Below are 60948 nucleotides of genomic sequence, written 5' to 3' on the forward strand. Positions count from 1 at the left end.
GGCCGGGGTCCGTCGGCGTCTGGCAGGGTGGGACAGGCTGGATGAGCCCTCGTGCCCAGGAGACGAGCCTGGGAGCTGTGACTGGCCGGTGCTGTCGAGAGGCGGCAGGGCCTGGGGGGGAAGCGAGGGTGAGCCCCACCTTCCCAGGGGCAGCCACTGGCTGGAGCAACTCTGCTGGCCCAGCACGGGCCAGCATGAGTGTCACCTGCCTAGTGACAGGCCGTCAGAGATCCAAGCTCAGTTGCCCCATGAGCCAGTCCTTCTCCATTCCGCTTCTGCCCCTTCCAAAGCAGTCCAGAACCCAAATGCCCATCCCAGCCTGCCCAGCTCTGCCAGAGCACTGAAGCTCATCCAGACAGCAAAGAGCCCCTGGCAGAGGCTCTGCCAGGGCGCTGAGGGCAGAGCCAAGCACGGCTGTCTGAGCAAGTGGGGAGGGGCTGTCTGCTGGGGGAGTGCCCAGGGGCCGGGAAGAGCCTCTACCTTGGACATGCGTTTCTTGAACTCTTCCAACTCCCTCTTAACTTCTCTGACTTCAGCAACCACATCAGCCAGTGAGGGGCCACTCAGCTGGCCTGGCCACGGCTCCTCACTGGTGGGGAAGCGGTGCCCGCCGTGTGTGCCCCGTGTGTTGCCGTGTGTGCCCCCATGTCCCCCTGTGTTCCCCCGGCCAGGCAGCTGCTCTGGCCCGGGATGGCCGGGCCCAGCCGCCGGGCCTCGCCGGCAGCGGGCAGGAGCCGGCCCGGGCTGCGGGACACGGCGGGGGTGCCCGGCTGCAAAGCAGCTCTGGCTGCCGCCAGGGAGCTGTGGGCAAGGGGCTGCAGCCGTGCGCGAGCAAAGCCGCTGGGGCAGCCCCTAAGGCTGCCCCGCAGGAAGGAAGGGCAGGAGGAAGCTGACGAATGAGCCGCGAATGTGGCAGTGCAGACATGAAGGGACAAGTGCCCTTGGGGGCCGAGCCAGCCCTCGGGCACGGCGCCGAGCGGCTCCTGAGCCGGCCTAAGGGCCGCCTGGAAGGATTGCAGGCGGCAGCCGAGAGCAGCAGCGCCGGCAGTGCCAGCCGGGCCCCACGGCCTTCTGGCCGTGCCTTCGCAGCCCGTGAGGGCCGCGGGCTCTGCAGCGCTGCTCCCGCTCCCACAGCCGGCCCGGCGCCTCAGGGCTGCCCCGCAGGCGCCGCGGCAGCAGCAGCGGCCTCAGGGCCCGGCCCGGGGCTCCATCTGCTCAGCCCGGGGCCAGAGCCACAGCAGGGCAGAAGGGGCTGAAGGAGCACCAGGGAGCCCGGCGAGAGAGACAGGCTGTCAGACAAGGCCTTGTCTGTAATTGGAACAGTTTTTATTCAACTAATAACTATATACAACTAACTAAATAACTATATACAAGGAAAAAGTCAATTTTCTGATGACAATTGTCACAGCCGCTTCTCGATTGTGGCCAGATGTCCCAGGTCGAGCACTGGGCGCTGAGTGCTCTCCAGCTGGCCGGGGTCCGTCGGCGTCTGGCAGGGTGGGACAGGCTGGATGAGCCCTCGTGCCCAGGAGACGAGCCTGGGAGCTGTGACTGGCCGGTGCTGTCGAGAGGCGGCAGGGCCTGGGGGGGAAGCGAGGGTGAGCCCCACCTTCCCAGGGGCAGCCACTGGCTGGAGCAACTCTGCTGGCCCAGCACGCGCCAGCATGAGTGTCACCTGCCTAGTGACAGGCCGTCAGAGATCCAAGCTCAGTTGCCCCATGAGCCAGTCCTTCTCCATTCCGCTTCTGCCCCTTCCAAAGCAGTCCAGAACCCAAATGCCCATCCCAGCCTGCCCAGCTCTGCCAGAGCACTGAAGCTCATCCAGACAGCAAAGAGCCCCTGGCAGAGGCTCTGCCAGGGCGCTGAGGGCAGAGCCAAGCACGGCTGTCTGAGCAAGTGGGGAGGGGCTGTCTGCTGGGGGAGTGCCCAGGGGCCGGGAAGAGCCTCTACCTTGGACATGCGTTTCTTGAACTCTTCCAACTCCCTCTTAACTTCTCTGACTTCAGCAACCACATCAGCCAGTGAGGGGCCACTCAGCTGACCTGGCCACGGCTCCTCACTGGTGGAGGAGCCGTTCCACTTTAGGTGTCCACAGAGCCCCAAAATTACCTTGGGCCGCCTTGATTTGTTACTGAGCTCTCAAGGTAGCAGTAACTATTCCATTAACTGCCACCTTTGCAAAATTTTCTACGCTTTCAGGGGGGTTTTATTGCCACACAGCATTGTGAGAAGCATCCCTGCAGTGTCCTTTGTGTGGTGAGAGCACAGACATTCCTCGGTGCCCGGGTCTGTGCCAGCCCGGCACAGGGCGCTGCTCTGCGGCAATGGGGACACGGGGAAGCGGTGCCCGCCGTGTGTGCCCCGTGTGTTGCCGTGTGTGCCCCCATGTCCCCCTGTGCTCCCCCGGCCAGGCAGCTGCTCTGGCCCGGGATGGCCGGGCCCAGCCGCCGGGCCTCGCCGGCAGCGGGCAGGAGCCGGCCCGGGCTGCGGGACACGGCGGGGGTGCCCGGCTGCAAAGCAGCTCTGGCTGCCGCCAGGGAGCTGTGGGCAAGGGGCTGCAGCCGTGCGCGAGCAAAGCCGCTGGGGCAGCCCCTAACGCTGCCCCGCAGGAAGGAAGGGCAGGAGGAAGCTGACGAATGAGCCGCGAATGTGGCAGTGCAGACATGAAGGGACAAGTGCCCTTGGGGGCCGGGGGTCGGGGCCAGCCCTCGGGCACGGCTCCGAGCGGCTCCTGAGCCGGCCTAAGGGCCGCCTGGAAGGATTGCAGGCGGCAGCCGAGAGCAGCAGCGCCGGCAGTGCCAGCCGGGCCCCACGGCCACCTGCCCGTGCCTTGGCAGCCTGTGAGGGCCGCGGGCTCTGCAGCGCTGCTCCCGCTCCCACAGCCGGCCCGGCGCCTCAGGGCTGCCCCGCAGGCGCCGCGGCAGCAGCAGCGGCCTCAGGGCCCGGCCCGGGGCTCGATCTGCTCAGCCCGGGGCCAGAGCCACAGCAGGGCAGAAGGGGCTGAAGGAGCACCAGGGAGCCCGGCGAGAGAGACAGGCTGTCAGACAAGGCCTTGTCTGTAATTGGGACAGTTTTTATTCAACTAATAACTATATACAACTAACTAAATAACTATATACAAGGAAAAAGTCAATTTTCTGATGACAATTGTCACAGCCGCTTCTCGATTGTGGCCAGATGTCCCAGGTCGAGCACTGGGCGCTGAGTGCTCTCCAGCTGGCCGGGGTCCGTCGGTGTCTGGCAGGGTGGGACAGGCTGGATGAGCCCTCGTGCCCAGGAGACGAGCCTGGGAGCTGTGACTGGCCGGTGCTGTCGAGAGGCGGCAGGGCCTGGGGGGGAAGCGAGGGTGAGCCCCACCTTCCCAGGGGCAGCCACTGGCTGGAGCAACTCTGCTGGCCCAGCACGCGCCAGCATGAGTGTCACCTGCCTAGTGACAGGCCGTCAGAGATCCAAGCTCAGTTGCCCCATGAGCCAGTCCTTCTCCATTCCGCTTCTGCCCCATCCAAAGCAGTCCAGAACCCAAATGCCCATCCCAGCCTGCCCAGCTCTGCCAGAGCACTGAAGCTCATCCAGACAGCAAAGAGCCCCTGGCAGAGGCTCTGCCAGGGCGCTGAGGGCAGAGCCAAGCACGGCTGTCTGAGCAAGTGGGGAGGGGCTGTCTGCTGGGGGAGTGCCCAGGGGCCGGGAAGAGCCTCTACCTTGGACATGCGTTTCTTGAACTCTTCCAAGTCCCTCTTAACTTCTCTGACTTCAGCAACCACATCAGCCAGTGAGGGGCCACTCAGCTGGCCTGGCCACGGCTCCTCACTGGTGGGGAAGCGGTGCCCGCCGTGTGTGCCCCGTGTGTTGCCGTGTGTGCCCCCATGTCCCCCTGTGCTCCCCCGGCCAGGCAGCTGCTCTGGCCCGGGATGGCCGGGCCCAGCCGCCGGGCCTCGCCGGCAGCGGGCAGGAGCCGGCCCGGGCTGCGGGACACGGCGGGGGTGCCCGGCTGCAAAGCAGCTCTGGCTGCCGCCAGGGAGCTGTGGGCAAGGGGCTGCAGCCGTGCGCGAGCAAAGCCGCTGGGGCAGCCCCTAACGCTGCCCCGCAGGAAGGAAGGGCAGGAGGAAGCTGACGAATGAGCCGCGAATGTGGCAGTGCAGACATGAAGGGACAAGTGCCCTTGGGGGCCGAGCCAGCCCTCGGGCACGGCTCCGAGCGGCTCCTGAGCCGGCCTAAGGGCCGCCTGGAAGGATTGCAGGCGGCAGCCGAGAGCAGCAGCGCCGGCAGTGCCAGCCGGGCCCCACGGCCACCTGCCCGTGCCTTGGCAGCCCGTGAGGGCCGCGGGCTCTGCAGCGCTGCTCCCGCTCCCACAGCCGGCCCGGCGCCTCAGGGCTGCCCCGCAGGCGCCGCGGCAGCAGCAGCGGCCTCAGGGCCCGGCCCGGGGCTCCATCTGCTCAGCCCGGGGCCAGAGCCACAGCAGGGCAGAAGGGGCTGAAGGAGCACCAGGGAGCCCGGCGAGAGAGACAGGCTGTCAGACAAGGCCTTGTCTGTAATTGGGACAGTTTTTATTCAACTAATAACTATATACAACTAACTAAATAACTATATACAAGGAAAAAGTCAATTTTCTGATGACAATTGTCACAGCCGCTTCTCGATTGTGGCCAGATGTCCCAGGTCGAGCACTGGGCGCTGAGTGCTCTCCAGCTGGCCGGGGTCCGTCGGTGTCTGGCAGGGTGGGACAGGCTGGATGAGCCCTCGTGCCCAGGAGACGAGCCTGGGAGCTGTGACTGGCCGGTGCTGTCGAGAGGCGGCAGGGCCTGGGGGGGAAGCGAGGGTGAGCCCCACCTTCCCAGGGGCAGCCACTGGCTGGAGCAACTCTGCTGGCCCAGCACGGGCCAGCATGAGTGTCACCTGCCTAGTGACAGGCCGTCAGAGATCCAAGCTCAGTTGCCCCATGAGCCAGTCCTTCTCCATTCCGCTTCTGCCCCTTCCAAAGCAGTCCAGAACCCAAATGCCCATCCCAGCCTGCCCAGCTCTGCCAGAGCACTGAAGCTCATCCAGACAGCAAAGAGCCCCTGGCAGAGGCTCTGCCAGGGCGCTGAGGGCAGAGCCAAGCACGGCTGTCTGAGCAAGTGGGGAGGGGCTGTCTGCTGGGGGAGTGCCCAGGGGCCGGGAAGAGCCTCTACCTTGGACATGCGTTTCTTGAACTCTTCCAACTCCCTCTTAACTTCTCTGACTTCAGCAACCACATCAGCCAGTGAGGGGCCACTCAGCTGGCCTGGCCACGGCTCCTCACTGGTGGGGAAGCGGTGCCCGCCGTGTGTGCCCCGTGTGTTGCCGTGTGTGCCCCCATGTCCCCCTGTGTTCCCCCGGCCAGGCAGCTGCTCTGGCCCGGGATGGCCGGGCCCAGCCGCCGGGCCTCGCCGGCAGCGGGCAGGAGCCGGCCCGGGCTGCGGGACACGGCGGGGGTGCCCGGCTGCAAAGCAGCTCTGGCTGCCGCCAGGGAGCTGTGGGCAAGGGGCTGCAGCCGTGCGCGAGCAAAGCCGCTGGGGCAGCCCCTAAGGCTGCCCCGCAGGAAGGAAGGGCAGGAGGAAGCTGACGAATGAGCCGCGAATGTGGCAGTGCAGACATGAAGGGACAAGTGCCCTTGGGGGCCGAGCCAGCCCTCGGGCACGGCGCCGAGCGGCTCCTGAGCCGGCCTAAGGGCCGCCTGGAAGGATTGCAGGCGGCAGCCGAGAGCAGCAGCGCCGGCAGTGCCAGCCGGGCCCCACGGCCTTCTGGCCGTGCCTTCGCAGCCCGTGAGGGCCGCGGGCTCTGCAGCGCTGCTCCCGCTCCCACAGCCGGCCCGGCGCCTCAGGGCTGCCCCGCAGGCGCCGCGGCAGCAGCAGCGGCCTCAGGGCCCGGCCCGGGGCTCGATCTGCTCAGCCCGGGGCCAGAGCCACAGCAGGGCAGAAGGGGCTGAAGGAGCACCAGGGAGCCCGGCGAGAGAGACAGGCTGTCAGACAAGGCCTTGTCTGTAATTGGAACAGTTTTTATTCAACTAATAACTATATACAACTAACTAAATAACTATATACAAGGAAAAAGTCAATTTTCTGATGACAATTGTCACAGCCGCTTCTCGATTGTGGCCAGATGTCCCAGGTCGAGCACTGGGCACTGAGTGCTCTCCAGCTGGCCGGGGTCCGTCGGCGTCTGGCAGGGTGGGACAGGCTGGATGAGCCCTCGTGCCCAGGAGACGAGCCTGGGAGCTGTGACTGGCCGGTGCTGTCGAGAGGCGGCAGGGCCTGGGGGGGAAGCGAGGGTGAGCCCCACCTTCCCAGGGGCAGCCACTGGCTGGAGCAACTCTGCTGGCCCAGCACGCGCCAGCATGAGTGTCACCTGCCTAGTGACAGGCCGTCAGAGATCCAAGCTCAGTTGCCCCATGAGCCAGTCCTTCTCCATTCCGCTTCTGCCCCTTCCAAAGCAGTCCAGAACCCAAATGCCCATCCCAGCCTGCCCAGCTCTGCCAGAGCACTGAAGCTCATCCAGACAGCAAAGAGCCCCTGGCAGAGGCTCTGCCAGGGCGCTGAGGGCAGAGCCAAGCACGGCTGTCTGAGCAAGTGGGGAGGGGCTGTCTGCTGGGGGAGTGCCCAGGGGCCGGGAAGAGCCTCTACCTTGGACATGCGTTTCTTGAACTCTTCCAACTCCCTCTTAACTTCTCTGACTTCAGCAACCACATCAGCCAGTGAGGGGCCACTCAGCTGACCTGGCCACGGCTCCTCACTGGTGGAGGAGCCGTTCCACTTTAGGTGTCCACAGAGCCCCAAAATTACCTTGGGCCGCCTTGATTTGTTACTGAGCTCTCAAGGTAGCAGTAACTATTCCATTAACTGCCACCTTTGCAAAATTTTCTACGCTTTCAGGGGGGTTTTATTGCCACACAGCATTGTGAGAAGCATCCCTGCAGTGTCCTTTGTGTGGTGAGAGCACAGACATTCCTCGGTGCCCGGGTCTGTGCCAGCCCGGCACAGGGCGCTGCTCTGCGGCAATGGGGACACGGGGAAGCGGTGCCCGCCGTGTGTGCCCCGTGTGTTGCCGTGTGTGCCCCCATGTCCCCCTGTGCTCCCCCGGCCAGGCAGCTGCTCTGGCCCGGGATGGCCGGGCCCAGCCGCCGGGCCTCGCCGGCAGCGGGCAGGAGCCGGCCCGGGCTGCGGGACACGGCGGGGGTGCCCGGCTGCAAAGCAGCTCTGGCTGCCGCCAGGGAGCTGTGGGCAAGGGGCTGCAGCCGTGCGCGAGCAAAGCCGCTGGGGCAGCCCCTAACGCTGCCCCGCAGGAAGGAAGGGCAGGAGGAAGCTGACGAATGAGCCGCGAATGTGGCAGTGCAGACATGAAGGGACAAGTGCCCTTGGGGGCCGGGGGTCGGGGCCAGCCCTCGGGCACGGCTCCGAGCGGCTCCTGAGCCGGCCTAAGGGCCGCCTGGAAGGATTGCAGGCGGCAGCCGAGAGCAGCAGCGCCGGCAGTGCCAGCCGGGCCCCACGGCCACCTGCCCGTGCCTTGGCAGCCCGTGAGGGCCGCGGGCTCTGCAGCGCTGCTCCCGCTCCCACAGCCGGCCCGGCGCCTCAGGGCTGCCCCGCAGGCGCCGCGGCAGCAGCAGCGGCCTCAGGGCCCGGCCCGGGGCTCCATCTGCTCAGCCCGGGGCCAGAGCCACAGCAGGGCAGAAGGGGCTGAAGGAGCACCAGGGAGCCCGGCGAGAGAGACAGGCTGTCAGACAAGGCCTTGTCTGTAATTGGGACAGTTTTTATTCAACTAATAACTATATACAACTAACTAAATAACTATATACAAGGAAAAAGTCAATTTTCTGATGACAATTGTCACAGCCGCTTCTCGATTGTGGCCAGATGTCCCAGGTCGAGCACTGGGCGCTGAGTGCTCTCCAGCTGGCCGGGGTCCGTCGGCGTCTGGCAGGGTGGGACAGGCTGGATGAGCCCTCGTGCCCAGGAGACGAGCCTGGGAGCTGTGACTGGCCGGTGCTGTCGAGAGGCGGCAGGGCCTGGGGGGGAAGCGAGGGTGAGCCCCACCTTCCCAGGGGCAGCCACTGGCTGGAGCAACTCTGCTGGCCCAGCACGGGCCAGCATGAGTGTCACCTGCCTAGTGACAGGCCGTCAGAGATCCAAGCTCAGTTGCCCCATGAGCCAGTCCTTCTCCATTCCGCTTCTGCCCCTTCCAAAGCAGTCCAGAACCCAAATGCCCATCCCAGCCTGCCCAGCTCTGCCAGAGCACTGAAGCTCATCCAGACAGCAAAGAGCCCCTGGCAGAGGCTCTGCCAGGGCGCTGAGGGCAGAGCCAAGCACGGCTGTCTGAGCAAGTGGGGAGGGGCTGTCTGCTGGGGGAGTGCCCAGGGGCCGGGAAGAGCCTCTACCTTGGACATGCGTTTCTTGAACTCTTCCAACTCCCTCTTAACTTCTCTGACTTCAGCAACCACATCAGCCAGTGAGGGGCCACTCAGCTGGCCTGGCCACGGCTCCTCACTGGTGGGGAAGCGGTGCCCGCCGTGTGTGCCCCGTGTGTTGCCGTGTGTGCCCCCATGTCCCCCTGTGTTCCCCCGGCCAGGCAGCTGCTCTGGCCCGGGATGGCCGGGCCCAGCCGCCGGGCCTCGCCGGCAGCGGGCAGGAGCCGGCCCGGGCTGCGGGACACGGCGGGGGTGCCCGGCTGCAAAGCAGCTCTGGCTGCCGCCAGGGAGCTGTGGGCAAGGGGCTGCAGCCGTGCGCGAGCAAAGCCGCTGGGGCAGCCCCTAAGGCTGCCCCGCAGGAAGGAAGGGCAGGAGGAAGCTGACGAATGAGCCGCGAATGTGGCAGTGCAGACATGAAGGGACAAGTGCCCTTGGGGGCCGAGCCAGCCCTCGGGCACGGCGCCGAGCGGCTCCTGAGCCGGCCTAAGGGCCGCCTGGAAGGATTGCAGGCGGCAGCCGAGAGCAGCAGCGCCGGCAGTGCCAGCCGGGCCCCACGGCCTTCTGGCCGTGCCTTCGCAGCCCGTGAGGGCCGCGGGCTCTGCAGCGCTGCTCCCGCTCCCACAGCCGGCCCGGCGCCTCAGGGCTGCCCCGCAGGCGCCGCGGCAGCAGCAGCGGCCTCAGGGCCCGGCCCGGGGCTCCATCTGCTCAGCCCGGGGCCAGAGCCACAGCAGGGCAGAAGGGGCTGAAGGAGCACCAGGGAGCCCGGCGAGAGAGACAGGCTGTCAGACAAGGCCTTGTCTGTAATTGGAACAGTTTTTATTCAACTAATAACTATATACAACTAACTAAATAACTATATACAAGGAAAAAGTCAATTTTCTGATGACAATTGTCACAGCCGCTTCTCGATTGTGGCCAGATGTCCCAGGTCGAGCACTGGGCGCTGAGTGCTCTCCAGCTGGCCGGGGTCCGTCGGCGTCTGGCAGGGTGGGACAGGCTGGATGAGCCCTCGTGCCCAGGAGACGAGCCTGGGAGCTGTGACTGGCCGGTGCTGTCGAGAGGCGGCAGGGCCTGGGGGGGAAGCGAGGGTGAGCCCCACCTTCCCAGGGGCAGCCACTGGCTGGAGCAACTCTGCTGGCCCAGCACGCGCCAGCATGAGTGTCACCTGCCTAGTGACAGGCCGTCAGAGATCCAAGCTCAGTTGCCCCATGAGCCAGTCCTTCTCCATTCCGCTTCTGCCCCTTCCAAAGCAGTCCAGAACCCAAATGCCCATCCCAGCCTGCCCAGCTCTGCCAGAGCACTGAAGCTCATCCAGACAGCAAAGAGCCCCTGGCAGAGGCTCTGCCAGGGCGCTGAGGGCAGAGCCAAGCACGGCTGTCTGAGCAAGTGGGGAGGGGCTGTCTGCTGGGGGAGTGCCCAGGGGCCGGGAAGAGCCTCTACCTTGGACATGCGTTTCTTGAACTCTTCCAACTCCCTCTTAACTTCTCTGACTTCAGCAACCACATCAGCCAGTGAGGGGCCACTCAGCTGACCTGGCCACGGCTCCTCACTGGTGGAGGAGCCGTTCCACTTTAGGTGTCCACAGAGCCCCAAAATTACCTTGGGCCGCCTTGATTTGTTACTGAGCTCTCAAGGTAGCAGTAACTATTCCATTAACTGCCACCTTTGCAAAATTTTCTACGCTTTCAGGGGGGTTTTATTGCCACACAGCATTGTGAGAAGCATCCCTGCAGTGTCCTTTGTGTGGTGAGAGCACAGACATTCCTCGGTGCCCGGGTCTGTGCCAGCCCGGCACAGGGCGCTGCTCTGCGGCAATGGGGACACGGGGAAGCGGTGCCCGCCGTGTGTGCCCCGTGTGTTGCCGTGTGTGCCCCCATGTCCCCCTGTGCTCCCCCGGCCAGGCAGCTGCTCTGGCCCGGGATGGCCGGGCCCAGCCGCCGGGCCTCGCCGGCAGCGGGCAGGAGCCGGCCCGGGCTGCGGGACACGGCGGGGGTGCCCGGCTGCAAAGCAGCTCTGGCTGCCGCCAGGGAGCTGTGGGCAAGGGGCTGCAGCCGTGCGCGAGCAAAGCCGCTGGGGCAGCCCCTAACGCTGCCCCGCAGGAAGGAAGGGCAGGAGGAAGCTGACGAATGAGCCGCGAATGTGGCAGTGCAGACATGAAGGGACAAGTGCCCTTGGGGGCCGGGGGTCGGGGCCAGCCCTCGGGCACGGCTCCGAGCGGCTCCTGAGCCGGCCTAAGGGCCGCCTGGAAGGATTGCAGGCGGCAGCCGAGAGCAGCAGCGCCGGCAGTGCCAGCCGGGCCCCACGGCCACCTGCCCGTGCCTTGGCAGCCTGTGAGGGCCGCGGGCTCTGCAGCGCTGCTCCCGCTCCCACAGCCGGCCCGGCGCCTCAGGGCTGCCCCGCAGGCGCCGCGGCAGCAGCAGCGGCCTCAGGGCCCGGCCCGGGGCTCGATCTGCTCAGCCCGGGGCCAGAGCCACAGCAGGGCAGAAGGGGCTGAAGGAGCACCAGGGAGCCCGGCGAGAGAGACAGGCTGTCAGACAAGGCCTTGTCTGTAATTGGGACAGTTTTTATTCAACTAATAACTATATACAACTAACTAAATAACTATATACAAGGAAAAAGTCAATTTTCTGATGACAATTGTCACAGCCGCTTCTCGATTGTGGCCAGATGTCCCAGGTCGAGCACTGGGCGCTGAGTGCTCTCCAGCTGGCCGGGGTCCGTCGGTGTCTGGCAGGGTGGGACAGGCTGGATGAGCCCTCGTGCCCAGGAGACGAGCCTGGGAGCTGTGACTGGCCGGTGCTGTCGAGAGGCGGCAGGGCCTGGGGGGGAAGCGAGGGTGAGCCCCACCTTCCCAGGGGCAGCCACTGGCTGGAGCAACTCTGCTGGCCCAGCACGCGCCAGCATGAGTGTCACCTGCCTAGTGACAGGCCGTCAGAGATCCAAGCTCAGTTGCCCCATGAGCCAGTCCTTCTCCATTCCGCTTCTGCCCCATCCAAAGCAGTCCAGAACCCAAATGCCCATCCCAGCCTGCCCAGCTCTGCCAGAGCACTGAAGCTCATCCAGACAGCAAAGAGCCCCTGGCAGAGGCTCTGCCAGGGCGCTGAGGGCAGAGCCAAGCACGGCTGTCTGAGCAAGTGGGGAGGGGCTGTCTGCTGGGGGAGTGCCCAGGGGCCGGGAAGAGCCTCTACCTTGGACATGCGTTTCTTGAACTCTTCCAAGTCCCTCTTAACTTCTCTGACTTCAGCAACCACATCAGCCAGTGAGGGGCCACTCAGCTGGCCTGGCCACGGCTCCTCACTGGTGGGGAAGCGGTGCCCGCCGTGTGTGCCCCGTGTGTTGCCGTGTGTGCCCCCATGTCCCCCTGTGCTCCCCCGGCCAGGCAGCTGCTCTGGCCCGGGATGGCCGGGCCCAGCCGCCGGGCCTCGCCGGCAGCGGGCAGGAGCCGGCCCGGGCTGCGGGACACGGCGGGGGTGCCCGGCTGCAAAGCAGCTCTGGCTGCCGCCAGGGAGCTGTGGGCAAGGGGCTGCAGCCGTGCGCGAGCAAAGCCGCTGGGGCAGCCCCTAACGCTGCCCCGCAGGAAGGAAGGGCAGGAGGAAGCTGACGAATGAGCCGCGAATGTGGCAGTGCAGACATGAAGGGACAAGTGCCCTTGGGGGCCGAGCCAGCCCTCGGGCACGGCTCCGAGCGGCTCCTGAGCCGGCCTAAGGGCCGCCTGGAAGGATTGCAGGCGGCAGCCGAGAGCAGCAGCGCCGGCAGTGCCAGCCGGGCCCCACGGCCACCTGCCCGTGCCTTGGCAGCCCGTGAGGGCCGCGGGCTCTGCAGCGCTGCTCCCGCTCCCACAGCCGGCCCGGCGCCTCAGGGCTGCCCCGCAGGCGCCGCGGCAGCAGCAGCGGCCTCAGGGCCCGGCCCGGTGCTCCATCTGCTCAGCCCGGGGCCAGAGCCACAGCAGGGCAGAAGGGGCTGAAGGAGCTCCAGGGAGCCCGGCGAGAGAGACAGGCTGTCAGACAAGGCCTTGTCTGTAATTGGAACAGGTTTTATTCAACTAATAACTATATACAACTAACTAAATAACTATATACAAGGAAAAAGTCAATTTTCTGATGACAATTGTCACAGCCGCTTCTCGATTGTGGCCAGATGTCCCAGGTCGAGCACTGGGCGCTGAGTGCTCTCCAGCTGGCCGGGGTCCGTCGGCGTCTGGCAGGGTGGGACAGGCTGGATGAGCCCTCGTGCCCAGGAGACGAGCCTGGGAGCTGTGACTGGCCGGTGCTGTCGAGAGGCGGCAGGGCCTGGGGGGGAAGCGAGGGTGAGCCCCACCTTCCCAGGGGCAGCCACTGGCTGGAGCAACTCTGCTGGCCCAGCACGGGCCAGCATGAGTGTCACCTGCCTAGTGACAGGCCGTCAGAGATCCAAGCTCAGTTGCCCCATGAGCCAGTCCTTCTCCATTCCGCTTCTGCCCCTTCCAAAGCAGTCCAGAACCCAAATGCCCATCCCAGCCTGCCCAGCTCTGCCAGAGCACTGAAGCTCATCCAGACAGCAAAGAGCCCCTGGCAGAGGCTCTGCCAGGGCGCTGAGGGCAGAGCCAAGCACGGCTGTCTGAGCAAGTGGGGAGGGGCTGTCTGCTGGGGGAGTGCCCAGGGGCCGGGAAGAGCCTCTACCTTGGACATGCGTTTCTTGAACTCTTCCAACTCCCTCTTAACTTCTCTGACTTCAGCAACCACATCAGCCAGTGAGGGGCCACTCAGCTGGCCTGGCCACGGCTCCTCACTGGTGGAGGAGCCGTTCCAATTTAGGTGTCCACAGAGCCCCAAAATTACCTTGGGCCGCCTCGATTTGTTTCTGAGCTCTCAAGGTAGCAGTGACTATTCCATTAACTGCCACCTTTGCAAAATTTTCTACGCTTTCAGGGGGGTTTTATTGCCACACAGCATTGTGAGAAGCATCCCTGCAGTGTCCTTTGTGTGGTGAGAGCACAGACATTCCTCGGTGCCCGGGTCTGTGCCAGCCCCGCACAGGGCGCTGCTCTGCGGCAATGGGGACACGGGGAAGCGGTGCCCGCCGTGTGTGCCCCGTGTGTTGCCGTGTGTGCCCCCATGTCCCCCTGTGCTCCCCCGGCCAGGCAGCTGCTCTGGCCCGGGATGGCCGGGCCCAGCCGCCGGGCCTCGCCGGCAGCGGACAGGAGCCGGCCTGGGCTGCGGGACACGGCGGGGGTGCCCGGCTGCAAAGCAGCTCTGGCTGCCGCCAGGGAGCTGTGGGCAAGGGGCTGCAGCCGTGCGCGAGCAAAGCCGCTGGGGCAGCCCCTAAGGCTGCCCCGCCGGAAGGAAGGGCAGGAGGAAGCTGACGAATGAGCCGCGAATGTGGCAGTGCAGACATGAAGGGACAAGTGCCCTTGGGGGCCGGGGGTCGGGGCCAGCCCTCGGGCACGGCTCCGAGCGGCTCCTGAGCCGGCCTAAGGGCCGCCTGGAAGGATTGCAGGCGGCAGCCAAGAGCAGCAGCGCCGGCAGTGCCAGCCGGGCCCCACGGCCACCTGCCCGTGCCTTGGCAGCCCGTGAGGGCCGCGGGCTCTGCAGCGCTGCTCCCGCTCCCACAGCCGGCCCGGCGCCTCAGGGCTGCCCCGCAGGCGCCGCGGCAGCAGCAGCGGCCTCAGGGCCCGGCCCGGGGCTCCATCTGCTCAGCCCGGGGCCAGAGCCACAGCAGGGCAGAAGGGGCTGAAGGAGCACCAGGGAGCCCGGCGAGAGAGACAGGCTGTCAGACAAGGCCTTGTCTGTAATTGGGACAGTTTTTATTCAACTAATAACTATATACAACTAACTAAATAACTATATACAAGGAAAAAGTCAATTTTCTGATGACAATTGTCACAGCCGCTTCTCGATTGTGGCCAGATGTCCCAGGTCGAGCACTGGGCGCTGAGTGCTCTCCAGCTGGCCGGGGTCCGTCGGTGTCTGGCAGGGTGGGACAGGCTGGATGAGCCCTCGTGCCCAGGAGACGAGCCTGGGAGCTGTGACTGGCCGGTGCTGTCGAGAGGCGGCAGGGCCTGGGGGGGAAGCGAGGGTGAGCCCCACCTTCCCAGGGGCAGCCACTGGCTGGAGCAACTCTGCTGGCCCAGCACGGGCCAGCATGAGTGTCACCTGCCTAGTGACAGGCCGTCAGAGATCCAAGCTCAGTTGCCCCATGAGCCAGTCCTTCTCCATTCCGCTTCTGCCCCTTCCAAAGCAGTCCAGAACCCAAATGCCCATCCCAGCCTGCCCAGCTCTGCCAGAGCACTGAAGCTCATCCAGACAGCAAAGAGCCCCTGGCAGAGGCTCTGCCAGGGCGCTGAGGGCAGAGCCAAGCACGGCTGTCTGAGCAAGTGGGGAGGGGCTGTCTGCTGGGGGAGTGCCCAGGGGCCGGGAAGAGCCTCTACCTTGGACATGCGTTTCTTGAACTCTTCCAACTCCCTCTTAACTTCTCTGACTTCAGCAACCACATCAGCCAGTGAGGGGCCACTCAGCTGGCCTGGCCACGGCTCCTCACTGGTGGAGGAGCCGTTCCAATTTAGGTGTCCACAGAGCCCCAAAATTACCTTGGGCCGCCTCGATTTGTTTCTGAGCTCTCAAGGTAGCAGTGACTATTCCATTAACTGCCACCTTTGCAAAATTTTCTACGCTTTCAGGGGGGTTTTATTGCCACACAGCATTGTGAGAAGCATCCCTGCAGTGTCCTTTGTGTGGTGAGAGCACAGACATTCCTCGGTGCCCGGGTCTGTGCCAGCCCCGCACAGGGCGCTGCTCTGCGGCAATGGGGACACGGGGAAGCGGTGCCCGCCGTGTGTGCCCCGTGTGTTGCCGTGTGTGCCCCCATGTCCCCCTGTGCTCCCCCGGCCAGGCAGCTGCTCTGGCCCGGGATGGCCGGGCCCAGCCGCCGGGCCTCGCCGGCAGCGGACAGGAGCCGGCCCGGGCTGCGGGACACGGCGGGGGTGCCCGGCTGCAAAGCAGCTCTGGCTGCCGCCAGGGAGCTGTGGGCAAGGGGCTGCAGCCGTGCGCGAGCCAAGCCGCTGGGGCAGCCCCTAAGGCTGCCCCGCCGGAAGGAAGGGCAGGAGGAAGCTGACGAATGAGCCGCGAATGTGGCAGTGCAGACATGAAGGGACAAGTGCCCTTGGGGGCCGGGGGTCGGGGCCAGCCCTCGGGCACGGCTCCGAGCGGCTCCTGAGCCGGCCTAAGGGCCGCCTGGAAGGATTGCAGGCGGCAGCCAAGAGCAGCAGCGCCGGCAGTGCCAGCCGGGCCCCACGGCCACCTGCCCGTGCCTTGGCAGCCCGTGAGGGCCGCGGGCTCTGCAGCGCTGCTCCCGCTCCCACAGCCGGCCCGGCGCCTCAGGGCTGCCCCGCAGGCGCCGCGGCAGCAGCAGCGGCCTCAGGGCCCGGCCCGGGGCTCCATCTGCTCAGCCCGGGGCCAGAGCCACAGCAGGGCAGAAGGGGCTGAAGGAGCACCAGGGAGCCCGGCGAGAGAGACAGGCTGTCAGACAAGGCCTTGTCTGTAATTGGGACAGTTTTTATTCAACTAATAACTATATACAACTAACTAAATAACTATATACAAGGAAAAAGTCAATTTTCTGATGACAATTGTCACAGCCGCTTCTCGATTGTGGCCAGATGTCCCAGGTCGAGCACTGGGCGCTGAGTGCTCTCCAGCTGGCCGGGGTCCGTCGGTGTCTGGCAGGGTGGGACAGGCTGGATGAGCCCTCGTGCCCAGGAGACGAGCCTGGGAGCTGTGACTGGCCGGTGCTGTCGAGAGGCGGCAGGGCCTGGGGGGGAAGCGAGGGTGAGCCCCACCTTCCCAGGGGCAGCCACTGGCTGGAGCAACTCTGCTAGCCCAGCACGCGCCAGCATGAGTGTCACCTGCCTAGTGACAGGCCGTCAGAGATCCAAGCTCAGTTGCCCCATGAGCCAGTCCTTCTCCATTCCGCTTCTGCCCCTTCCAAAGCAGTCCAGAACCCAAATGCCCATCCCAGCCTGCCCAGCTCTGCCAGAGCACTGAAGCTCATCCAGACAGCAAAGAGCCCCTGGCAGAGGCTCTGCCAGGGCACTGAGGGCAGAGCCAAGCACGGCTATCTGAGCAAGTGGGGAGGGGCTGTCTGCTGGGGGAGTGCCCAGGGGCCGGGAAGAGCCTCTACCTTGGACATGCGTTTCTTGAACTCTTCCAAGTCCCTCTTAACTTCTCTGACTTCAGCAACCACATCAGCCAGTGAGGGGCCACTCAGCTGGCCTGGCCACGGCTCCTCACTGGTGGGGAAGCGGTGCCCGCCGTGTGTGCCCCGTGTGTTGCCGTGTGTGCCCCCATGTCCCCCTGTGTTCCCCCGGCCAGGCAGCTGCTCTGGCCCGGGATGGCCGGGCCCAGCCGCCGGGCCTCGCCGGCAGCGGGCAGGAGCCGGCCCGGGCTGCGGGACACGGCGGGGGTGCCCGGCTGCAAAGCAGCTCTGGCTGCCGCCAGGGAGCTGTGGGCAAGGGGCTGCAGCCGTGCGCGAGCAAAGCCGCTGGGGCAGCCCCTAACGCTGCCCCGCAGGAAGGAAGGGCAGGAGGAAGCTGACGAATGAGCCGCGAATGTGGCAGTGCAGACATGAAGGGACAAGTGCCCTTGGGGGCCGAGCCAGCCCTCGGGCACGGCTCCGAGCGGCTCCTGAGCCGGCCTAAGGGCCGCCTGGAAGGATTGCAGGCGGCAGCCGAGAGCAGCAGCGCCGGCAGTGCCAGCCGGGCCCCACGGCCACCTGCCCGTGCCTTGGCAGCCCGTGAGGGCCGCGGGCTCTGCAGCGCTGCTCCCGCTCCCACAGCCGGCCCGGCGCCTCAGGGCTGCCCCGCAGGCGCCGCGGCAGCAGCAGCGGCCTCAGGGCCCGGCCCGGGGCTCCATCTGCTCAGCCCGGGGCCAGAGCCACAGCAGGGCAGAAGGGGCTGAAGGAGCTCCAGGGAGCCCGGCGAGAGAGACAGGCTGTCAGACAAGGCCTTGTCTGTAATTGGAACAGGTTTTATTCAACTAATAACTATATACAACTAACTAAATAACTATATACAAGGAAAAAGTCAATTTTCTGATGACAATTGTCACAGCCGCTTCTCGATTGTGGCCAGATGTCCCAGGTCGAGCACTGGGCGCTGAGTGCTCTCCAGCTGGCCGGGGTCCGTCGGCGTCTGGCAGGGTGGGACAGGCTGGATGAGCCCTCGTGCCCAGGAGACGAGCCTGGGAGCTGTGACTGGCCGGTGCTGTCGAGAGGCGGCAGGGCCTGGGGGGGAAGCGAGGGTGAGCCCCACCTTCCCAGGGGCAGCCACTGGCTGGAGCAACTCTGCTGGCCCAGCAAGCAATTCTTCATCTGGCAACAGCATGAGACTTGAGAAATCAAAAAGAAATGGAAGATAAACTATACATTAATGAAGAGAAATTTGTAATTTATAGGCAATGAGCATTAATTTCTTTGCTAAAAATACGTAGTGAAAAGTTTAGGGAGTGGGTGTGCATTGTGAGTGGAGCTATTCCCATGCAGCCCAGTGCTGTTAATAAAGTAATGCCTGAGTCCTAATAGTAATATAAGTGTAAGACAGTTTGAGTTATCCCAGTGTTTTCAGTGACAGTGGAGAAAGGCTCTGCCTCTCTTTTCAATTCTTTGAATAAAAAAGTTTTTTTATTCAGCAAACACAATGAAAATATTAATTTTCTGACAACAATTGTCACAGAGTTTTCTCTCTGCTGAGAAGACGTCCCTTGTGGAGCACTGTGTTCCCAGTCCTGTCCAGCTACTTGAGGGCTGTTGAAGTCTCACGGGGCTGGAGTGGCTGGAGGAGCCCTGGTGCCTTGCTGGGGGACTGTGCCTGGCCGGTGATCCCGTGAGGTGGCAGGGCCTGGGGGTGAGAGGCAAGGCTGAGCCCCCAGTCCCCGGGGCTGCCCCGTCTGGGTCAGCTCAGCCAGCTCAGAACGGGGCAGCAGGAGGGTCACCTGCTTGGCCAGAGACCCCCAGGGAGCAGGTGCAGACCCGGCAGACAACCAGGCTCTTCTCCCCTGATCCCCGTGCCCTGACAGGGCCACACCTGGCTGCTCATCCAGAGTCCTGATCACCACAGGAAGCTGGTCCCGCAGGATGTGTCCACCCCTGCCCAGCAGCTGGGTCACTCTGGGCTGGGAAGGAGAGAGCAGCAGGGTGAAATGCAGGGCCCAGTACAGCATTCCCTAGCAACCCTCCCAAAGCAGCTCTCCCCGAGGAAACTGAAGGCACAAATTCACCCCGGATGCTCAGCATCGCCCTGCCAGCCCCCACTCCACATGCCATGTCCCCACCTTCATCACCCCTACCTTGTTGGGGAGGGTCACAAGTCCTTGCAGAAATGCCTTGTTCCGGAGGGAATCCTGAATTGGTGGCAATTTGAAAGTGCTGCTCTGATGGTCCCCAGAGCTCTGTGGCACATAAGAGCCACCGCCACGGACCAGTGGCCTCCTGTGGGATGGGGCAGAGGACACTCAGTGCCCAGCCCTGTGGCATGCAGGGCATCACCCAGCTGTGCCAGGGAGGGCACTGGCAGTGCTGCCTGCAGGGGCACGTCCCTGCCAGCTCCTGTCCACCTGCTGCAGGAGCCCCAAGCAGAAAGCCAAAGCCCATTCCACTCAGGGAAAAGCCCTCCTTGCTGTGTCAGGGCTACCCTGCTCCCCCCGGTGCTGGGGATGTGTCCTCAGGGCCCTTACCTTTGGCTGGGCGGTGGCTCCTTGCTGGGGGGCATTGGCTGCAAATACGGGAGTGTCTTGGGGTACCTGGGCAGGGCAGGAGTCACAGGTGTGTGACAGGGGACAAAGAACCTGTTCCTGTGGGAGGCAGCAGCCCCAAAGCCATGGGATTGTAGCCCATGGCATCCTGCTGCCTGTAGCGCTTGGGATGAGCCCCCACAGGCCCTGCTGATGGGCAGGGCTGCAGAGGGGGCTCCCCACATCAGCCCCTCCCAAGCAGACACTGTCCCCCTGTGCCAGCACAGCGGGTCACTGCTGGCACCCATCTCCCCCCATGCCAGCCCCGCTGCCCCCGAGGCACTGGTGCTACTCACTGGCCAGGAACCTGCACGCTGAGCATGCGGTCACAGGACAGGCACGAGAAAGGGACTGGCAGCTGCCTAAGGAGCGGGAGGGAAGAGGGCTGGCTGAGCTCCTGGGCCCACAGCCCTGCTGCAGCAGCCAGGCAGCAGCTCCCTGCAGCAGCCAGCTGCTGGGCAGCTCCCTGCACAGGGCCACGGCCATTGCAGGGTGAACCGTGGGCTCTGGAGCCTGTTTCTCCCCATCCCCAAGGTGCTGGCGGGTGCCAGGTGAAGGGCACAGGCACCCATGCCACCATCCCAAGCAGCCCCTGCAGCACTTTCAGGGCACGACCCAGCTCTGGGGCACTGCGTGTCACAGCCCTGCCTGGGAGCAGCAGTTGCCATCGCTGTCCCCAAAGCCATCACAATGTCCCTTGCACTCACTTCTTAATCCCAGCACCACTGTCACCCTCCTTCATCTCCCTCTTCAGCTCATCAATGCTTCTCTTCCAGGTCTCCACCATCTGGTTACGGAAACTTTTCAGCTCCAGGCGATCCAGCTGTGAAGAGGGGCACAGCCTCAGCCAGCTGCTCCAGGATGTGACATGGAGCTCTCCAGGGAAAAACCTGGAGGGGCATCCTCAGAGGGATGCTGCCTCAGGCTGCCAAGTCCCAAAGGTGCCAGTTCCTCGTGGTGGGGACGGGGTAGCCCTCACCTTCTTCTCCTCCACAAGGCCGAGCTGCTGCTGCGTATTGTTCCAGTGCTGCTCCTGGCCTGAAATCTGGCTCTGCAACTCCTGCATCCTCTCATCCAGACGCTCCATATTTGCCTCAAATTGGCTGTGATTGACTTTGCTGCCCAAGGCAGCTTTGTCCGCCTTCTAGCAGAGGGGAAGGGCAGGAGAGCGGTGGGGAAAGGGATGAGCAATGCCAGGCAGGGCCAGCGTGTGAGGAAGGGCAGAGGGAGGAGTGCTTCCTGCAGGCCATCATGCCCCTTTCAGGCTGCTGTGGCCCCATTTGCCCCATCACCCGGTGAGCCTGCTCCCACCCTGTGAAGGGTGAGGGACCCCATGAGCTCGGGAAATTGTCCCTCCCCAGAGCAGTTCTGCCACCCGGCCCCCAAGGGACAAGGGGCATTTGTCACCCTGCCCGGGAAGCCCTGGGCTGGCACAGAGGCCCCCAAGGGACTGTACCACGTCCATCACTGCCAACATGTCCAGGTGATCTACTTTCTCCTTCTGCAGCTTCTCCAGAGACTGGAACAGCATCTTTCAGCACAGAAAGGAACCCACATGATTACACCACAGCAAGGTTGAGGCTGCATCCTGGCCAGTAGAACACACCCCTCTCCCCCTGCCCAAAAACCTCAAGGAAAGGCACTTGGGACCAGCACAGGGCTGAAAAGGTTGGCAGGAGATTCCTTGTGATTCCTGCCTGGAGTCTGCCTGGGGGATGCTCTGGCCTCAAATGAGTTTCAGCCACACACCTCGATTGCTTTCTGCTTTTCTTCAGAGTCCTTCTGGAGGATCCCCGAAACAAAGCTGAGCTTCTCATAGTCCCTTTGCATCTGTACAACGGTCACATCGTTGGGCTGAATCTGCTCTGGGTCCTGCTCCAAGGAGGAAAAGCATTTGTTGCTGACCAAAGAGGGTCTGGCTGCTCCACAGGGGCAGAGCCACGTTGCTCGGCCAGTGGCCATGAGCTCTCAGTGCCAGCAGGACCTTTGCATCAAGGCTTTAATTTCTGTCCATGCTGCTGACTGGCCCAGGCCACTCTGGGGCAGTTTGGGTTGACCGCAGGGGATGTCCTCAGTCCCCCATGCTGCCAGCTGCCTACCTGGCCCCAATTCCTCATAATCTTGTCACGCTTGCCCACAGCCATCTGCCGGGACTCCAGGGATTCCACCCGCTCCTCGAGTTTCTCGCAGCGCTTGAGGAGCTCCCCCAAATTCTCGTTGAGGTCGAAGGTGCAGTTGGAGCACTCTGCCTTGGCCCTCTCCTGCTCCTCCTGCACACTCTCCACCATCTCCCCGATCTCAGCCAGCTGCAGGAAGGGCAGAGGGAATCGGCTCCAGAGATGGGATGAATGGAACATCAGTCCTGCATGCTGTGGGCCTCAGTGGCCCCAGCCAGGTCAGGAATATGGCTGGGAACCCCATCAGGGCTACTGCACCAAGCCAGGAGTGGTGGGAGTGCTCTCCCAGAACCTCATGTGCTTGTTCACCTTGTTGGTTGTCTCAGTCATCAGCTCCTCCAGCATGGCCTTCCTCATCTCCTGCTGCTCTTCCATCTTCTGCAGCTCACGCTTTGTCTCCTCCAGCAAAGCCCTGGCCAGAGAGATGGGGGCAAGGGCAGGGTTACCCCTGCAGGGCTGCTCGGGCACTGTCCCGTGCCCACAAACCTGGATGCTGCCAGAGCCCCTGGGCTCCCTTGCAGCCCCTCAGGGTATGAACCCACTCCTGTCCCCTTACTCGAGTTGCTGAGAGATGTCATTGCTGCTCTCTTCTTTCCACTTGGCTACATCCTGCCTCAGCTTTTTCATGTCCTCCTCCAGCTTCTTCATCTGGGATGACCAGCGACGGTAGAGTCAGGGCACACAGACATGTTGTCTCAGCATGGGGCCCCTTCAGCTGCACAGAAAGCCCCAGGGCCACCATCCTTTCCCCAGCCCCTCACTCCAAAGCCTAGCCTCAGGGAGCCACACTGAAATTCCCCATGAGAGCCCAAAGCTGACATGACCCCATAGCTTACTGCGGCAGCCAACTCCTTAATCTTCTGTGCATTGTGGTTCTGTGTTGTCTTTATGATGTCGATCTCCTCGGGGAGATCCAGGGAGAGAGACACGTCCTAGTAGAGAGGGGTGGTGGGAGTCAGTCTCTGTGGAGGGCCTGTGGGGACTGGCAGGGTGGTGGGGGCAGGCAGCACTCTCCATGCATCCAGCCAGCAGAGCAGAGGCTGTGGGCTGCTGTCTCAGACCCAAAACCTGCTCCCAGCAGCAGTTCACCTCATCCGGTGCCTCCTCGGCCTTCTTCGTCTTCTCTGCCCTGTGGAACTGTAAGAGAGGCAACTCCTTGAGAAGTGTCTGTGAGGGAAACAACTTCACCACCACAGTGGTCTGCACAGGCCTGGGCCTTCTGGTGGTTGATTGAGTCTTTTGGCACAACTCCCCAAAGAGCCCCACCCTGGCACGGGCAGCCCGTGGCACAGCCAGGTGAGCAGGGAGAGTCCCGGTGCCACCTGCCCGGGGTGGGCTCAGTGCCAGAGCACTGAAGCCCTTCCAGAGAGCAAAGAGCCCCTGCCAGCGGCCCTGCCAGGGCACTGAGGGCAGAGCCAAGCACGGCTGTCTGAGCAAGTGGGGAGGGGCTGTCTGCTGGGGGAGTGCCCAGGGGCCGGGAAGAGCCTCTACCTTGGACATGCGTTTCTTGAACTCTTCCAACTCCCTCTTAACTTCTCTGATTTCAGCAACCACATCAGCCAGTGAGGGGCCACTCAGCTGGCCTGGCCACGGCTCCTCACTGGTCAGGTACTGCACGTCCAGGTGCTCCAGCACGGCCTGCAGCAGTCTTCGCATGGCTGCAAAATGGACGGCCCCATTGTTGGGCATCCCGATGGCGAGGTCCAGCATCTGGGACAGGCTGAGTGTGTCCAGGAATGTTGCCATGTCTGCACACACTCTGTCCCTGATTTGTCACAAGCCTTCTGCCCAGTTGGGTCTGTCAGGGATGATAAAAAGTATAACCAAAAGGGATGAGCAAAAGCAATGATAAAAAGGACGAGTAGCCAGCAGGCTCCTTCCTCATCCCTTGTCCATCACAGGACTGGAGCCTGCTCTGCTCATGCCCCTTTTCATCACAACTCCCGTTGCCAGGCAGTACATGTCATCGCTGGCAGCCATTGGGTCACAGACTCATGGAGTCATGGAATGCCTTGGGCTGGAAGGGATCTAAAAGATCCTCTCATTCCAATCCCTGCCATAGGCAGGAACACCTTCCACTAGACCAGGTTGCTCCAAGTCCCATCCAGCCTGGCCCTGGACGCTTTCAGGAAAGGGGCAGACACAATTTCTTTGGGCAACCTGTGCCAAGGCATCCCAACCCTTGCAGGAAGATTTTCTTCCCAATACCTAGTCTAACCCTGCTGTCTCACAGTGTGAAGCCATTCCCCCTTGTCCTGTCATTCAAGGCCCCTGTGCCACGTCCCTCTCCTGCCCATTTGGAGCCCTTTAGTGACTGAAAAGTGCTTGCAAGTCTCGCAGGACAGGAGAGGCCTCACTCTTTTTCTTGTAATCAGATTAAGAATTGAGTTAAAGCTAAGCCACTTCTCCACCTGCAGTGTCAGTGTTCTGTTCTGTGGTCTGCCATGTTCTCAGTTTCTTCTTGCATTGAGGAGCGGGCAGCAAGCCTGGCTTTGCTGTGCAGTGAACTGTCAGTGTGAGTCAGCACGGGCAGGGCACTGCAACAACCACAAAGCCCCAGACGAAGGCCAAGGGTGCCTTTATGTTTGTTTCCTCACCAAGAGAGGGATCCGCCAAGCAGCTCCTGGGCAGAGGCTGCAGGAGGGGCCAGCAGCCCCACGGAGCTCAGTCCCCGTCAGAGAATCCCCAACCTGCTGCTTTCACCGGGGTTTCAGACACGGCGGTTTGGCACAGCAAACCCACAGCCTGGTTTGGAGCATCCATTGGGATCAGCCTTTGGCAGGGGTGCTGTGCATGAGCCCCTGGCTGAGATATGGGGTTGTTGGGGCACAGACTCCTTTCTCCTCAGGAGTTCATGGCAAAGAGTCTCTGTGGCTGAAGCCTTTGTACATTTTCCTCCAAGTCAGGTTTTAAGTCAGCTTGACAGTCCATAAAGAAGACAATGAAATAATTTTTCCTGCCAATGTCCCCAAGAGTGTTGGGGAAGACAAACCAAGTTCTTCCCTTCAATACCTGCCATTTACTATACGTTCTACTTTAGGTGTCCACAGAGCCCCAAAATTACCTTGGGCCGCCTCGATTTGTTACTGAGCTCTCAAGGTAGCAGTGACTGCTCCATTAACTGCCACTTTTACAAAATTTGCTACGCTTTCAGGGGGGTTTTATTGCCACACAGCATTGTGAGAAGCATCCCTGCAGTGTCCTTTGTGTGGTGAGAGCACAGACATTCCTCGGTGCCCGGGTCCGTGCCAGCCCGGCACAGGGCGCTGCTCTGCGGCAATGGGGACACGGGGAAGCGGTGCCCGCCGTGTGTGCCCCGTGTGTTGCCGTGTGTGCCCCCATGTCCCCCTGTGCTCCCCCGGCCAGGCAGCTGCTCTGGCCCGGGATGGCCGGGCCCAGCCGCCGGGCCTCGCCGGCAGCGGGCAGGAGCCGGCCCGGGCTGCGGGACACGGCGGGGGTGCCCGGCTGCAAAGCAGCTCTGGCTGCCGCCAGGGAGCTGTGGGCAAGGGGCTGCAGCCGTGCGCGAGCCAAGCCGCTGGGGCAGCCCCTAACGCTGCCCCGCCGGAAGGAAGGGCAGGAGGAAGCTGACGAATGAGCCGCGAATGTGGCAGTGCAGACATGAAGGGACAAGTGCCCTTGGGGGCCGGGGCCAGCCCTCGGGCACGGCTCCGAGCGGCTCCTGAGCCGGCCTAAGGGCCGCCTGGAAGGATTGCAGGCGGCAGCCGAGAGCAGCAGCGCCGGCAGTGCCAGCCGGGCCCCACGGCCACCTGCCCGTGCCTTGGCAGCCCGTGAGGGCCGCGGGCTCTGCAGCGCTGCTCCCGCTCCCACAGCCGGCCCGGCGCCTCAGGGCTGCCCCGCAGGCGCCGCGGCAGCAGCAGCGGCCTCAGGGCCCGGCCCGGGGCTCCATCTGCTCAGCCCGGGGCCAGAGCCACAGCAGGGCAGAAGGGGCTGAAGGAGCACCAGGGAGCCCGGCGAGAGAGACAGGCTGTCAGACAAGGCCTTGTCTGTATTTGGGACAGGTTTTATTCAACTAATACAACTAAATTACTATATCCAAGTAAAAAGCCAAGTTCTTTATCACATTGTCACAGCTGCTTCTCGATTGTGGCCAGATGTCCCAGGTCGAGCACTGGGCGCTGAGTGCTCTCCAGCTGGCCGGGGTCTGTCGGTGTCTGGCAGGGTGGGACAGGCTGGATGAGCCCTCGTGCCCAGGAGACGAGCCTGGGAGCTGTGACTGGCCGGTGCTGTCGAGAGGCGGCAGGGCCTGGGGGGGAAGCGAGGGTGAGCCCCACCTTCCCAGGGGCAGCCACTGGCTGGAGCAACTCTGCTGGCCCAGCAAGCAATTCTTCATCTGGCAACAGCATGAGACTTGAGAAATCAAAAAGAAATGGAAGATAAACTATACATTAATGAAGAGAAATTTGTAATTTATAGGCAATGAGCATTAATTTCTTTGTTAAAAATACGTAGTGAAAAGTTTAGGGAGTGGGTGTGCATTGTGAGTGGAGCTATTCCCATGCAGCCCAGTGCTGTTAATAAAGTAATGCCTGAGTCCTAATAGTAATATAAGTGTAAGACAGTTTGAGTTATCCCAGTGTTTTCAGTGACAGTGGAGAAAGGCTCTGCCTCTCTTTTCAATTCTTTGAATAAAAAAGTTTTTTTATTCAGCAAACACAATGAAAATATTAATTTTCTGACAACAATTGTCACAGAGTTTTCTCTCTGCTGAGAAGACGTCCCTTGTGGAGCACTGTGTTCCCAGTCCTGTCCAGCTACTTGAGGGCTGTTGAAGTCTCACGGGGCTGGAGTGGCTGGAGGAGCCCTGGTGCCTTGCTGGGGGACTGTGCCTGGCCGGTGATCCCGTGAGGTGGCAGGGCCTGGGGGTGAGAGGCAAGGCTGAGCCCCCAGTCCCCGGGGCTGCCCCGTCTGGGTCAGCTCAGCCAGCTCAGAACGGGGCAGCAGGAGGGTCACCTGCTTGGCCAGAGACCCCCAGGGAGCAGGTGCAGACCCGGCAGACAACCAGGCTCTTCTCCCCTGATCCCCGTGCCCTGACAGGGCCACACCTGGCTGCTCATCCAGAGTCCTGATCACCACAGGAAGCTGGTCCCGCAGGATGTGTCCACCCCTGCCCAGCAGCTGGGTCACTCTGGGCTGGGAAGGAGAGAGCAGCAGGGTGAAATGCAGGGCCCAGTACAGCATTCCCTAGCAACCCTCCCAAAGCAGCTCTCCCCGAGGAAACTGAAGGCACAAATTCACCCCGGATGCTCAGCATCGCCCTGCCAGCCCCCACTCCACATGCCATGTCCCCACCTTCATCACCCCTACCTTGTTGGGGAGGGTCACAAGTCCTTGCAGAAATGCCTTGTTCCGGAGGGAATCCTGAATTGGTGGCAATTTGAAAGTGCTGCTCTGATGGTCCCCAGAGCTCTGTGGCACATAAGAGCCACCGCCACGGACCAGTGGCCTCCTGTGGGATGGGGCAGAGGACACTCAGTGCCCAGCCCTGTGGCATGCAGGGCATCATCCAGCTGTGCCAGGGAGGGCACTGGCAGTGCTGCCTGCAGGGGCACGTCCCTGCCAGCTCCTGTCCACCTGCTGCAGGAGCCCCAAGCAGAAAGCCAAAGCCCATTCCACTCAGGGAAAAGCCCTCCTTGCTGTGTCAGGGCTACCCTGCTCCCCCCGGTGCTGGGGATGTGTCCTCAGGGCCCTTACCTTTGGCTGGGCGGTGGCTCCTTGCTGGGGGGCATTGGCTGCAAATACGGGAGTGTCTTGGGGTACCTGGGCAGGGCAGGAGTCACAGGTGTGTGACAGGGGACAAAGAACCTGTTCCTGTGGGAGGCAGCAGCCCCAAAGCCATGGGATTGTAGCCCATGGCATCCTGCTGCCTGTAGCGCTTGGGATGAGCCCCCACAGGCCCTGCTGATGGGCAGGGCTGCAGAGGGGGCTCCCCACATCAGCCCCTCCCAAGCAGACACTGTCCCCCTGTGCCAGCACAGCGGGTCACTGCTGGCACCCATCTCCCCCCATGCCAGCCCCGCTGCCCCCGAGGCACTGGTGCTACTCACTGGCCAGGAACCTGCACGCTGAGCATGCGGTCACAGGACAGGCACGAGAAAGGGACTGGCAGCTGCCTAAGGAGCGGGAGGGAAGAGGGCTGGCTGAGCTCCTGGGCCCACAGCCCTGCTGCAGCAGCCAGGCAGCAGCTCCCTGCAGCAGCCAGCTGCTGGGCAGCTCCCTGCACAGGGCCACGGCCATTGCAGGGTGAACCGTGGGCTCTGGAGCCTGTTTCTCCCCATCCCCAAGGTGCTGGCGGGTGCCAGGTGAAGGGCACAGGCACCCATGCCACCATCCCAAGCAGCCCCTGCAGCACTTTCAGGGCACGACCCAGCTCTGGGGCACTGCGTGTCACAGCCCTGCCTGGGAGCAGCAGTTGCCATCGCTGTCCCCAAAGCCATCACAATGTCCCTTGCACTCACTTCTTAATCCCAGCACCACTGTCACCCTCCTTCATCTCCCTCTTCAGCTCATCAATGCTTCTCTTCCAGGTCTCCACCATCTGGTTACGGAAACTTTTCAGCTCCAGGCGATCCAGCTGTGAAGAGGGGCACAGCCTCAGCCAGCTGCTCCAGGATGTGACATGGAGCTCTCCAGGGAAAAACCTGGAGGGGCATCCTCAGAGGGATGCTGCCTCAGGCTGCCAAGTCCCAAAGGTGCCAGTTCCTCGTGGTGGGGATGGGGTACCCCTCACCTTCTTCTCCTCCACAAGGCCGAGCTGCTGCTGCGTATTGTTCCAGTGCTGCTCCTGGCCTGAAATCTGGCTCTGCAACTCCTGCATCCTCTCATCCAGACGCTCCATGTTTGCCTCAAACTGTCTGTGATTGACTTTGCTGCCCAAGGCAGCTTTGTCCGCCTTCTAGCAGAGGAGAAGGGCAGGAGAGCGGTGGGGAAAGGGATGAGCAATGCCAGGCAGGGCCAGCGTGTGAGGAAGGGCAGAGGGAGGAGTGCTTCCTGCAGGCCATCATGCCCCTTTCAGGCTGCTGTGGCCCCATTTGCCCCATCACCCTGGTGAGCTTGGTCCCACCCTGGGAAGGGTGAGGGACCCCATGAGCTCGGGAAATTGTCCCTCCCCAGAGCAGTTCTGCCACCCGGCCCCCAAGGGACAAGGGGCATTTGTCACCCTGCCCGGGAAGCCCTGGGCTGGCACAGAGGCCCCCAAGGGACTGTACCACGTCCATCACTGCCAACATGTCCAGGTGATCTACTTTCTCCTTCTGCAGCTTCTCCAGAGACTGGAACAGCATCTTTCAGCACAGAAAGGAACCCACATGATTACACCACAGCAAGGTTGAGGCTGCATCCTGGCCAGTAGAACACACCCCTCTCCCCCTGCCCAAAAACCTCAAGGAAAGGCACTTGGGACCAGCACAGGGCTGAAAAGGTTGGCAGGAGATTCCTTGTGATTCCTGCCTGGAGTCTGCCTGGGGGATGCTCTGGCCTCAAATGAGTTTCAGCCACACACCTCGATTGCTTTCTGCTTTTCTTCAGAGTCCTTCTGGAGGATCCCCGAAACAAAGCTGAGCTTCTCATAGTCCCTTTGCATCTGTACAACGGTCACATCGTTGGGCTGAATCTGCTCTGGGTCCTGCTCCAAGGAGGAAAAGCATTTGTTGCTGACCAAAGAGGGTCTGGCTGCTCCACAGGGGCAGAGCCACGTTGCTCGGCCAGTGGCCATGAGCTCTCAGTGCCAGCAGGACCTTTGCATCAAGGCTTTAATTTCTGTCCATGCTGCTGACTGGCCCAGGCCACTCTGGGGCAGTTTGGGTCGACCGCAGGGGATGTCCTCAGTCCCCCATGCTGCCAGCTGCCTACCTGGCCCCAATTCCTCATAATCTTGTCACGCTTGCCCACAGCCATCTGCCGGGACTCCAGGGATTCCACCCGCTCCTCGAGTTTCTCGCAGCGCTTGAGGAGCTCCCCCAAATTCTCGTTGAGGTCGAAGGTGCAGTTGGAGCACTCTGCCTTGGCCCTCTCCTGCTCCTCCTGCACACTCTCCACCATCTCCCCTATCTCAGCCAGCTGCAGGAAGGGCAGAGGGAATCGGCTCCAGAGATGGGATGAATGGAACATCAGTCCTGCATGCTGTGGGCCTCAGTGGCCCCAGCCAGGTCAGGAATATGGCTGGGAACCCCATCAGGACTACTGCACCAAGCCAGGAGTGGTGGGAGTGCTCCCCCAGAACCTCATGTGCTTGTTCACCTTGTTGGTTGTCTCAGTCATCAGCTCCTCCAACATGGCCTTCCTCATCTCCTGCTGCTCTTCCATCTTCTGCAGCTCACGCTTTGTCTCCTCCAGCAAAGCCCTGGCCAGAGAGATGGGGGCAAGGGCAGGGTTACCCCTGCAGGGCTGCTCGGGCACTGTCCCGTGCCCACAAACCTGGATGCTGCCAGAGCCCCTGGGCTCCCTTGCAGCCCCTCAGGGTATGAACCCACTCCTGTCCCCTTACTCGAGTTGCTGAGAGATGTCATTGCTGCTCTCTTCTTTCCACTTGGCTACATCCTGCCTCAGCTTTTTCATGTCCTCCTCCAGCTTCTTCATCTGGGATGACCAGCGACGGTAGAGTCAGGGCACACAGACATGTTGTCTCAGCATGGGGCCCCTTCAGCTGCACAGAAAGCCCCAGGGCCACCATCCTTTCCCCAGCCCCTCACTCCAAAGCCTAGCCTCAGGGAGCCACACTGAAATTCCCCATGAGAGCCCAAAGCTGACATGACCCCATAGCTTACTGCGGCAGCCAACTCCTTAATCTTCTGTGCATTGTGGTTCTGTGTTGTCTTTATGATGTCGATCTCCTCGGGGAGATCCAGGGAGAGAGACACGTCCTAGTAGAGAGGGGTGGTGGGAGTCAGTCTCTGTGGAGGGCCTGTGGGGACTGGCAGGGTGGTGGGGGCAGGCAGCACTCTCCATGCATCCAGCCAGCAGAGCAGAGGCTGTGGGCTGCTGTCTCAGACCCAAAACCTGCTCCCAGCAGCAGTTCACCTCATCCGGTGCCTCCTCGGCCTTCTTCGTCTTCTCTGCCCTGTGGAACTGTAAGAGAGGCAACTCCTTGAGAAGTGTCTGTGAGGGAAACAACTTCACCACCACAGTGGTCTGCACAGGCCTGGGCCTTCTGGTGGTTGATTGAGTCTTTTGGCACAACTCCCCAAAGAGCCCCACCCTGGCACGGGCAGCCCGTGGCACAGCCAGGTGAGCAGGGAGAGTCCCGGTGCCACCTGCCCGGGGTGGGCTCAGTGCCAGAGCACTGAAGCCCTTCCAGAGAGCAAAGAGCCCCTGCCAGCGGCCCTGCCAGGGCACTGAGGGCAGAGCCAAGCACGGCTGTCTGAGCAAGTGGGGAGGGGCTGTCTGCTGGGGGAGTGCCCAGGGGCCGGGAAGAGCCTCTACCTTGGACATGCGTTTCTTGAACTCTTCCAACTCCCTCTTAACTTCTCTGATTTCAGCAACCACATCAGCCAGTGAGGGGCCACTCAGCTGGCCTGGCCACGGCTCCTCACTGGTCAGGTACTGCACGTCCAGGTGCTCCAGCACGGCCTGCAGCAGTCTTCGCATGGCTGCAAAATGGACGGCCCCATTGTTGGGCATCCCGATGGCGAGGTCCAGCATCTGGGACAGGCTGAGTGTGTCCAGGAATGTTGCCATGTCTGCACACACTCTGTCCCTGATTTGTCACAAGCCTTCTGCCCAGTTGGGTCTGTCAGGGATGATAAAAAGTATAACCAAAAGGGATGAGCAAAAGCAATGATAAAAAGGACGAGTAGCCAGCAGGCTCCTTCCTCATCCCTTGTCCATCACAGGACTGGAGCCTGCTCTGCTCATGCCCCTTTTCATCACAACTCCCGTTGCCAGGCAGTACATGTCATCGCTGGCAGCCATTGGGTCACAGACTCATGGAGTCATGGAATGCCTTGGGCTGGAAGGGATCTAAAAGATCCTCTCATTCCAATCCCTGCCATAGGCAGGAACACCTTCCACTAGACCAGGTTGCTCCAAGTCCCATCCAGCCTGGCCCTGGACGCTTTCAGGAAAGGGGCAGACACAATTTCTTTGGGCAACCTGTGCCAAGGCATCCCAACCCTTGCAGGAAGATTTTCTTCCCAATACCTAGTCTAACCCTGCTGTCTCACAGTGTGAAGCCATTCCCCCTTGTCCTGTCATTCAAGGCCCCTGTGCCACGTCCCTCTCCTGCCCATTTGGAGCCCTTTAGTGACTGAAAAGTGCTTGCAAGTCTCGCAGGACAGGAGAGGCCTCACTCTTTTTCTTGTAATCAGATTAAGAATTGAGTTAAAGCTAAGCCACTTCTCCACCTGCAGTGTCAGTGTTCTGTTCTGTGGTCTGCCATGTTCTCAGTTTCTTCTTGCATTGAGGAGAGGGCAGCAAGCCTGGCTTTGCTGTGCAGTGAACTGTCAGTGTGAGTCAGCACGGGCAGGGCACTGCAACAACCACAAAGCCCCAGAAGAAGGCCAAGGGTGCCTTTATGTTTGTTTCCTCACCAAGAGAGGGATCCGCCAAGCAGCTCCTGGGCAGAGGCTGCAGGAGGGGCCAGCAGCCCCACGGAGCTCAGTCCCCGTCAGAGAATCCCCAAGCTGCTGCTTTCACCGGGGTTTCAGACACGGCGGTTTGGCACAGCAAACCCAAGGCCTGGTTTGGAGCATCCATTGGGATCAGCCTTTGCCAGGGGTGCTGTGCATGAGCCCCTGGCTGAGCTATGGGGTTGTTGGGGCACAGACTCCTTTCTCCTCAGGAGTTCATGGCAAAGAGTCTCTGTGGCTGAAGCCTTTGTACATTTTCCTCCAAGTCAGGTTTTAAGTCAGCTTGACAGTCCATAAAGAAGACAATGAAATATTTTCTCCTGCCAATGTCCCCAAGACTGTTGGGCAAGACAAACCAAGTTCTTCCCTTCAATACCCGCCATTTACTATAAGTTCTACTTTAGGTGTTCACAGAGCCCCAAAATTACCTTGGGCCGCCTCGGTTTGTAACTGAGCTCTCAAGGTAGCAGTGACTGCTCCATTAACTGCCACTTTTGCAAAATTTTCTACGCTTTCAGGGGGGTTTTATTGCCACACAGCCTTGTGAGAAGCATCCCTGCAGTGTCTTTTGTGTGGTGAGAGCACAGACATTCCTCGGTGCCCGGGTCTGTGCCAGCCCCGCACAGGGCGCTGCTCTGCGGCAATGGGGACACGGGGAAGCGGTGCCCGCCGTGTGTGCCCCGTGTGTTGCCGTGTGTGCCCCCATGTCCCCCTGTGTTCCCCCGGCCAGGCAGCTGCTCTGGCCCGGGATGGCCGGGCCCAGCCGCCGGGCCTCGCCGGCAGCGGACAGGAGCCGGCCCGGGCTGCGGGACACGGCGGGGGTGCCCGGCTGCAAAGCAGCTCTGGCTGCCGCCAGGGAGCTGTGGGCAAGGGGCTGCAGCCGTGCGCGAGCAAAGCCGCTGGGGCAGCCCCTAACGCTGCCCCGCAGGAAGGAAGGGCAGGAGGAAGCTGACGAATGAGCCGCGAATGTGGCAGTGCAGACATGAAGGGACAAGTGCCCTTGGGGGCCGGGTGTCGGGGCCAGCCCTCGGGCACGGCTCGGAGCGGCTCCTGAGCCGGCCTAAGGGCCGCCTGGAAGGATTGCAGGCGGCAGCCGAGAGCAGCAGCGCCGGCAGTGCCAGCCGGGCCCCACGGCCACCTGCCCGTGCCTTCGCAGCCCGTGAGGGCCGCGGGCTCTGCAGCGCTGCTCCCGCTCCCACAGCCGGCCCGGCGCCTCAGGGCTGCCCCGCAGGCGCCGCGGCAGCAGCAGCGGCCTCAGGGCCCGGCCCGGGGCTCCATCTGCTCAGCCCGGGGCCAGAGCCACAGCAGGGCAGAAGGGGCTGAAGGAGCACCAGGGAGCCCGGCGAGAGACAGGCTGTCAGACAAGGCCTTGTCTGTAATTGGAACAGTTTTTATTCAACTAAGAACTATATACAACTAACTAAATAACTATATACAAGGAAAAAGTCAATTTTCTGATGACAATTGTCACAGCCGCTTCACGATTGTGGCCAGATGTCCCAGGTCGAGCACTGGGCGCTGAGTGCTCTCCAGCTGGCCGGGGTCCGTCGGCGTCTGGCAGGGTGGGACAGGCTGGATGAGCCCTCGTGCCCAGGAGACGAGCCTGGGAGCTGTGACTGGCCGGTGCTGTCGAGAGGCGGCAGGGCCTGGGGGGGAAGCGAGGGTGAGCCCCACCTTCCCAGGGGCAGCCACTGGCTGGAGCAACTCTGCTGGCCCAGCAAGCAATTCTTCATCTGGCAACAGCATGAGACTTGAGAAATCAAAAAGAAATGGAAGATAAACTATACATTAATGAAGAGAAATTTGTAATTTATAGGCAATGAGCATTAATTTCTTTGTTAAAAATACGTAGTGAAAAGTTTAGGGAGTGGGTGTGCATTGTGAGTGGAGCTATTCCCATGCAGCCCAGTGCTGTTAATAAAGTAATGCCTGAGTCCTAATAGTAATATAAGTGTAAGACAGTTTGAGTTATCCCAGTGTTTTCAGTGACAGTGGAGAAAGGCTCTGCCTCTCTTTTCAATTCTTTGAATAAAAAAGTTTTTTTATTCAGCAAACAGAATGAAAATATTAATTTTCTGACAACAATTGTCACAGAGTTTTCTCTCTGCTGAGAAGACGTCCCTTGTGGAGCACTGTGTTCCCAGTCCTGTCCAGCTACTTGAGGGCTGTTGAAGTCTCACGGGGCTGGAGTGGCTGGAGGAGCCCTGGTGCCTTGCTGGGGGACTGTGCCTGGCCGGTGATCCCGTGAGGTGGCAGGGCCTGGGGGTGAGAGGCAAGGCTGAGCCCCCAGTCCCCGGGGCTGCCCCGTCTGGGTCAGCTCAGCCAGCTCAGAACGGGGCAGCAGGAGGGTCACCTGCTTGGCCAGAGACCCCCAGGGAGCAGGTGCAGACCCGGCAGACAACCAGGCTCTTCTCCCCTGATCCCCGTGCCCTGACAGGGCCACACCTGGCTGCTCATCCAGAGTCCTGATCACCACAGGAAGCTGGTCCCGCAGGATGTGTCCACCCCTGCCCAGCAGCTGGGTCACTCTGGGCTGGGAAGGAGAGAGCAGCAGGGTGAAATGCAGGGCCCAGTACAGCATTCCCTAGCAACCCTCCCAAAGCAGCTCTCCCCGAGGAAACTGAAGGCACAAATTCACCCCGGATGCTCAGCATCGCCCTGCCAGCCCCCACTCCACATGCCATGTCCCCACCTTCATCACCCCTACCTTGTTGGGGAGGGTCACAAGTCCTTGCAGAAATGCCTTGTTCCGGAGGGAATCCTGAATTGGTGGCAATTTGAAAGTGCTGCTCTGATGGTCCCCAGAGCTCTGTGGCACATAAGAGCCACCGCCACGGACCAGTGGCCTCCTGTGGGATGGGGCAGAGGACACTCAGTGCCCAGCCCTGTGGCATGCAGGGCATCACCCAGCTGTGCCAGGGAGGGCACTGGCAGTGCTGCCTGCAGGGGCACGTCCCTGCCAGCTCCTGTCCACCTGCTGCAGGAGCCCCAAGCAGAAAGCCAAAGCCCATTCCACTCAGGGAAAAGCCCTCCTTGCTGTGTCAGGGCTACCCTGCTCCCCCAGGCGCTGGGGATGTGTCCTCAGGGCCCTTACCTTTGGCTGGGCGGTGGCTCCTTGCTGGGGGGCATCGGCTGCAAATACGGGAGTGTCTTGGGGTACCTGGGGAGGGCAGGAGTCACAGGTGTGTGACAGGGGACAAAGAACCTGTTCTTGTGGGAGGCAGCAGCCCCAAAGCCATGGGATTGTAGCCCATGGCATCCTGCTGCCTGTAGCGCTTGGGATGAGCCCCCACAGGCCCTGCTGATGGGCAGGGCTGCAGAGGGGGCTCCCCACATCAGCCCCTCCCAAGCAGACACTGTCCCCCTGTGCCCAGCACAGCGGGTCACTGCTGGCACCCATCTCCCCCCATGCCAGCCCCGCTGCCCCCGAGGCACTGGTGCTACTCACTGGCCAGGAACCTGCACGCTGAGCATGCGGTCACAGGACAGGCACGAGAAAGGGACTGGCAGCTGCCTAAGGAGCGGGAGGGAAGAGGGCTGGCTGAGCTCCTGGCCCCACAGCCCTGCTGCAGCAGCCAGGCAGCAGCTCCCTGCAGCAGCCAGCTGCTGGGCAGCTCCCTGCACAGGGCCACGGCCATTGCAGGGTGAACCGTGGGCTCTGGAGCCTGTTTCTCCCCATCCCCAAGGTGCTGGCGGGTGCCAGGTGAAGGGCACAGGCACCCATGCCACCATCCCAAGCAGCCCCTGCAGCACTTTCAGGGCACGACCCAGCTCTGGGGCACTGCGTGTCACAGCCCTGCCTGGGAGCAGCAGTTGCCATCGCTGTCCCCAAAGCCATCACAATGTCCCTTGCACTCACTTCTTAATCCCAGCACCACTGTCACCCTCCTTCATCTCCCTCTTCAGCTCATCAATGCTTCTCTTCCAGGTCTCCACCATCTGGTTACGGAAACTTTTCAGCTCCAGGCGATCCAGCTGTGAAGAGGGGCACAGCCTCAGCCAGCTGCTCCAGGATATGACATGGAGCTCTCCAGGGAAAAAGCCTGGAGGGGCATCCTCAGAGGGATGCTGCCTCAGGCTGCCAAGTCCCAAAGGTGCCAGTTCCTCGTGGTGGGGATGGGGTACCCCTCACCTTCTTCTCCTCCACAAGGCCGAGCTGCTGCTGCGTATTGTTCCAGTGCTGCTCCTGGCCTGAAATCTGGCTCTGCAACTCCTGCATCCTCTCATCCAGACGCTCCATGTTTGCCTCAAACTGTCTGTGATTGACTTTGCTGCCCAAGGCAGCTTTGTCCGCCTTCTAGCAGAGGAGAAGGGCAGGAGAGCGGTGGGGAAAGGGATGAGCAATGCCAGGCAGGGCCAGCGTGTGAGGAAGGGCAGAGGGAGGAGTGCTTCCTGCAGGCCATCATGCCCCTTTCAGGCTGCTGTGGCCCCATTTGCCCCATCACCCTGGTGAGCTTGGTCCCACCCTGGGAAGGGTGAGGGACCCCATGAGCTCGGGAAATTGTCCCTCCCCAGAGCAGTTCTGCCACCCGGCCCCCAAGGGACAAGGGGCATTTGTCACCCTGCCCGGGAAGCCCTGGGCTGGCACAGAGGCCCCCAAGGGACTGTACCACGTCCATCACTGCCAACATGTCCAGGTGATCTACTTTCTCCTTCTGCAGCTTCTCCAGAGACTGGAACAGCATCTTTCAGCACAGAAAGGAACCCACATGATTACACCACAGCAAGGTTGAGGCTGCATCCTGGCCAGTAGAACACACCCCTCTCCCCCTGCCCAAAAACCTCAAGGAAAGGCACTTGGGACCAGCACAGGGCTGAAAAGGTTGGCAGGAGATTCCTTGTGATTCCTGCCTGGAGTCTGCCTGGGGGATGCTCTGGCCTCAAATGAGTTTCAGCCACACACCTCGATTGCTTTCTGCTTTTCTTCAGAGTCCTTCTGGAGGATCCCCGAAACAAAGCTGAGCTTCTCATAGTCCCTTTGCATCTGTACAACGGTCACATCGTTGGGCTGAATCTGCTCTGGGTCCTGCTCCAAGGAGGAAAAGCATTTGTTGCTGACCAAAGAGGGTCTGGCTGCTCCACAGGGGCAGAGCCACGTTGCTCGGCCAGTGGCCATGAGCTCTCAGTGCCAGCAGGACCTTTGCATCAAGGCTTTAATTTCTGTCCATGCTGCTGACTGGCCCAGGCCACTCTGGGGCAGTTTGGGTCGACCGCAGGGGATGTCCTCAGTCCCCCATGCTGCCAGCTGCCTACCTGGCCCCAATTCCTCATAATCTTGTCACGCTTGCCCACAGCCATCTGCCGGGACTCCAGGGATTCCACCCGCTCCTCGAGTTTCTCGCAGCGCTTGAGGAGCTCCCCCAAATTCTCGTTGAGGTCGAAGGTGCAGTTGGAGCACTCTGCCTTGGCCCTCTCCTGCTCCTCCTGCACACTCTCCACCATCTCCCCTATCTCAGCCAGCTGCAGGAAGGGCAGAGGGAATCGGCTCCAGAGATGGGATGAATGGAACATCAGTCCTGCATGCTGTGGGCCTCAGTGGCCCCAGCCAGGTCAGGAATATGGCTGGGAACCCCATCAGGGCTACTGCACCAAGCCAGGAGTGGTGGGAGTGCTCTCCCAGAACCTCATGTGCTTGTTCACCTTGTTGGTTGTCTCAGTCATCAGCTCCTCCAACATGGCCTTCCTCATCTCCTGCTGCTCTTCCATCTTCTGCAGCTCACGCTTTGTCTCCTCCAGCAAAGCCCTGGCCAGAGAGATGGGGGCAAGGGCAGGGTTACCCCTGCAGGGCTGCTCGGGCACTGTCCCGTGCCCACAAACCTGGATGCTGCCAGAGCCCCTGGGCTCCCTTGCAGCCCCTCAGGGTATGAACCCACTCCTGTCCCCTTACTCGAGTTGCTGAGAGATGTCATTGCTGCTCTCTTCTTTCCACTTGGCTACATCCTGCCTCAGCTTTTTCATGTCCTCCTCCAGCTTCTTCATCTGGGATGACCAGCGACGGTAGAGTCAGGGCACACAGACATGTTGTCTCAGCATGGGGCCCCTTCAGCTGCACAGAAAGCCCCAGGGCCACCATCCTTTCCCCAGCCCCTCACTCCAAAGCCTAGCCTCAGGGAGCCACACTGAAATTCCCCATGAGAGCCCAAAGCTGACATGACCCCATAGCTTACTGCGGCAGCCAACTCCTTAATCTTCTGTGCATTGTGGTTCTGTGTTGTCTTTATGATGTCGATCTCCTCGGGGAGATCCAGGGAGAGAGACACGTCCTAGTAGAGAGGGGTGGTGGGAGTCAGTCTCTGTGGAGGGCCTGTGGGGACTGGCAGGGTGGTGGGGGCAGGCAGCACTCTCCATGCATCCAGCCAGCAGAGCAGAGGCTGTGGGCTGCTGTCTCAGACCCAAAACCTGCTCCCAGCAGCAGTTCACCTCATCCGGTGCCTCCTCGGCCTTCTTCGTCTTCTCTGCCCTGTGGAACTGTAAGAGAGGCAACTCCTTGAGAAGTGTCTGTGAGGGAAACAACTTCACCACCACAGTGGTCTGCACAGGCCTGGGCCTTCTGGTGGTTGATTGAGTCTTTTGGCACAACTCCCCAAAGAGCCCCACCCTGGCACGGGCAGCCCGTGGCACAGCCAGGTGAGCAGGGAGAGTCCCGGTGCCACCTGCCCGGGGTGGGCTCAGTGCCAGAGCACTGAAGCCCTTCCAGAGAGCAAAGAGCCCCTGCCAGCGGCCCTGCCAGGGCACTGAGGGCAGAGCCAAGCACGGCTGTCTGAGCAAGTGGGGAGGGGCTGTCTGCTGGGGGAGTGCCCAGGGGCCGGGAAGAGCCTCTACCTTGGACATGCGTTTCTTGAACTCTTCCAACTCCCTCTTAACTTCTCTGACTTCAGCAACCACATCAGCCAGTGAGGGGCCACTCAGCTGGCCTGGCCACGGCTCCTCACTGGTCAGGTACTGCACGTCCAGGTGCTCCAGCACGGCCTGCAGCAGTCTTCGCATGGCTGCAAAATGGACGGCCCCATTGTTGGGCATCCCGATGGCGAGGTCCAGCATCTGGGACAGGCTGAGTGTGTCCAGGAATGTTGCCATGTCTGCACACACTCTGTCCCTGATTTGTCACAAGCCTTCTGCCCAGTTGGGTCTGTCAGGGATGATAAAAAGTATAACCAAAAGGGATGAGCAAAAGCAATGATAAAAAGGACGAGTAGCCAGTAGGCTCCTTCCTCATCCCTTGTCCATCACAGGACTGGAGCCTGCTCTGCTCATGCCCCTTTTCATCACAACTCCCGTTGCCAGGCAGTACATGTCATCGCTGGCAGCCATTGGGTCACAGACTCATGGAGTCATGGAATGCCTTGGGCTGGAAGGGATCTAAAAGATCCTCTCATTCCAATCCCCTGCCATAGGCAGGAACACCTTCCACTAGACCAGGTTGCTCCAAGTCCCATCCAGCCTGGCCCTGGACACTGTCAGGAAAGGGGCAGACACAATTTCTTTGGGCAACCTGTGCCAAGGCATCCCAACCCTTGCAGGAAGATTTTCTTCCCAATACCCAGTCTAACCCTGCTGTCTCACAGTGTGAAGCCATTCCCCCTTGTCCTGTCATTCAAGGCCCCTGTGCCAAGTCCCTCTCCTGCCCATTTGGAGCCCTTTAGTGACTGAAAAGTGCTTGCAAGTCTCGCTGGACAGGAGAGGCCTCACTATTTTTCTTGTAATCAGATTAAGAATTGAGTTAAAGCTAAGCCACTTCTCCACCTGCAGTGTCAGTGTTCTGTTCTGTGGCATCTCATGTTCTCAGTTTCTACTTGCATTGAGGAGCGGGCAGCAAGCCTGGCTTTGCTGTGCAGTGAACTGTCAGTGTGAGTCAGCACGGGCAGGGCACTGCAACAACCACAAAGCCCCAGACGAAGGCCAAGGGCGCCTTTATGTTTGTTTCCTCACCAAGAGAGGGATCCCCCAAGGAGCTCCTGGGCAGAGGCTGCAGGAGGGCCCAGCAGCCCCACAGAGCTCAGTCCCCGTCAGAGAATCCCCAAGCTGCTGCTTTCACCGGGGTTTCAGACACGGCGGTTTGGCACAGCAAACCCACGGCCTGGTTTGGAGCATCCATTGGGATCAGCCTTTGGCAGGGGTGCTGTGCATGAGCCCCTGGCTGAGCTATGGGGTTGTTGGGGCACAGACTCCTTTCTCCTCAGGAGTTCATGGCAAAGAGTCTCTGTGGCTGAAGCCTTTGTACATTTTCCTCCAAGTCAGGTTTTAAGTCAGCTTGACAGTCCATAAAGAAGACAATGAAATATTTTCTCCTGCCAATGTCCCCAAGACTGTTGGGCAAGACAAACCAAGTTCTTCCCTTCTGTGCCTGCCATTTACTATACGTTCTACTTTAGTTGTCCATAGAGTCCCATAATTACCTTGGGCCGCCTCGATTTGTTACTGAGCTCTCAAGGTAGCAGTGACTGCTCCATTATCTGCCACTTTTGCAAAATTTTCTACGCTTTCAGGGGGGTTTTATTGCCACACAGCATTGTGAGAAGCATCCCTGCAGTGTCCTTTGTGTGGTGAGAGCACAGACATTCCTCGGTGCCCGGGTCTGTGCCAGCCCCGCACAGGGCGCTGCTCTGCGGCAATGGGGACATGGGGAAGCGGTGCCCGCCGTGTGTGCCCCGTGTGTTGCCGTGTGTGCCCCCATGTCCCCCTGTGCTCCCCCGGCCAGGCAGCTGCTCTGGCCCGGGATGGCCGGGCCCAGCCGCCGGGCCTCGCCGGCAGCGGGCAGGAGCCGGCCCGGGCTGCGGGACACGGCGGGGGTGCCCGGCTGCAAAGCAGCTCTGGCTGCCGCCAGGGAGCTGTGGGCAAGGGGCTGCAGCCGTGCGCGAGCAAAGCCGCTGGGGCAGCCCCTAACGCTGCCCCGCAGGAAGGAAGGGCAGGAGGAAGCTGACGAATGAGCCGCGAATGTGGCAGTGCAGACACGAAGGGACAAGTGCCCTTGGGGGCCGGGGCTCGGGGCCAGCCCTCGGGCACGGCTCGGAGCGGCTCCTGAGCCGGCCTAAGGGCCGCCTGGAAGGATTGCAGGCGGCAGCCGAGAGCAGCAGCGCCGGCAGTGCCAGCCGGGCCCCACGGCCACCTGCCCGTGCCTTCGCAGCCCGTGAGGGCCGCGGGCTCTGCAGCGCTGCTCCCGCTCCCACAGCCGGCCCGGCGCCTCAGGGCTGCCCCGCAGGCGCCGCGGCAGCAGCAGCGGCCTCAGGGCCCGGCCCGGGGCTCCATCTGCTCAGCCCGGGGCCAGAGCCACAGCAGGGCAGAAGGGGCTGAAGGAGCACCAGGGAGCCCGGCGAGAGAGACAGGCTGTCAGACAAGGCCTTGTCTGTAATTGGGACAGTTTTTATTAACTTAATACAACTAAAAAGTCATTTTTCTCCACCACCTCTGGGCAGACCGTTCCAGTACTTTATCACTCTTTCTCTATAGATTTCTTTCCTAATATCCAGCTCATGGTGCAACTTTAGACTTGTCCTCTGTGTCTGTCAGTGGTGCCTGGAGAGAGAGCCCAACCCCAGCTGAGCACAGGCACCTTTCAGGGAGTTGTAGAGTGATAAGGTCACCCCTGAGTCTCCTTTTCTCCAGGCTGAGCACCCCCAGCTCCCTCAGTGGCTCCTCACAGGGTTTGTGCTCCCAGCCCCTCTCCAGCCTCGTTGCCTCCTCTGGACGCGCTCGAGCGTCTCAAGGTCCTTCCCAAGCTGAGGGGCCAGAACTGGACACAGCACTCCAGGTGTGCCCTCAGCAGTGCCCAGTGCAGGGGCAGAATGACCTCCCTGCTCCTGCTGGCCACACCATTCCTGACCCAGGCAGGAGCCATTGGCCTTCTGAGCCCCCAGGGCACTCTGCTGGCTCATGGTCAGTCGCTGGTGACCAGCACCGCCAGGTCCCTTTCTGCCTGGGCACTGTCCAGCCACACCATACCCAGCCCAGAGCATTGCAGGGAGTGATTGTGGCCAAAATGCAGGACTGGGCACTTGGATTTATTAAACTGCATCCTATTGGACTCTGCCCATCCCTCCAACCCTTCCAGTCTCTCTGCAGAGCCCTCCTACCTTCCAACAGATCGACACAGGCTCCCAGCTTGGTGTCACCTGCAGATTTACTAATGAAAGACTCAATCCCCTCATCCATGTCGTCAATAAAAACATTGATGAGAGCTGGTCCCAGCACAGAGCCCTGAGGGACACCACTGGTGCCTGGCTGCCAGCTGGATGCAGCACTGCTCACCAGCACTCTCTGGGCCCATCCAGCCAGGTCTGAGCCCAGCACAGAGTGCTCCTGTCCCAGCCATGGGCTGCAGCTTTTCCAGGAGTGTGCTGTGGGACACAGTGTCAAAGGCCTTGCTGGAGTCAGGGTACACAACATCCACAGCCTTTCCTGCGTCCACCAGGAGGGTCACCTGGTCATGAAAAGAAATCAGGTTGGTGAAACATGACCTACCCTCCTAAACCCATGCTGTACAATCTGAAGTCTCCTCATGCAGAGGAAACAGGATCTGTGACTTGGCTCTCAGCCCAATCATCCCAAGAACAAAAGCAAGAATCACCATAGAATTTACCGTTGTTGGAGTTTGAACCCTACATCCCCACAAACCTAACAGAGTGAGTCTGCTTTGGAGCAGACGCATTAAAATCTACCCCATGAAAAAGGAAATTAGCAGCAGCTTTGACCAGATGCAGTCCAAGTGCCTCTGCAAACCCATATCCAGAAAAGAAGTTCACAGCCTGACATCCCTCCCAGGGAATCCAGAGCTTCATGGATACTCACGTGGCTTGAGCTGGGACCCTCTTGACAATCACTGAGACATTCTTGGGGATCTGTGCATCATCAGAGTATTCTGAGAACAGCACAAATGCAGAACAAGTGTGAGTCAGTTGGGAAGAATGGGGCAGCCTGGAAGGGCCAAGGCTTTAGGAAATCCCTTCCCAAGTCTGGCTGAAGCTCAGGAAGCTCTCTGCTAGTGGTGGTGTTGTGGCATCTACAGCACCCACCCGGCAAGGTCTCCAACATTTCCTGGGTTCACCTTCTGCTCTGCAGGACAGAGCTTGTGGCAAGGTCTCCAACATTTCCTGGGTTCACCTTCTGCTCTGCAGGACAGAGCTCGTGGCAAGGTCTCCAACATTTCCTGGGTTCACCTTACTTTTTGCTCTGTAGGAAGAGAGTTGGCAAGCATTTGGTTTGAATAGCCTAGGCTGTTGGACCATCTTGTTGTTTTTGTCACCATGTGCTTTGTCAGACACCTGCATAGTGACCATGGCTGCCAGCAATGGGTCACTGTCTCAGTGCTCATTAACAGGAGAGGGATGAGAGTGAATATTTGCAAGCTGGATGGAAAAAGCAACTTGCATTTATTACATGTTTTGGCACATGCCAGGTCAGGTCTTACAGCATCTTCTGCCTTCTAGAGGTTTTGCACCAATCTTCAGTCTCATGCTTGTTTTTAACCTGCAAACACTTTCATGTGTTGCTTCCTTCATCAGGAACTCTTGTCTCTGTAAAACCAACAGCTGCTTTCTCAGTCTTTTGCTTTTTAGTTAATGATAATGTTTTGTAGTTTCTTTCTCTCTCTCCCTCTTTGTTTTGGAGAGCTGAACAATCTAATACCTTGCATCACCAGGTGTGCATTCCTCTACTCAAGAGTACAATATAGAAGAGAGGCAGAAGAATCTCCTCGGGACATACAAACACCATGTCCTGGTCAGTCCCAGCCATGTTTGGCTGCTGTAACCTTGGGCTGGCTCAGTTCATCCTGCTCAAATGTGAGGCTTACAAATTCCTTGCTGGGTTCTGCCCACATCTTTGGCTGGTGTGAGGTCAGTGTGGCTGGCTAGAGTGTGGCCTCCTGCCTTACCTGGTTCCATGGCGACCCAGGTGCCCAGGTTCCACCTTGGAACCCTGCCTTTGTCCAGGGAAGTCAGGCACTTGTGTGCTCGGTTTGGGGTCATGGGGTGGTGGTTTTTGGCCCTGATGCTGGGGTTAGTCCCCTGGCATACTAGAAACCCTGGCTTGTGGCTGTGGGTCTTGATGTCCTGCCTCCCTGAAGTTAACCCCTGCCTGCTCTGTTTTGGGCCCCCTATTCAGCGGGCACGGCTTTGCCATGAAATTACCGGGGCCTTTGTCGATGAGCTCAGACATAAAAAATGCATTGAGGCCATTGTGGAGGCTTCTAAACCACTTGCCTCTGTCACTGTAGGTACGTCACGAGTCCCTAGGGACACCAAACCCAACAGGGATCCTGCCCAAGGACCTCTGTCCTGACTGGACACCTGTCCCTCCTTTCCACCAGGGACATCCATCCCAAAGGGGATCTGCACCCTGAACAGCACCCCAGAGCCCTCTGGGGTTTCCCATTTCAATCAAGGCCCTCACACTGACATTGAGCAAGATTCCAGGAAGCTGGGGACCCTAGGGACCCACCCCAGACAATCTAAGGTCTTCTCAGTCCTGATTTGGCTCCCAGGGATTTTTGGGAATCCCAAACCCGCCTGGAACCCTGAGAATCACACAACTGTGACCAAGGACACACTGAGGACCTCTGGGGCCCTACCTAAGACCTTAGGAATCCACAGGGACACCTAACCTTTCCCAGTATCCCTTAAATCTTGTTCAGGACTTCAGGAACCCCCAGAAACCCCCAGACCTTACTGGACCATCCTATCCCTGAAACTCCAACCCTAACCTTGTACTGATTCCTGTGTCCCTGTGCTGGTTCCAGCGTCAGGACAGCGCGAGGAGCTTCGGGAGATCGTCATGGATGCGATGTATTCTCTAGAGGAGCGATGGGGCAAGAGTGAGCAGACTGAGGGACATGGGACATGAGACATGGGCCAAGGGGAATGGGATGTGGAGGTCTTGAAGGGGGGTGGTGTGGAGGTGAAATAGAGGCTATATGAAAGTCTGGGGGCTGTAAAGGGATATTTGAGGAATCCTGGGGATATATGGGTTTCAAGTTATACAGCTTCTTGGGGAGTTTGAGGGGATATTTGGGAATGTACCTCACTTCGGGAGGGATATATGGAGTCAAAGTGAGTTATATAAACAATCTATGGGGTCTGGGAAAAGTTTATGGGGACCAGGGGGAGGGCACATTGTCTTACCTGCACATTTGGGACACGCCAGAGTCCCTGAACAAGTCTCTGCAGGAAGCTGTCAGCACAATCTGGAAGAAGCTGAGCCAGCTGGAAAAAGGTATGGGGCCACCCTGGGAACCCCTGTCCTAGAGAAACTCCCAGGGACCCCATCTGGGCTGGACAAGGGCTGAATCCTGACAGCTCATTACAAGGATGTGGGTCCCCAGTGATGCCCAGTCTAACGCTGCTTCCTCCCCACCAGTTCCAGCCTGTATCCCACCCTGTGGTGAGTGCCCATCCTTCTGTCTTGCCCTCCCTGGTCTCCTAGTACATTTCCCACTTCCCTGGGACCACCAAGTCTCTCTTTCCCAGGATTCCAGCGAGCTGCCCGTGTGTTCCAGTGTGCTACCTGCCGCTTCGTGGACTGTCAGTTTGCCCTGGACTGCCCAGGTATGATGAGGCCATGAGAGGCTGTTGTGTTAATGGTAAGGAAATCTTCCTCAACTTCCTCCCATTCTTAGGTTATTTTTGTGCTATTTTTTATGTTTGGTGGCACTTGAGTGACTCCAGTCACACTTCTAGTACTGATTGAGGTCAAAAAGTCTAAATTTGCTTTTAAAGGTCTAAGCTAGAAAAATGCAGAATGTGTGCTCAGCTAAGGTGGTCATACATTGGGGGCAGGTAGCTTTTGGGATCGAGGTGTGTTCAGTATTATAATGAGATTATAGTGAGCAAAGTTGATCCAGAAGACAGGATTTCACCACAAAAATCTCTGGGGGCTCCCCGTGTTTCTCACCCACGGTCCCATGCTGAGTGCACCTGCCCAAGTGTACATCTGCCCATCCCTGCAGCCAGCACAGGAGCACCATCATGCATGTCTGTCAGTGCATGTGCAGATGGAAGCTCATGAGCCTGTCAATGCTCCCAGTGCAGGACCTGTGGACCTACACAGATGAAACCATCGTGCTGCGCTGCAACGTGCCTTTCCACATCCCGCCCGGCGTGCCCATCACCTGGATGTTTGCCCCAAATGTGAGTCACACGTGGTCCTGCAGGGGTGTGAGCAGACATTCTGAGGGGCACTGCTGCAGGTGTCATGGCTGCTGCCACGGCAGCTGTCTGTGCTGGAGGTAGCAGCTGTGTAAGCCCACACGAGATGTTTGCTCATGGGAAGGGTGCGCACGAGCAGCAGGCAGGTGTGTGTTCACAGATCCATGTGTGCACATGTAGAATCATAACATCACAGGATGGTCTGGGTGGAAAAAAACCTTAAATGTCATATCATTCCAATCCTCTGGGAGGTGTGGACACCTTCCACCAGACCAGGCTGCTTCAAGGTCCAACCAACCTGGCTTTGGTTGCTTCCAGGGATGGGGCAGCCACGTCTTACCTGCACAACCTGTGCCAGGGTGTTGTGGGCAGAGTGGAAGCTTCAGACAAAGTTTGTTAAAGAAGCCCTACTGCTGAATCTGAGGGTCAGAAAGGATTCCTTTGTGTATTTAAACTCTTTCAGAGAGATAGGTTCAGATGAAGGTAAATCCTTCATTAGCCTCAGAATATGGCAACAGTTTAAATCTTAGGAATTATTTTGGCCCAAAAGTCCTAATGATGGCAAATCAGATATATTTATAAAAAGGAATTATTTAATAAACAAATGAACAGGCAAAATAGATGAAATATCTTAACCAGAATTACTTACTACACAGTATAAAATTGAAAGAACTACTAGTAGATTACAGCATAACATAGAACAGTGCACTATATCAAGGTATCTATATTAAAGCTAGCAAAAGAAATAGTATTGAATAGGAGCCAAATGTAACTTACCACCAAAATGACAATAATGTACACAGATTCCTTCACTCAACCTCTGGGGGATTAACTGAGAAATAGGTGTCCCTATTTATGTGAGACATTCCACACATTTCCAGGAAAACCTGTAGAAGCTTTCTACTTTGCAGAAGTTTGCTGTGACTTTTATAGTTGTAAAGTGACTTGCTGTCAGTCAGAAATCCAGCTTACCTCCCACGTCTCACCTTGACAGTAAGGTGTTTATTGGCAGTTGGGAGATGCTAACCCAGAGGTACAAAAATAACTCATTACAAGACAGATTGTCCTGTTTGAGTTACCTGACTAGCTAACAAACAACAGATAAGCTCTTGAGGGGATGAGATTGCTCTGCTGCACAGGACCTCACCACGCTCACAGGGGAAAATCCTTCCTGCATGTGCAGGAAGTGACTTTTGTGTGCACCCTGGGTGTAAATGGACATGGGATGGGAGCTGCGTGCCCCTGCACCAGCCAGGAGCACAAGAAGCATGAAGGGGACGTGTTGAGCACATGCAGGACACAGGTGCCTTTGTGTGGGCAGTTCTGTGTGCCCGCTGGCCTGGGCAGTGCTGATGTGTCCCCCTGTGCCCCAGCTGCGCACACAGGACATGGCACTGTTCAAGGAGCTCAAGGGGAATCCAGAGAAGCCCTTCAGTCTGACCATTGAGGAACCTGCTCCAGGAACCGTTGCCTGTCGCCTGGGGGAGCAAACCAAGCCCATTATTCGCAAGTTTTTCTACCTCAACGGTGAGCCCAGACACCTGAGAGCCCTGGGGCAGGGAGCAGTGTGGAGCAGAGTGGGACCTGGGACACCTGGCTCCATGGGAAGGGGGTGAGCAGGGTGCCAGGATGCCTGGTTCATGATGGAAGGTGGATTAGAGCATGTGTTTATCGATTCTGGGATCTCCCAACACAGGAATAATGTGCTCTGACTCCATGATTTCAGAAGGCTGAAGAAATGCTTTATTAAGCTATAGTATATTATACTAATACTATTTGAAACTATACGAAAAAGATTCCAAAGAAAAACCCTTGACTGTGTGGAGACAGTCACAACACAGGTTTTACTTAATTAGCTAATCAATCTAAACAACTCTCACAAGTGTCTAATGAATAAATCACTCTTAGTAAACAATATCTCCATAACACATTCCACATGTGCTAAACAACAAGAACAACAAATAGAGATAAAAATTGTTTTCTCTTCTCTAACTTCTTACTACCTTCCCTAAGAAAAATCCTAGGAGAGGGAATTATGTTTCTCTCTGTTCAGAGAATGTGAGCACCACAAGTGTTCCCTGGTGCCTGACTCCCCTGGGAGCATGTGGGGTGGAGCAGAGACCCCAGATGCCTGGGTCACTGGGGACAGAGAGGTCTGTGGCTGGAGCAAGAGCTGCAGGGATAGCTGGTCCCTGGGTGCAGGGCCATGACCTGAGGGGCCTGGGTCTCCACAGTATCAGAGGGAAGCGTGGAGGAAGAGAAAGGACTGCAGAGTCTGTTCAGCACTGTGCTGAACTGGGATGACGAGACACCTACCCACATACCATACCTGGGGCTGGCTCTGGGTTTTGGCTCCATGGCATTCGTTCTGCTGCTGATGTGAGTACTCCTGACCTGGTGAACTCTACTCTAAAAATCCCCATGCTTCTGGAGCTCTTCTCAGACTAGCTTGGGACTCCCTATCCCCTCTGCATTCTCAGTCCCTTGGGATTCCCTGCAAGTACAAGGGAACCCAGGTGTCCAAGGGGAGGCCAAAGACTGCCAGGACTCCTAAAGTCACAGGACACTCCATGTCTCCTGGGACTCCCTTTGCCCTCTGGCCTATTCCAGGGTCTCCCCCTTGCACCCAGTAGCACTCCAGGCTGCCTTTACTTCCCCCAGATTCCCTAATTGCCCCTGAAACCCTGAAACTTTCCCTGGTTTTCCCTAGAACCCTTGCTGTCCCTTTGGGGATACCAGTTTCAGTTACCCCAGTTGCCCCCAGGATACCATAGCTTCACCCTTAGGCCCATCACTTGCTCCAAGGACCCCCCAGTTGCCCCTTGAGCCCTCCAAATGCCCCATGTGTCCCTGTCCTCCCCACATACACCCTAATGGGAATAGGGTGTCCTCCCTGCTCCCCTTTTCTCCATTCCTCCTTCTGTCTCCCAGGGTCAGCTGGCAATGCCTCAATGTCCGTCAGATGCGCCGCAGACGTGGACATCAGGGCACCCAAGAGGATTCCAGACCCCTGGATTCAGTCTAGGGCACTGTAGCACATGGATCCACCCCAGAGGACCAAAATTTCTGCAATTGCTTTTCTTGTGCTAGTCTTAAAATAGAAATAAAGAGTTCTGAAAACCTGGATTATGCTTGTGATAGAAATATTGGGTTCTTGGGCTTGCAGACATTAAAGCTGGGTATGGGCAGCATTTCCATTCCCTGGGTGGGCATTCCAGCTGCAGCTGCAGAGCTCTCAGTGGTGGTGATGGTGCAGGGTGGGGAAGAAGGGTGTAACTTGACAGACTTGCTTTAGAGCTGCCTTAAATTGGTCAAGAATCAATGGGAGTGGTTGAGAAACATAAGGGATGGGTCCCTTGGCTGCCCCTGACTCCAGCAAGGCTCCAATGGAGCAAAGCTGGCCAAAAATTGTGGTATCAAAGTGGGGTCTCAGGGCAAAAAGGGGAGGGGAAAGCATCTCTGCTTGCTTGAGATCAGCAGATGGACAGTGTCTCTCCTTCTCCCCTGAAGGGATGCCTCTGCTTGAGCTTCACATCTCCACATGTATTGGAGCAGACCTGGGAATAGTTTGTGTATATAACTGGATCAATATATATTTATAGCTAATAGATCCCTGTTACTACCCCTTCTGTCATAATGCATATTAACATCCATAGTGCATTTATCACCAGCATCCTGAACCTGCTTCCTTGTTCCTTCCCTAAACCATGCTATTAGTGAACCTGCATTGTGTAAGTTCTCATTTGACTGGGCCAGACCATGCTGGTAAACTGCACTGTGGGGAATCTGTGATCTCACAAGCTCCCACTGAACACAGCCAGATTTATTGTGCCAGATAGTGTATCAGTTTTATACTTTTGTGCACTGCCTGTCCCTGCCATCCTTTCTGAGTGCCTTAAAACTGAACTATACCTTTGCATGTTTCCAAATTCTCTCTGTTCCCTCTCAGTGCTCCTCTGGATCCCCTCTTACTCATTCACTTCACTTCCAACCACTCTCAGATGCACTCCATTTCTATCCAGCTGCTTTCATATCCTCTTCATTCCCCTTGCTGTGCCCTCTTAGAACCCCTCTGTTGTTTTCCTTGCACTAACAGATCGTTGCCATTTTTCCCCTTGTACACTCTTGTGCCCTCCCTTTCCCTCTGTGTGCACCCAGATCTCATCTATCCCCCTCCTTGAGTGCTCAGATCTCCTTTGGCTCTTTCAGCATCTCTTTAGTGCTGACTTTTCTCCCCTGGGCAAGCTCACATCCCTCTTTTTCTCACCTCACATTCCCTCTGCTGACCTCCATCGATGCTCAGCTCCCACTGTCTCTTCTGTGGGTGCTCAGTTCCTATGAGTTCCACCATGATATCCCTCACCACCCCTCTGTGCACGCTCAATCCCTTGTTTTTCCTTCAAACATGCTTAGCTCCCCTCTGTACATGCTCAGATCCCCATTTCTGCCCTCCATCCACCTGTTTTCACTCCATTCCTGAGCAGATGCTTTCCTCTCACCCTGCATGGCCACAACTGTCTCACCTGCCTTACAGAAACCTTTCCTCAAGCCCTTCAGCTGCTTCCTTGCAGGGCAGGACTGTGTCCCACTGGGGAGTCAAGACTTTTCCTGCTTCCCCCAGATACAGACCCCTCTGCCTGTGTCATGCACCCCAGAACACACCAGCTGCTCCAAACACTGCCCCACGGCAGCTCCCCTCCATGGGGATCTTGGGGCTGCTCTGCTGCTCCCCCCAAATCCAGGCTGGGCTGGACTGGAGCAGATTAAACAAGAGCCCCTTGACCTGGCAGCACCAGCTGCAGTGGTGGGAGGCAGGGACAGACCTGTGTTTGCTCTCCACCTGGCTGGGGACTGTGGCATTCAAGTGTTTACTGAGCAATACTCTTCAAAGTTTGCAAATATGCTGTTCCTTGGGGAAATTCCATCCAAGTCACTCAGCACTCGCAGAAGAGACCATTCCAAGGATTCTTGCTGGCACGGGAATTCTTTCTTTGCAATCCAGAACCACAGGCACCTCCACCTCAGCTGGTGTTTTCTGCAGGCACAAAGGAAACCAACCTGATCTCTTCCAGCAGAAAAGGGAGGCAGGACCCACTCAGCCCGCCCAGTGCAGAGGGCACTACAAAACCTCTGTGTGCCCAGCCAGTGCAGAGCCCTGCGCTCCAGAGGGCATTTCCACAGGCAGCAATGGGTGAGTACAGGGCTGGGAAGTGGGCACTCCTTGCCAGCAATGGGGACAGCAAAGGTAGGGCAGCTCAGCAAGGGGGAGAGGCTCCGTGCTCTGGTTCTTGCACACTGATGGGGAGCAGTGGCACTGGTGCCCTTTAGGGGCACTTGCCCCCTCTGAGCACCACCTGCTCATGCCCTGGCTTCTGGTTCAGCCCAGCCAGGCCCCTGCTCCAGGGACCAGGAGTGAAACTTGGCTCAGGCAGTTGTTGGCTGCTCTGCTCTGCCCAAAACTACCCCGTGTTTGACTTGTCCACAGCAGATCAAGGGGGAAAGGGCAGGCTGTGACCCCTTTGGCAAGCTTGGCAGCTCACAGGGAGCAGCCTGATGCTGCCCAGCATGCTCAGTGCCCTCCTGCACCTTACAGGCTCCTGTTAGCTGTGGTGTTGCTGCCATGGGAAGGATGGTCACATTTCTTTTTTTCTTCTTGTCCCTTTCTACCAGCTCAGTGTCTTCTGCTCCTTGCTTCCCTGCTCATCTTGGCTTCACCAGGCTATTGTGTGCACACTCAAAGCCTAAACACCTTCAAGAAATCTCCCTCCAACACTTCATCGAGTGTTCTGAAGAGAACCAGTAGGTAACATCCCTTGGGCACCTGGTGTTGTGTGCATGTGTTCAGCCAGCTCTGGGTAGGGCAGGACAGGGCACTGTCTCTCACCCTGGCCCTGCTCTAGGATGGAGGATGGTGAAGGTGTGCCCAGCACAGGCTGCAGGGCTCTGTGTGTGTGTGTGTGTGTGTGTGTGTGTGCACTGTGCAGGCTGGGGAGGGTGGCTTTGTGCTTGAAGGGATCGTTTTTCCCCATTCCCTGAGTCACAGGCAGGGGCTATAGATTCTCTTCACCTTCCCCCCAGCATGGCCCTGCTGTAGTGGCACAGCCCCTTTTTCAGGAGACCCAGGGGAGCCCACTGGTGCCCGTATTCAGTCTCTTGGACTGATACCAGCATAGCTCAGTCAGTCTGGGGCCTTTCAATGGGGCTGACTCCTGTTGGTCTTCCCTATGGAAAAGGAACAGAGGGTTGAGGCCAACCCCCTCTCTGGGCTGGGAGAGCTGTTATCCCCCACGTGCCAGGGCCAGATGAATCTCCCTCCTGCCCAGGGTCTTGTCCTGATGCCCAGGCTTTTGTTCTGTCCCCCTCTGTGCTGCCCCAGCTTGGCCCAGGGACTGCAGCGAGGTTCTGGCTGGCAGCCCCAGTGGTGTGTACATCATCCAGCCCACGGGGCTGCACCCCATCATGGTGTTCTGTGAGATGAGTGGGGCAGATGGGGGCTGGACCGTCATCCAGAGGAACCGGCACGACACGGACATCACCTGGGCCGAGTCCTGGAGCACCTACAAGCACGGCTTTGGGAATATGCACACTGAGTTCTGGCTGGGCACCGAGTACATCCACCAGATCACCAGGCAGAAGATCTACCAGGTCAGGTTTGTCATCTGGGATGCTGCAAACAACATGAAGTTCGCGGACTACAACCTGTTCAGCCTGGATGATGAGTCCCAGGGCTACCGGCTGAGGCTGGGAGCGCACTCGGGGACAGCAGAGGATGCCATGGATTCAGACAACCCCAGGAAAGTGCACAACAACATGAAGTTCTCCACCAAGGATCGGGATCAGGACACTTACAGAGGGAACTGTGCCTCCCGCTATGGGGGCGGGTGGTGGTACTCAGCGTGTTACTCTGTGCAGCTGAACGTCAAGGGGGGCCTGACGTGGGGCAAGCTGTGCAAGGGGAACTGCAGAGCCTCGGCCATCCTCATCAAACCAACCCCATACCCCTAGAACTCCTTCCCCCTTCTGTCCACATGCAGCACATGGCCCAGCCAGTGCCCTGCTGGGGCCCATCTGATGATGGGGCCTTGGGGGTGCATAGGGTTGTTCCTCTATATCAAGAACTGCTTTGTTTTCCTCCTGTCCTGAAAAGTAGCAAAGCTCCTGGCTCTGGCTCTGGCCATTCACCTGTGGTGGGTTTTGGGGGCAATATTATTAGAGCTCATCTTTATAAACACTGCAGTATCCAAGCATGTTCCTTCTGGAGAGAACTCTGAAGCCTAAACCCCTCCTGACTAGCATGGTCTTACGCTCTTTTTGCTTTGTGGGTAGAGATGTTTTCAGCAGAAAAGTATACACCATCACCAGCTAACCTGACCTAAGCTATACTGACCCCAGGATGGGCCATGTCCACAACACATCCCTGCTGCAGTCTGTGTTCATCCTGCAGAATAAAATCACTTTCAGACCTGCACAGTGTCCTTCATTTATTTGGGAATTCCTTGCAACTGCTGCCTGTTTCCTGCCAGAAGCACACCTGAGGCTTCTGGTGCAGTAAGAAAAAGTTTTCAAAGGAAAATTTTTTCATACAATTCAAGTGAGGAATTAGAGGCAAAACTGTCACTTATAGAAGAGGGTTGCATTCCGAGGAGGGGATCTTCCAAAAAGGGAAAGTAGCATCACACAGCCAACAGCAAGCAGAGGGTGTGAGGGAAGCACCAGGTCAGTTGCACCCTGCCAGCCATGACCTGGAAAGCCAGGCCTGTGTCATCCTGCCTCATTAACCCTGTGAATGCTGGGAGGGAACTGGGAGAGTGCAACAGTACTGCAAGGCCACACAGCACCATGTGGCTGGTCTGTCTGGGCTGGTGTGAGAGCTGAGACAGCCTGACAGGGCAGGGATCCCACAATTTCAAGATTCTGGATCAGCTTGGGTCTGCATGGAAGTGCTCTGGTGTGGTGATAACCTTGTGCAGTGGACAGTTCAGCTGTGGACATGGTGCCTGTGGTGTGGTCTCTGATGCTGAGCAGAGGGAGGATGTTTGGCTGTTGCACTGTTGTCTGGCAGTGCTGAACAGAGCAGGTGTCTCACTGCCTGCACCCATAGATCCACAGAATATTCTGTGTTGGAAGGGACCCACAAGGATCATTGGGTGCAGCTATTCTCTTTCCAACAGAGACCCAGGAATGCAGCTCAGCATCACTCAGGGCTCCCTGCTGGCTGGAATGTTGTTTACCAGGAACCCCAAGCCTTTGTCCAGCCTCTCCCCTTCTGTTAGGCTGTGCATCCAGGCTGGAGCACCAATGTCTTTTTAAGCCAGCAGCCACATCTGTTAGTCCAGAAGTGCTGCTCTCAGCTCAGCTCCAGCTGGGAAGCCTTTCTCAGCCAGCAGCACCCTCATATCTCTCTCCATCTTCCCATGAAGCAGTGCTGCCCACCTGCAGGTGCCTCCAAGGCTGCCAAAGAATGCTCCTTGGGAGCTCACAGCTCCTCAGGAACAATGCACTGCCACAGCTCTGCAGGCTGCCTTTGGGCCTTGCTCACAGACCCTGGCTCCAGAGTCCCATGGTGTTCAGCATTCCGAGCCACAAACCTTCCTTGAGCTCAGCTTTCCTTCCACAGAGGGAGGAGAGGAGCTGTGGGTTCTTTCAGGCCCCAAGTTCAAACTTCCCTGCATCACAAGGGAACTTCATAGACACATTCCCAGTCTGCAGCAGGGAATAATGGGACTGACTGACCCACATCACTCACACCCTCGGGGAGTCCACTGCCCTCTCCACACTCCAGGTTGTGGTGGTTTCTTCTCTTTCCCAGGACAGAGCAACGACCCACCCATGAACAGGGGCAAACTGTGGGTGTGGGTTGTGCATGATCAGGGCTTTGCTGGCCCTGTTGGCTAATTGTAGCCTTACAGTCCAGTGTGCAGTGGCTGGAACAAGCCATTGAAAGGAATATTGCCTAACACAGCTTCCCCCAAGTCTGCCACCCTGAAGAGTGGGCAGAGTGATCCCCCCACACCTTGTGCAGGCAGACATGAGGCAGCACAGTCTGGCTCCAGGGTTTATTGCAGCTGATTCCTCCCACCATGGATAGCAGAGCTGTGGGGTGTGCAGGGCTCAGGGAGGGAGCAGGGCCTGGGCAAAGCAGGGGTCACCGACTGCAGGGGAAGGGAGCTGGCACCATGTCCCCCTCCCCAGGATGGGAGCGGGTGCACCCACCCCAAACCAGTGCCTGTGCCCCAGTGCCAGCCAGCATCATGGCACTGGACAAAGCTGCCCGTGTGCCCAGCGCTCCGGGTGATGGCTCCTGAGCCCCAGAGCTGCTGTGTTTTGGCTGGTGAGGGAACAGGAGCTGTGGGCAGAGCAGGATGTGCACTGGGACTGGCATGGGAATGGGGCACCGAGCTGGGGATGGTGGCACCCCCACACTCCCGGGGGGCTGGGCACGGTCAACACACATCTGTGGGTTTGACCAGGATGAGGGAGGATGCACAGTCACCTTTATCACAGAATCCTGGCCAAACAATGTAGTTTTTGGCATTGAGCAGGACGTTCTGGCACCTGTTGTACCACCACCCCCCGTAGCTCTTGGCGCAGTTCCCGCTGTACTGGTCCTGGTCCTTGTCGACTGTGCTGAACTTCATGTTGTCATGAATGCCCCCCTTCTTGGGGTGGTAGAGGGTCAGGTAGTCATCCCCATCTCCAGAGTGCCTGCCCAGCCTCAGGGGGTACCCGCTGGCCTCGCTCTCCACTCTGAAGATGTCGTACTCGGCGTAGTGGGTGACATTGGCTTTGTCGCGCACCACGAAGCGCACCTTGTAGGTGCCCTGCTGCGTCAGCAGGTGCAGGTACTCGGTGCCCAGCCAGTAATCGCTGTGCACATTGCCAAAGCCGTACTTGTAGGTGGTCCAGGATTGCTTCCACGTGAGCTCGGTGTCGTGGGAGTTTCTCTGCACCACGGTCCAGCCCTTGCCCTCGGTGTCCATGTCGCACCAGACCACGCGCGGGGGGGACCGGGCGGGCTGGATCACGTACACCCCGCTGGGGCTGCCCTTGCGCAGGCGGCTGCAGTCCGGGGGGAACCCTGAGGCTGCAGCAGCAAACACGGGGTGGGGGAGAGAGGAGGTCCATTGTTGTGTTGGGATTTCAAGGTTAACCTCGGGTCCCTCCCCTGCAGATTCCCTCCCAGGTGTGTCACTCACCTCTCCTTTCCCTCCCTGACCCCTCCCAGCACTGTCTGTCAGTCCTGGCATTCCAGAAGGGCACTGAGTGATTGGCAGACTCAAAGGATACCCTCTACCCCTGGGGGGCATTGGGCCATCCAGGTGTCCTTTGTCCCTTTGTCCCTCCCCTCCTGTCCCTGCTTGGTGGCTCCCTGCCCCTTCCCTCCCCTCTCCCCGGGGTTCAAAGGAGCAGCAACCACAGGCTCAGGGAGTTCTGTTGGAGCTGGTGCTGCATTCAGAGGCCTGAGGGCCAGAATAAAGCTCTGGATCCAAACCCTCCATCAGAACCGACTCCTTTCCTTCACCATCCCCTTAAAGCTTCTCTGCCAGAGGGAAACCTGAGGAGCAGCCCCTGTTATGGGGAAAGCTCCATCCCAGCACCACCAGAGCCCCTGCAGGCCTGGACTTGTCCCCAGTGCCCAGCTGCAGCACCCAGCCAGCCAAAAGTGTCTGTGGGGTGAAACACCACACACCCAGCCAGCCAAAAGTGTCTGTGGGGTGAAACACCACACACCCAGCCAGCCAAAAGTGTCTCTAAGGGTGAAACACCACACACCCAGCCAGCCAAAAGTGTCTGTGGGGTGAAACACCACACACCCAGCCAGCCAAAAGTGTCTCTGGGGTGAAACACCACTATTTGGTTCAGCTCCAAGGGCCAGACAAGCTCAGGCACGTCCCGTCAGGCAATATTGGTAATTATTCCAATAGTCCATGAGTCTGTCAGGACAACAAGGAGCTTCTGAAGATGGGTGAGGACTCAGGAAAACAAGGAGTGGTTCTGTCTGTGGCTTTTCCACTGGCTTATCCTCAGGGAACCTTCAGCCTCTGTAACAGCTCTGGAACCTATTTCTCATGATTTGCTGTTTCATTTGGAGCCTCTTGCCAAAGAAGGAAGGGTGAAAAAAATCTCAAGAATTGCCAATTATGTCCTCAAAGTATGTCTGGCCCATATACCCTTGATATACTGAGCTGCAGCTCTTGCAGGGACCAGAAGTATCCAAATGTTCCACTGGATGAGGATTTGTAATGAAAATTTATGTTTTCCCTGGGGCTCATGGCATTGGATAAGAAGGCTTAGTTCTGCCTTGGTCTTATAGAGGTCTCTTCCCCCAGCTTGTTATAATTTATCTGATCTCTCATGACTTATTAGCCAAATTAATTTGCCATCTAATTTGTTTTTCTTGGTTTGTGTCTGATGGGAGACAATTTGCTGTGGGTAATTGCAATTCAACCCACAAAACTCTGGGGTCTTGCAGGTACTGTAATCGTCCCTTGAAGGGAGGAAGGGGATGTTTCTAATCCAACAAGAGCTAAACAAATAGTTAGGAGGATCTCTCCTGGAACTGAGCCTCACGAACACGGCACAGCAATCCTTCCAAGCTGTGGTGTTTTGGCACAGCAATCCTTCCAAGCTGAGGTGGTTTCAAACCCTGTTGGTTTCAGCGTGGACCCACCAAGGGGGTGAAGGTGACATGGCAGGAGCCAGGCTGTAAAAGCCGTGGCCGGGGGTTGTGTGTGTGAGGAGTTCCTGTGCTGTGCATCCCTTTGGGTGTTTGCCCCCCTTCCCTGGCACAGAGCAGCCCTGAGTGTCCCGGTCTGTGCCCCTCTGTGCCCCCTGTCCCCCACTCACCGCTCCGGGGGCTGGCCGTGGGCACGGCGGGGCCGGCGCTGGCGCAGAGCAGCAGCATTGCCACCACCACGGTGGGCAGCAGGACAAGGTCCCGGTGCAGCCAGGGTGTCCCAGCCTGGAGCCCTGGGGAGGAAAGTGCCCATCACTGATGCTGGCAGGGGGCTGTGTACAAATCACCAACGGGACAGGACTGCTGGGAACTGCCTTGAGCTGTTTGATTTTCCAGCATCACTCTCATTCCATGGTTATGACAATGGGAAGATGCCAGCAGCTCACATTTCAGGCAGCAGACCAAGAATTTAATGTTACAACTCACTTTATAAGTTTCTTGACCAATCACACAAAGCAAAAGCACATTGACAGTAGTTCTATCTAATCACTATAAACCCACATACCTTTGATTAAACAATGCTTGCTTATTTTGAATACAATACCTACTTCTAAGCTTTAAAACACAGTGCACAGAGCTCCATTATTAAGCTTCAACCTTCCTAATATCTTGCTAGATAAACTTTTCTGTAGCTTAGAGAGTTATTCTAGACAAGTGTTAATACACAGATCATTGTTCTTTTGTCCTTGCTTTTCTACAGTTTAAATATTCTGCTGACCAATTAATTCTCCTGACCAATCTCATGGCTGCTGCTTAGCTCTAATCACAGTTCTACTGCCTCTGGGGCCTGCCTTTTGCAGCTTTCCCAAAACCCTCTGATTTTGTGGATTCCCACACATCCCCACAGTTCCTACTGCACTGCTCCCGAGCAGACAGGAGGAAATGCAGAAACCCAAACCCTGTGTGCTGACCAACAGCCCCCCTTTGCTCCCTGCACTCCCTCAGCTCCTGGGGAGATGCCACCGTGCCTGGGGCAGGATCCCTGAGCAGCCACACATGCCACATGCACTGGTCAAGCAGGGAAGGGACCAAGGAGAAGCTCAGGTCTCCACATTAACCCCCCTTGGCAGGATGTTGGAACACATGGCCCAGGTAGCCTGGGGCAGGCACAGGCTGGCACTAAGTGTGTGTGTTGTTTGGTGCTTTGCTCTGGCAGCCCTCCTGCTCCCAGGGAAGCTCACAGCTGCTGTCCTGCTCATCATTCTCTGTGCATACTCACCCCGTGAGGTCTCATTTGAGCCCAGCACCACACTGGAGTGAGGTGTAGCTGAGCAGGAAACTCACCCATCACGACACACCCAGCACAGCCACGCAGAGCAGGAACCCAGTGGAGCAGCCTCCCATCAGAGCTGTCCACGCTGCCTTTATAGGCACTGCACACACCCACGTGTGCTCACACTCATCATTTCTCGAGGCACAAGGAGGCACTTGCAGATTGTGGCTGGAGCAGTTTCCAGATCCCATGACGGCACAGCTGAGGGGAGGGACACGTGTGCTTCCAGCCAGAGAGTGCAGAATAACCCCCTCCATGCTGAGGGGTTTCAGTTATTGACTGTCCCTACATAAACACTACATGTGAATTGCACACTTGGAGCCAAATCCAGAGAGCTGTGATCAAAGTGAAGTGGAGAGACCCAGCTTTTTAAGGATATACAGAAACCAGCAAAGCAGGAGAGGTCTGTGTGACCAGTCCTGAGTATGACCTTGGAAAGCTGAGGACAGGTCCTCAAGAGAGCTGCCCCCTCACTAACTCTCCACTGGCAGGTTTTAGGATCAGTCACTGGGCTGGAGCCAGTGTCCTGCAGGCAGAGCTGCAGTGTCCCCTGGCACCCCAGGCTGCCTGCTCTGAGCCAGGGCTCCAGGTAACAAACAGGGGTCTGTGGGTCCCCAATCCCTGTCTTTGGCCTGGTGAGTCCCTACAGATCCACCTTCAGCCCCAGAAATGCTGACCAGGAGTTTCTCTGTCTTCTGGATCAAAATGGTCTCTGGACAAATGCTCTGGGAGGGGTCATCTCCTGCCAGAGGATCCAGGAAGCTTCATAAGCTTTTCAAGTCAAATTTAAGATAAAGACGTGGCCCTTCTACCTTCTTCTTCTCTGTTGGTTTCTGATCAGACTTTTTTTCATGGCATAGCTTCACATGTGCTCTTCACAGCAATCCAGGGTCAAGCTGAGGTTCCCACCAAACTTTCCATGCTGGGGGAACCAAGCAGTGCCACTTGCAGGCCTTGATGGACAGTGGCATCCTCCAGACCTCTCCAAGGTAATGGATCCCTGGTAAGGGATTCCTGGATTGAGAGGACGAGAGAAAATAGTCAAGTTGTAGTCAGTAGTCAATAGTCAACTCCTCAAGTTGCACCAGGGGAGTTTTAGATTAGATATTTGGAAAAATTTCTTCATGGAAAAGGTTGTCAAGCACTGGAACAGGCTGCCCAGGGCAGTGGTAGAATCACCATCCCTAGAAACATTCAAAAAATATGTGGATGTGACACTTGAGGATGTGGTTTGTTGGTGAACACAGTGATGCTGGGTTGACAGGTGGATTTGCTGATCATAGAGGTCTTTTCCAACCTTAATGAATCCATGATTTTTTGATCTGGTTCCATCTGAACCCTTCAATGTCACCTGTGCCAGCTTGGTGAGAGGTTGGGAGCCAAGGAGGAGAGGAGGAGGAGATGATGAGATTGAGATGAGATGAGATGAGATGAGATGAGATGAGATGAGATGAGATGAGATGAGATGAGATGAGATGAGATGAGATGAGATGAGATGAGGAGGAGATGTCTGTCCTGCCAGGTCCAAGCACAGTAGAAAGGGCTGAGTGTGGGCTCCATGTGAGGCAAACACAGCTGGATCCAGGATCCTTGATGAAGGGACACAGGGCAGAGGGCAGGGCTGGAAATGTGCTGTGGCAGAGATGGGAGCAGTCCATCCAGGAAATAAACCATCCACAAAGATCCATCCGGAAAAAGTGAACAGAGAGGGGTCTGGAGTCCCCCTTTGTGCTCCCAGTGTGGCTCAGGTGAGGACTGGAGCTCTAGGGCTGAGTTTAAACTGAGTTTAAACCTCACAGGCCCAGGGGAAGGTCCTGGGTGGGACAGACCACCAGCCACGAGGGCCATGGCAGCTGTTAACCCT

General features: G+C 58.7%; 3 protein-coding genes across 3 annotated transcripts; 2 read left to right on the top strand and 1 right to left on the bottom strand.

The window, feature by feature from the left end:
* Positions 1-43978: 43978 nt before the first annotated feature.
* Positions 43979-49099, top strand: SPACA6 (sperm acrosome associated 6). The gene is made up of 9 exons (XM_071447518.1): positions 43979-44147; positions 44670-44744; positions 45074-45142; positions 45287-45310; positions 45397-45474; positions 45953-46056; positions 47448-47601; positions 48309-48453; positions 49006-49099. Exons 1-9 carry the CDS (start codon positions 43979-43981, stop codon positions 49097-49099), a joined length of 912 nt encoding a protein of 303 aa, XP_071303619.1.
* Positions 49100-51261: 2162 nt separating this feature from the next.
* Positions 51262-53079, top strand: LOC139599848 (fibrinogen-like protein 1-like protein). The gene is made up of 3 exons (XM_071447519.1): positions 51262-51319; positions 51703-51873; positions 52451-53079. Exons 1-3 carry the CDS (start codon positions 51262-51264, stop codon positions 53077-53079), a joined length of 858 nt encoding a protein of 285 aa, XP_071303620.1.
* A 2438-nt stretch (positions 53080-55517) lies between these two features.
* LOC139599849 (fibrinogen-like protein 1-like protein) lies at positions 55518-59099 on the bottom strand. Its single transcript, XM_071447520.1, has 3 exons — positions 59096-59099; positions 57922-58044; positions 55518-56158 (listed from the first exon to the last, which is right to left on the bottom strand). Exons 1-3 carry the CDS (start codon positions 59097-59099, stop codon positions 55518-55520), a joined length of 768 nt encoding a protein of 255 aa, XP_071303621.1.
* Positions 59100-60948: the final 1849 nt, after the last annotated feature.

The sequence above is a fragment of the Agelaius tricolor genome, unplaced genomic scaffold (assembly GCF_023055355.1).
Source record: "Agelaius tricolor isolate 1412-34295 unplaced genomic scaffold, bAgeTri1.0.p SCAF_25, whole genome shotgun sequence".
NCBI lineage: Eukaryota > Metazoa > Chordata > Aves > Passeriformes > Icteridae > Agelaius > Agelaius tricolor.

What these genes read in the sequence shown, in the direction of transcription:
- LOC139599849 (XM_071447520.1), bottom strand. An exon ending in CACGGCCAGCCCCCGGAGCG is followed by an intron (nt 56,159 to 57,921) that starts GTGAGTGGGGGA and finishes TTGCTGCTGCAG; the next exon opens with CCTCAGGGTTCCCCCCGGAC.
- SPACA6 (XM_071447518.1), top strand. Translation starts at nt 43,979, where the DNA reads ATGTCCTGCCTCCCTGAAGTTAACCCCTGCCTGCTCTGTTTTGGGCCC. An exon ending in ACTTGCCTCTGTCACTGTAG is followed by an intron (nt 44,148 to 44,669) that starts GTACGTCACGAG and finishes TGCTGGTTCCAG; the next exon opens with CGTCAGGACAGCGCGAGGAG. An exon ending in GTTTGCCCTGGACTGCCCAG is followed by an intron (nt 45,475 to 45,952) that starts GTATGATGAGGC and finishes CAATGCTCCCAG; the next exon opens with TGCAGGACCTGTGGACCTAC.
- LOC139599848 (XM_071447519.1), top strand. Translation starts at nt 51,262, where the DNA reads ATGGGTGAGTACAGGGCTGGGAAGTGGGCACTCCTTGCCAGCAATGGG. An exon ending in CAGCAATGGGGACAGCAAAG is followed by an intron (nt 51,320 to 51,702) that starts GTAGGGCAGCTC and finishes TGCCATGGGAAG; the next exon opens with GATGGTCACATTTCTTTTTT. An exon ending in GAGTGTTCTGAAGAGAACCA is followed by an intron (nt 51,874 to 52,450) that starts GTAGGTAACATC and finishes GTGCTGCCCCAG; the next exon opens with CTTGGCCCAGGGACTGCAGC.